Consider the following 72089-nt stretch of genomic DNA (forward strand, 5'->3'; position numbering starts at 1 on the left):
CCATGAAGGGGTTAATCCAAGTAAGGCTTTGACAAAAATTGCCTGATATGAGCATGGTCACAAAGGGTGGGAGGGATAGCTCAGTGGTTTGAGCATTGGCCTGCTAAACCCAGGGTTATGAGTTTAATCCTTGAGGGGGCCACTTAGGGATCTGGGGCAAAATCAGTACTTGGTCCTGCTAGGGAAGGAAGGAAGGCAGGCGGGCGGGCGGGCGGGCGGGCGGGGGGGGAACTCAATGACCTTTCAGGGTCCCTTCCAGTTCTAGGAGATAGGATATATTTTTTTTAATTTATATTTTAGAGTTACTTGCATAGGCCTGGGCACACTCTTGTCTAGGGGGAGAATCCAGGTGGCCCAGCCACCGTGAACGTTGGCTCTGGTAGGATAAGGTGCTGGAGATGCATTGTGCAGCATACTAGCTGGAGAGAACAAGAGAAGGTGTTTTGTGTCCAAGTCCAACTGAACTAACCCATGGCCAAGACTGAGAATTAAAGAGGCCGTTTGGTGACAGGGTTGAGTTTTGGGCTGGGGGTTTCTGGGCTATAGTTGAAGACTTAGAATGCCGGATGCTGGACTCAGAGCGAGAAAGGCAGAAAGAGAAGCTTCTGGTCAAAGGTTCTGGACACAGCTGTATGTCTGCTGAGTTTCTCTAGACTGCATTGTCTGGGGAGGGGGGTTGATGCTCTTGTTGCCACCTTTCTTAGGGGCAGACAGGACGTATGTACCTAGTGTGAATAAAACGGACTAGTGAATGGTCTGTCTCACTGATATGTCGCCCAAAGAGTAACCAACCCATTGTAAGATGCCAAGTGCTGAAGACGCAGGGGACCATTCTCAGTGAGGCACCAAGGAAAACAGCCCTCTATTTTAAGTGAGAGAGAGACTGTGAGATGGGTTCCCAGTTACATGTATAAATCCCAGTAAATAGCAGACTTAAAGTCTGCTCTTAGACACTAATGGACGACCTGATCCAAATGCTTGCTGGAATAAACGCCACAGCAAGCTAAGATGAACGAGATTGTGCCAAATACCATGAGAGAAGGGTATAAACCTTCCATAATCCTGACTTGTGTCAGGTGACTGGGGCCTGGACATAAAATGTATGTGTCCTGCACATCACCCCCGTATAGCTGGCCAATGGGAGGCTTTTTATGTGAAAACCAGAATTTTAAAATCAACATATTGATGTAGAGGAACCTGTCAGCACACCAGTAACAATCTTGGCCTTGCGTTCGAAGCTGACTTGCTGGATGCTGCCAAAGACCGCAGCCTTGAGCTGCATCAGCAATACTGTGGTAGGAAACATTATACAGAAAACACACCAGGAAAGAGACACCAAAGCGAAGGACAACAAGACAAGGATATTAAAGCATTCGATGCAATGTCGAGCAGCATTTTTAAAAAATGAACTAGTTTGGGGTGGACAAGCCAGTTCAGATAAAATAAGAACCAAACTGAAGTTCCACCTAAGCCTGGATCTGATCCCTTTGAAAGAGTTCAGAAAAGTTTCTTTTGCCAGTTTTAATTTTTCATCCTTTCTTCCCTCCCTGGTTCCATGTGGTCCCAGGAGGGACAGAGATGAAACATCCTGACAGTTCAGTTTGCTTTGATGCAGGTAGAGCCAGACATCATATGAAAGAGAATCCCAGGCCAATTCTGCAGATCCTCATGCTTCAGATACACTACACAGAGCCATGTTAACTTTGGCCTCAAATCTGAACCAACGCTTTGGGGGTTTGCCTGTCACTGAGAAGGCCTAAGGCTAGATTGACTCTAGATCAGTGGTTCTCAAACTTTAGCAACCCGAGGACCGCCCCTCATTTTGATTTAAAAATTTTCATGGACCTTCCCATGCTGGCTTCTAATTTTTCCTGGGGGTGCTCAACCTCCGCTCAGCCCCAGGCTCTGCTCCCATTCCATCCCTTCCCCCAGGGCCCCACCCCCACCCCACTTCTGCTCCACCCCTGCCCTTCCTTTTCCCCGCCTTTTGCCGCCCCCTCCCCCGAGCGCACCCCATCCCGGCTGCTCTCCTTCTCTCCCAGTGCCTCCTGCACACTGCTGAACAGCTGTTCCGTGGCGTGCAGGAGGCACTGGGAGGGAGGGGAAGGAGTTGATAAGCGGGGCCGGCGGCCACAGACATGATTGTGGATCCCCTGGAGCCGGACATGACTCATGGACCCCCTGGAGTATCCTTGTGGACCCCCAGGGGTCTGTAGACCCCAGTCTGAGAACCGCTGCTCTAGATGTTACAGGAAAGTATAGGGGACCCAAAGAGAGGACAATGGAGGATTGCTGCTCTCTTCCCTCTCATAAGGCTTCTGCCAGGAGGTGTCACTGTAGTTCTCCACTGGAGGCTGAGTAGGGGTTGCAATTCCCTGTGCATCGCCTGGTCACAGCCACACACTTTTTAAGCTTCCCTGGCTCCCTGTGGACACTCTGGTCACAGTGAAGATTACGGATACTTTGTGATGTAAGAGGCCTCCACCAGGACAGAAGCTGGCACAGATCTTTCCCTCAGTTCAGCCAATGTGGTGTATCAGGTTACAAGGTGAGCTGTGTGTTAGACCTCTGGGGACAGATTCATCACCTTCATCATATCCTATCACCCAGACTGCATCTTTGGGCTGCAGGCTCCGTGGTAACATGTCAGGCCCAAAGGTTCCTGGGACACCTAAATCCTTCTCCTCTGGGAGCCTGTGACCTGAAACTGACTAAAGTGACTCAAAACCAGCTCTTTCAGTGCCTTCCCGCCAGGGTACATACATAGCATGCAGAGGCAGGGGACAAGACACCCACGGGCTGGCTCTTAGCTGACTTTCATTCTTTCCTTACCAGCTTGGGGGCAGTTCTCCTCAGACCAGACACCGCTACTCCTGGCTTGGGAGAGACAGACAGCCTCTGTGGCATTCCCGCAGGGCGTCTCTGACACAGACTCGCTGGCAGCCACTCTCGATAAGAGCCTTGAGGCATTTACTGCCCCTGGGCCCTGGCCTGAGAAAAGTAAACCTGGTAGCTGAGTTAGAGTCTGGCAGCTGGGCATTTCCTAATTAACAGCTCCCCCATTGCTCCCTTAAGGCTCTTGGTATTCTCCTTGGAGGTGCCTTATCTCTGTCCTTATTTCATTTCCTCTTTGTTTCCTCCTAACAGCCGCCTTTGATTTAACTTCATGCAGCCAAGCAGGAGAACATCAAGTAGGTAAACAAATATGGTGCATACAATATTCATAAGAAATAATACTCCCTCGTTCTCCTCAGGGTATCAGTGGTCAGGCATTACTCTGATAGGCCAAGGCACCAATAGCACTACATTTAGGAGGTATATTCTCATCATAACACGCAGAGATTTAAGCATATAACTCTCCTTAGTCTTACCAGAATTTGTGCACATCAATTCCGAGGCACAAAGAACACTCTGTATATTCCTTGGAGTCTTTTGGGAAACTCTATTAAATGTCCATGATAGAAAAGTGCTACTAAACTCATGCCACATTTGGGGATTAAGAGCCATGTTCTCAGCCAGTGCAAACTGATGTGGCTCCATCGACTTCAATGGGGCTACTCCAGGAGATGCCAGCTGAGAACACGGCCCACTCTGCTTTACAAGTGGCAGCTATAGTTTAGAACAGGAGGTTTTCTAGGAATATGCAAGAGTCCAAACTGAGAAGAGGTCTGGTCTTGTAGTTACTACACTGGCCTGCACCTGAGGTAGTCTAGGTTCAATGCCTGGGTTCTGCCACAGACTTTCCTTGGGCAGTTATTTAATCTCTCTGTAATTTAGCTCCCGATCTGCAAACATGCAGCTATTAATCAGCTGTCTGTCTTGTCTATTTAGATAGTAAGCTCTCTGGGGCAGGGACTGCCTCTTGCTATGTATCTACACATTGGCTAGCAAAATGGGACCCTCATCTCAGCAGTGGCCTCTGGTGCTACTATAACACTAATGACAAATAAAATCTTAGCTTACAATTTCTGACAATCTCCCTCGAGGCCCCGGCCTACCTGGCTGCTCAGGGGAGCTGTCCACACTCTTTTGTGCAGGTTGTCATTGTTATCAGGGCCAAGAGAAGTGTCAGATCATTCCAGCAGAGACAATGTGTGCAACCCAACATAGCTGATAGATAGGTGCAAAAATACACCGTTTTCACTCTTCCAAGGATGAAGGTGGAAATCCTACAATTGTCGACAGTACTTCCTGATGTTTCCACTGACTGATGATTGCCAAGTATTTCAGGTAGGCACAGCCATTCAGACAGATTGATGTGCCTTGTCTCTGCAGTGACAAACGCGATGCCTGACAGATGCTTTTGCTCTAAATGATCCTTACTATCATTCTGCATCTTAAAAAGTTTAAACACCCGGTAGAGAAAAACGTAGCTTGTCATCTATATTTGCTTTGGCTAAATGAGATCATTCAGGAACAAGGACAGGGAGTAAAATACATGCAGCCTTCATATCGCCCCAGGGCTGCTTACAAGTAGTAGCTGTGTTAAGTTTAGGAATTTAAATTAGGGAACATCCTTGAGCAACAAGAATTTCGGTTAGAAGGATAATTTTTTTTAAAAAAGGAAACCACACAGTTGTAGGCCAGCCCATTTTGTGGCACCAAGTATTAAGGAAAGAGAAGCTTGTAAGAATCTAGGTTGTCGCGATATTGTAAATTTGGGTAACGGGAGACAGAAGATGAAGTGTGTGTAGACATACAAACAGGGGGTCAGACCCTGGCTCTGCTGCAGTGGGAGTTTTGCCATTAACTTGAATGTGGCCAAGATTTTGCTTCATCTACAGGGTGTTGCTTCATGTTTAGGGGCCATTATGGGTATCTCTGCACAGTCCATGGGAGTGAGTCTCCTAGCCTGGGTCAGCAGGGCTCACACCAGTGCTCCAAAAACAGCTGTGTAGACAGCACCTCGAAGTTGCATCTCGGGCTCTGAAACCTAGGGCGAAGGGCTGGAGTTCAGAGCCTGAGCTGCAATTTCAAAGCGGTGCGTACGTAGCTATTTTTAGAGCACAAGCCCCTCAAGCCCAGTCTGCCGACCCAGGCTAAGAAGCTCTCCTCCACAGGCTGTGGAGAAAGTCATCAGGTATATATGTCACCAGGAGTGTCCTTATTTAATAGCTCTGTCTAGATTACAACACAAGAAGGTTTTATCAGTAAAAATAAACTAAGAGTCAGTATGCACCAAAGTAATCAAATGTGACAATTGGAACCTCACCTCTTCCTCATCTTTATTATTGTCATATATTCCGGTGTCTGTCTGCCTCTCTTGTCTCTCCTGTTTATAGTCATTGCTGCTTTCTTCTAGATGCCTCCTGAGGCTCTGGCCTGGAAACTCCCTCGTTAACTCAAGCTATCACAGCATTAATAAAGCAAAGGCCTCACAGCAAGAAGAAGGATGGGGCGTTGGCATTCACGATGTTTCCAGTTTACTTGGCGAGGTGGAGATCCGAACGTTGGAATTTATTCTCCCTTTTCACCCCCTATGCTACCTGAAAGAATAGAAGAATGATGGCCTGCAGAGTGTCTGGCTACATCCCAGGCCACTGGGCCACAGGAAATGCCCTACAAAGCTAGAACTGCCTGCATGACCAATTTATCAGTTGAATGGCCACGTGATAGGTGAGGGCAACTGCACCTATGTTTCCCCTCTACAGTCCAGCAAGGGCACCAACTCCAGGCTACCCACACCTCTCTCCTTTCTGACTGGGATTTTTCCAGGCTGCACAGTTCCCTGCCTGCACTGTGATTTCCCTAGCAAAGGACAGACTGCCTAAGCAAGCATGTTTCCCTTCTCTTCAGAAATGGTTAATGGTGTAATTACCACAGTTAATCTACCACACAGCTCTTTCCAAACTAGCACATTTTATTCTTAAGGTAAAAGCAATGCAGAGAAAAGATGTAAAAAAAAAACTATAGAAGAACCTACACACATATAATATCAGGGTTGGAAGGGACCTCAGGAAGTCATCTAGTCCAGCCCCCTGCTCAAAGGAGCACCAATCCCCAGACAGATTTTCACCCAGATCCCTAAATGGCCCCCTTAAGGATTGAACTCACAATGCTGGGTTTAGGAGGTGAATGCGCAAACCACTGAGCTATCCCTCCCCTTTCTGGAATAAGCCTTCCAGAAATCAACCCAACTCCAATAAGGGCTCTGGCCTATGAGAAGTCCTTCAAACCCCACACAAGGCTTTTCCTGTGATTTTTAGTTCATAACAGCCTTTGCTCAGAACAAGCACTCCCATGAATCTGTGAGTGAATCCTTTATGCAGTTTGGGGAATTTGAAAAACCGTGAATAAACAACCAGACTTTGGGTCCCCTCCCCAGGGCGAAGCTTCAAATGGCGGAGTTCTTTCAGAACTGGAGGAGTCACATTAGCATCTCCCCCACTTCCTACAGATTTCCCAGGAAACCCACATAATTGTAACAGTTCACATTGTTTCAAAAAGTCCTTTCAAGTTCCTAACATTTCCCGAGGTTTAGATTAGTCACATCTCCTAGAGAATTTACATACAATACCCCCAAAATTGTATTTTAACACAATGGACCCTGAAAGATAATAAACAATAATTCAGTAAGGTTTATCCAGGATATTGCAGAAAATGATGTGTGACAAATAGGGAAAAACCAAAAGGTGAAAAAAATAGTTTTGGGTTGACCCAAAATGAAAAAGTAAAAAAGCAAACCACCATTGTTTGGGGTTGAACTAAACATTTTATTAGACCATTTCATTTTTGGTGGTTTTTCTAAACATTTTTAAAAAACACAAATAGAAGTAGCTTTCAAAATGCAATGTCATTTCAAATTGAAAAATCAAAACATTTCATTTTAAAAATGTGGGGATAAAATGCTTTGAGTTTTGGGGATTTCTTGTTTTCCCTGACCTGAAAAAAATTCAGTAAATTTGACATGAATTCACTAAATGTTTTGTCAGGCCTGAATCTGCATTTTTCGTCCAAAACATGTTTTGGACAAAAAACGTTGCTTAGCTCTATAAAAACTCATATTTTGTCACTCTTTACAAGCCTCATCCAATTCCCACTGAAACAAGTGAGGCCTTTCCGTTTGAATCAATGCTTGATTCTGCTTCATCAACGTAAGGGGCAAAACTCCCTGTGGGAACTGGTCTGGGCCCTCAGTAATGTGGGGCTCTGGACTAAAAACCACTTCAGCAAACTACTTAAACACTTGCATACTCCCCTCAGAGTCACTGGGACTACTCATGTGCGTAAAGATCTTGCTGACTCTATCTATCATCGATACTACAGCGGCTCCCACTTAGTGTCTGAGCACCTTGCAATCTTTAATGTATTTCCCCCTCTCACAGGGGTGTGTGAGGATAAGTGCTGTTATCCCCACTGTACAGATGGGAACTGAGGCACCGAGACTAAAGACCAGATCCACAAAGGTATTTGTGTGCCTAGTTCCCATTGAAATAATGGAAGTTAGGTGCCTTTATACCCTCGAGTTTCTGGGCCTAAGTGTTTTTCAGAGAATGTCTGTGAGACAGCGAGGGAGTGAACTCAGGTCTCTCAATTCCCAACCCTGCTAAATAGGAAGGACACATCCAGTGGCCTGGTAGCTCTGTCACTCGCATTAAGATTTCCCTGCATGTACTTTATATTAAGTAGATATAGTGACAACTCTTTACATGCGCAGTGATTTCATTTGGAAATTCAATATATTGGGTCTGATTCTAACCTCATTTCAAAGTCAAGTTCCCCTGACCCAAGGCCTCCTTGGGCTGACATCGTTAACACGTCACTGGTACACAAGGGAGTGATGTGAACAGCATAACGTCCAATCAGCTTTGCCTGCCCTAACCCTATGGCTCTATTGTGCAGCGAGGGGAACTAGAGGGGGCCTTTCAGTGTGAGATGCAAACCCAAACCCTTCCGGGCTGTAGCCAAGCAGTTTAACATCTCAGCTACCACTCCTGATTTAAACCAGTGTAAATCCAGAGTAACTCAGTTGAAATGAAAGGAGTTGGTTTGATTTACACCAGAATAAGGGAGCTCAGAAGCTTTATTTTTTTAAAAGCAACCAGAGAGCCTGAATTTTTTTTTTTTATTTTTTTTTTTGATTTTTGAAAGCATCCCGACCTATCAAACCTCTCTTCAATTTGTTTTCGCAGGACTTAACACCAGCCACATGGACTTCAAAATGAATTTGAAAAAATTAATCTCTTCTTAGCTGACACTTTAAATGTCAAGTTTGAGCCTGGAGTAAATTTTCGCAGTCAAGTTATAAACCCTCTGAAAACTGGATTTAATAATGGAAATGCTGACAAAGACTTTGCCACAGCAAAGCTGGTGGGTGCCACTCTAATGTACCTATAACACAGCTGGACTGAAACACAGATATGGTGATTTATTGTTACTAGCTTGCTGCATTTCAAAAGATTTTGTAATTTAAAGGACTTATTTTTTTGATACTGGCTAGAGTCTGGATCAACAGACAGATTAATGATTATAGTTTCTCCCTGTTATTTTACTAGACTCACTCACGGAAATTATTATTGTGATTATGAATGGGAATTGTCTACTAATTTCCCATGCACCAAACTAAAAATTTACTCTGTTGCATCCATCAAAGCAGCTGTGTTATAAAACATAAATGTTGAACTTGCTGTGACTAGTAGTATAGTGAGTCTAAAAAGTGTTATGTGGTAGGTACCGGGAGCCTGGGCTGTGCAACAAGCCGTATACACTGTGAAAATAATAATCGGCCCATGGTCTGAGTGATTGACAACAACAAATTTTCCAACTTTGGTAAATATTTTATGCACATGGGTGTCGAAGAGAAAATTCTTTGATAAGTTTCTTGCTTCAGAGCTTGTTTATGCCTCGATCCAGCAAAGCACTTAAGCACATGTTTAAATCCCACTGGAGCTAATATAGGCTTTAAACATATGCTTAAAGTAAAGCACATGCCTAAGTACTTGCTGAATTGAGGCCTTATATAAAACTAAGTGAAAGTGGGGCCATATGATGGGCATAGAAAGTCATAGAAATGAAGAACAGATAAGTGGTTAATATAGAATGATGTCATCATGTGATGCAGTTGTTGTGTCAACTGCATCAGCTGCACATCACTTATGACTGCCCTCTGACTGGATCCGATGGTGGCTGAGGGCTCTGCTCTTCACCGATGAAGCTGCTGCAAACGGCTTGGCAGATAAGAAGTTCTCCTTGAATCAAAGCACTGAGAACAGATATTAAGGTCTAGCTCTTCTTGACAACGCTCTGCCTGGGATGATTTAGTTGGGGTTGGTCCTGCTTTGAGCAGGGGGTTGGACTAGATAACCTCCTGAGGTCTCTTCCAACCCTAAGATTCTACAAACACCTCCACAGAGAACGATAAAGACCTGTTCCTGCAAATTCTTAGTCCTGGGGGTACTTTTTACTCACATGAATAGCAAAGGTGTGCACTGGGCTCAGGGTAAACCTGAGATTCTTTGGTCTCCTCTTGGGTTGTTCCAAATACCTGGTCAGGACCCTGGTATAGATCATCACTGGACCGTACAGCCGCATCATGGAATCAAATGAAATCTATGAAGCTCCAACACACCATCACTGCACAAGAATGCTGCAAGATGGCAACACCATCACAGAAGCATCACATAACAAGGTGGCGCTACAAAGCAACATCACAACGTAAGAGAAGATATTGCATGGGTCGCTGCTATAGCCAATGATAATAGACCATGGGCTTGCTGTTCACCATGACTGGAGGTAGATCAAGGATGAGTGCCTCAACATATCTGGGAGAGATTATTTTGCATTAGCTAGAGGAGTCTTGCCTTCCGTCCTGGCTTTCCTACGTTTTTGTTCATCCTACTCATTTATCCTGAGCAGGAAATCCATTCCAGTTTATTGAATGTTTATTAATAAACATTCATGATATCAGAATATATAGAGCAATAAACATTTTGAGGTTGAGTAAATGCCAAAGTGGAGCCGAGGTTAGAGATGAATGAACAGAGAATCATTTATTCAGCGAGTTTTGCCTCTTTCACTGATCTGAGTTTTCCCCTGATGAGATCACAATTATCTCAAATTTACTTGTTACTCCAGATTGTTTACAGAGTATTGGCACAAGCTCTGTGTGCCACGTAAGTCCCTCATAGGCCTGATTTTGATGGCATAAGAAGGCTGCACTTCCATGTCTGCAAATATTATCCCAAAAGAAAAGAGAACACAGCAGAAGCAAGTTCATTGTTTTATTTGAGGAAATATTCACAGAAAACATCGAGTTACTCACTTGGCTCTGGGTGATGTCTTTGATAAATTCTTATATCTAAAGATATCATCCAATTATTTTATTATTATAATGAATTATGAGAGCTGGTCAGAAAATGGGATTTTTACCTGTTCAAAATTTTGACAAAAATATTTTTTCCTTTTTATCAAAATTTAATTTCAACTTTTTGTTGAAAAACTGTTTTGGTTTTTGTGTTTGACATATACATATATATATTATTTTTTTCAAAGAAAGCAGACACTTTGTGTAAAATTTTGATTTGTCCAAAATCCAGTTTTCCATTAAACAAATACAACAAAAATTTTTTTGACCAGACTTAATGAGGATAGTATTATTTTTGCAGTATCATAAAAGTGCCCAGTGGTTTACAATGCAGATAAAGATGGACTCCCTGCCTTGAAGATCTTTTCAATCTATGCCAAGATGAAAGCAAATGGGTGGAAGGGACAATTCAAGGAAAGAATGCTGTGATTATGGAGTAACTGTGGAGGCTAATGCACCTCGTAGAGGTAATTCAGAGAGAAGACACCAACTGGAAATTCTAATGATTATATTTGGAATATCATCTATGCAACCCACATTACTGCAGTGTATCCCCCTGTAGTGGCTGGTCCACAGAAGGAGTTAAGGAGTCTGCCACAGCCGCCACCCAGGGGCGTTTCCGAGAGCGGGTGAAAAATTTTTGACAAAAATGTTTCCTTTGACCAAAAGTCACTCTTAAAAATGAAAAACCCACATTTTTTAAATCATTTTTTTATGAAAAACTTAACATGCGTCTGATGAAGTAGATATTCACCCACGAAAGCTTATGCTCCAATACGTCTGTTAGTCTATAAGGGCCACAGGACGCTTTGTCGCTTTTTACAGATCCAGACTAACACGGCTCCCCCTCTGACACTTAACATTTTCAGGTTCAATATTTAATTGAAAAACAAATATTTGACTTCAAATTTAGGGGAATATTTTTTTTAAGAAAATTCCCATGAAAGTTACTTGGCATTTTTTGACCAGCTCTTGGATTGAGCCTCTTGCTCAAACCGTAGCAGCTCATACTGCTGGATGGAGAGATCTTCAGATCAATCCCTGTTCAGAGGGATTGTCACATCAAAGTGTAACCATTTCCTTTCTAATGAATGTATTAGCAGAAATAGGCTGGTCAGTAGAAGGAGCAGTTCTGAGGTGCCATTTTTGCTGACTGATGTGGTGGCAAGTTTGAAATAGATGGCAAAACCTTTGGAAAGTTTTGTTGTTTCGCCTAGCTTTGTAATGGCTTTGCAAAGAGTTGTTATTGTTGCTCTCTTCTGGGCAATCAGCACTGAGATTAAAGTTTATCGGGGGCATTATGTTTCCAGAAGAGGGGCTGGGAGGTGGGATGAACTTTCCTTTGTTTTGTTTTTTACTATTGATGAGGGGACAGTGCAGAAAAATCATGTGCTGTGAATTTTTTCTGCCAAGGCAGCTTCCTACACGGTCTTCCATGCTTGTCAGGTACAGCATCTTGTATGCGAGGTCCCTGATCCTAGACTGCAATCCCTGACTGCTACAGCAATAAAATAAATAATAATTAATAATAATAAAGCCTTGAAGCTTCTCAAACATAGCCCAGGAGCTGAAGTTCACCAAGAATTTGAACCTGGTTCACATTGCTTGCACGGTCAGAGTCTATTTCAAACAACTGGCTGGTTCAGCTGAACAAGTCAAATTGAGTTGGGATTTGTGCCCTGTATTTAAATGTTTACATTTTAAAAAGTAGTTGTGTAAATAAGCAGGTGTATAGCTTCTCATTACGTATTCCTCGGCAGTTTCCCTGGAGTCAAATTAAATGGTGAGCGCTGAAGAATCCTGATACACAAAGCATTCCAAGTGGCCTGGGATTATGACATAATAGTGTCATTTATAGTGTAAACCCTCTTGGGGAGCTAGAAAATGTCTCGCAGCTCTAGACTCATTTCACACAACTAGGCAAACAACATCTTAAGTTTACATAGCAAATTACAGTGTTGGCCAAATCCTTCCCTTGGATTTGCATATAAAGTTTCCATTAGAGACAAGAGAAGTTACATTTGTGTACCCAAAAGAAGAATTTGGTTATATAGAGATATTATACATACTACACGTGCATGTTACTTACATATAACTATATCTGTGCAACACATACACACACACCCCACTTCAGTTACCTCGGGGGTGGAGCTCAACAGCTTTTGAACAATGCACCATAGGAGAAGGTATACTGGCTCTCTGGGGTACAGGATAGTCAGGGAGCCCCAGGACTCCAGGCTACCATGAGAAAGGCAAGAATTAGTAGACAGGGAACAGAGGCACCTGGAGTCTAGCAGCTTTGCAAAAACCTGGGGAAATCAAGTGGCTCCACTCCTGGGAGCAGCTCAAGAGACAAACAACGGCTGTAAGGAAGATGCAGGATCTGGTCACTGTTTCTGCTGCCTTAGTTAGTCCTTACTCCTGGCATATCCCTCACTGTGATTTAGAAACACCGCCTCCCTCTCTTCCTTATCTATCAGGACCAAGTGCCAAGAATCCAGCCTAAAACATTGCAGGCAAGTCAGATTATCCACAAAATGGTACCAGTTACAGGCAAAATTTAACAAACCAAACACACTTTCAACACAAGCCAAAGGCTAGGGTAATTATCTCATTTACTTCAAGGCCAAACAGCCATCTTTTCCTCAAATCGCCAGCAGTCACCTCTCTAGATCATCTCAGAGTTTCGTGCCTTTCAAGGTTTGTTGAGGTAAAATAATCTTTGGAGAAAGATTTGCCACCTGAAGCATTTTGCGCCGTTAACAATTCCCATAAAACAACAGGTCACCCACTGGTTGAGTATATGTTACATGTCTCCCTCTAGTGGCTGGTTCTCATAATAGCCTTCTTGAGCTGTCAGTCACTGACGTTACTCTTTTTTACTCAAATAATGGAGGCGTATGCTTTTAACGCTGGAGGTCCAGGATTCATTCTCCATGACCTGTTGATGGGGATCGTTATACTTACACTGTTGTTCATTAGAGATTGTGATAATATTTTAAATGCCTATTTATATTTGCGGGGGTGAGAAGGAGAAGGAAGAGTAAAAGTACATTGCATGCTCTATCTTGGAAAATATATCACCATGGCCCTGAGACTTTACAGACTGCGTATTTTTAAAAAATGTAATTTCATTCTGCTTTGAACTGATGCTGTGGTTAAAAAAAGCTTTAATTTTTAATTGTGTTTCAGTTCCAGGGTGTCTTCAATTTGAGGGCAGTTTTAATAATTAACGAGCATGAGCTCGCATAGCATATTAAAAACACTCCCCAAAATTACAGCTCCTAAATCATAGTGTTATACTATAACTACACTCCCAAAATGGGGCTTCATGAAAAATAACAGCTTCAGAGATATAATTTAACATGAACTACAGCCTCCTTCAGTCACAACCGAACCTCTGCTGTCCACATACCGGATTCATTCCTGGTGGAATTCCATTGACTTCATATTTTACATAAAATGTCTCTCCCATGTATTTTCGGGCAGGCATTACACATTACAAAATTGCCATTGGGAATCTTGCCCTCTGACTGATTGCCAAACTGACCAACACAAGGCCATGGCTCAAATGCGGTCTTCAGTTAGACGCGTGCAAGCCCGTGAATCAAATTCAGAAGTAACGAAGAACAGAACAAACTGGGCACTGGTGAGTCAGTAGAAGGAACTGAAGATAATCCCAAAACTGGGCTCAAGAACTCAGATTCTTTTGAAATTCAAAAGTAATATTTTGTAAAGCCTAGCGCTCAAGTGGGATTCACAGGCTGTAGGTCTTTTACTGGCCCTCTGTTCAGCGGTGAACTTCATCCAGGGAATTTCCCCCCCAGATTCATAAATCAACTATAAGTCTCCACCTCTGCAATAGCAGAAAGGTGTCCAATTGCAGTAATAAGTTATATGTGTGCAAGTTCACCATTACGGCCCCAGTGAACTGTCCCAAGTCCTATCTGGAGAAGTGGCATTTTCTAAAAACACCCTCTTTCTCCAAAGCCTTCGGATAATCTCTTTTCCCGGAATCTCACTCCTTTCTGGAGGGCTAACATCCAAATCATCATCATCTCATGTCTCAACTACAGCAATATCCTTGTCTCTGACCTTGACAAATGCAGTCTCACCCCCTCTCATATCCATTTAGAAGACTGCTGCAAAGATCATTGTACCTACCCCCTCTCCCTGAATCCCTCCACTGGCTCCCACTCCTCTGTCACATCAAATATAAGTTATTTGTCTCCACTTTGAAGGTCCTTCATGGCCAATCCTTCCCTACATATCATATCTCATTTTCTATAAGATGTCAACTCCCACCTCCAATTGGCCTGTGGTGCCAGCCTCCTCCGCCTACTTGTTAAATTTGCAAACAAGCACTTTTTTCCTTTCTCCCATGCCACCCCTCATGAAATAGAAATAAATGGAGATATCCCATCTCCTAGAACTGGAAGGGACCTTGAAAGGTCATGGAGTCCAGCCTGCTGCCTTCACTAGCAGGACCAAGTACTGATTTTGCCCCAGATCCCCAAGTGGCCCCCTTAAGGATTGAACTCACAACCCTGGGTTTAGCAGGCCAATGCTCAAACCACTGAGCTATCCCTCCCCCTAGTTCTTAAAATATTCTTTTTCCATGAGATCTACAAAGTAACTGATCACAGTTAGGGTGCTGGTATGCAGAGAACACTGTTATCATGCTATTATAAAGAGGAGAGTGAACAATTGTTCTCATGTCCACTGAAGGTAGGACAAGAAGTAATGGGTTTAATCTGCAGGAAGGGAGATTTAGCTTAGATATTGGGGGAAACTTTCTAACTCTAAGGGTGGTTAAGCTCTGAAATAGTCTTCCAAGGGGGGGTTGTGGAATCCCCATCAGTGAAGGTTTCTAAGAACAGGGATGGTCTAGATAGACTTGGTCCTATCTCAGCGCAGGGGGATGGACTTGATGACGCCTCGAGGTCCCTTCCATCCTTACATTTCTATGACTCTATGCTGATCACTACTGCCACAGCCGGGGCAGATCTCAGACCCAGGTCCACAAGGTTGCCAAGTAAGAGCCTTACCCTCTGCACCACCACACTGCAAGGTTGGACAAGGGAACTGCAGCCAATACCCCACAGCCAGAGGCTGCATCGGCCAACTCAGCAGGATCAGGTGATTAGCAGGTGATTGGACATAATTTAATATAAAGCTTCCTGGTCCTGCCCCGCCTCTTGTCTGAGCAACTAGTCTGTTACGCTTGTTGCTGCCCACACCCCTTTGAGACCAAACACCTGCTTCCCAAGCCAGTCTTCTGACCTGCCTCTACCTTCATCCCTCGATCTGCCTGCTACCTACATTGACCAGCCTGCCCCTTGCTTGTTTACTAATTGCCATCCTCCGACAGACTGACATCCCAGCTGCTAACTTGGCTGCACCCTGGACTAAAAAAACTGGTTTCCCCTTCAGGCAAATACCCTGCCTTGATCTCTCAGTGAGGCCCGGCTGCTCCCTAACCATGACCATCAACAATGCCCACCTGCCACCCAGCTTCAGCCCTGATCTTGAACCCCATGGCCCTGCTTGCTCATGGTAGGCCATGGCACATTGTTTCTGTGTACTCTGTACTGTACTGTCTCTATCCATCTGTTGTCTCTTGTCTTATGCTTAGATTGCAAGCTCCTTGGGGCAGGGACTGCGTTTTTGTTCTGGTGCGCCTGGCACCCTGAGGTCCTGGCCCATGAATAGGGCTCTGAAGTGCTACAATAACACAAATAATAAATAACAATTCAAATTGTTCATTCTACAAACCGACAGTTCGTCTTATAAAGGGAGTAAGACAGTACCATACAGCAAACTGGAGTTCCTTCCTGCTCTGCTTGGTTTTATGCTTCGGACCCCCAAAACAGCCGAATAGAACTGGGCTCCCAACTCTCACTGACTTCCATTAAAAGCAGACCCCAAAATTACAGCTGCTAAGTCATTGTGTTATAATGTATTTACACTCCCTAGATGGGGCTTTATGAAAAATACTGTCGCCATCATTATATTTTTACGTTAAGTTTCACAGTTCCTTAAAGTTTAAGAAGGCCAGGAGGGACTGTTAGATCATCTTGTCTGACCTCCTTGAGAGCACAAGCCATTGATTTCACCCACGTACCCCTATGATGAGTCGAATAACTTGGGTTAGACTAAAGCATTTCAGCCCTCAAGAGACTAAACTGTCGTGTGCTGCAGGCAGAGAACAGGAAAGAGGGTGGTGCCCTGTGATGTCAGGAAATTGATTAGATGGGATATGCCCAGATTGTCCTAGCAGGCGATCCTCTCCCCGTGCTGCAGAGGAAGGCAAAAATACCCCAATGTCCCTGCCAATCTGACCTTTTAAACAGAATTTCCCCATGGGACAGTGTAGTTGGTCCCAGGCTATTAGAAAGACAAGAGGGGGTGGGGTGTGACGTCATATCTTTTATGGGACCAACTTCTGCTGGTGAGAGAGACAAGCCTTCGGGCCACATGGATCTCTTATTTGGGGCAAAGAGCCCTGTGTGGCTCAAAACCCGGTCTCTCTCACAAACTGAAGTTGGTCCAATAAAAGATATTACCTCCCCCCCCCACCCCGCTTGTCTCTCTAATAGTCTCCCCAAGTCATAACTGAACCACTAATCAGCTTCAGCTCTGGGGTCATTCCATTGACCTCCTATTTTACATATTTATTTTCTGACAGTCGTTACATATTACAAAATCAACGTCTGGTGGGAGCCGGTGGACTCACTCCTTTAGGCCCTAACCTAAATGCCCTCTTGAAATGCCTCTCTCTTCCATGCCATTGAAAGAATAAAGGGAGCCTTCACTTCTGTCTTAACGGAGGCTTGTTTATTAAGCTGAGCTGTGCAAGCACAAGACTTGTCAGGTTAGAACATGTTTTGAAAGAAAAAGGTGCTACCCTGAAAGCCACAGTTAGCATCTGTTACTTTCAAAGAAACCTGAAGCTGCTACTTCAGTTATCACTCCATTGTCAGACTTAGCTGCAGCATTCTCCATTTAACATAGCAGGCAATTCAGAACTATCCATTTAACTTGGTCAGTCATAAGAGCTTGTACAGGATTAACATTAGTAGGATGTGGATTGTCTGGGAGTGCAGAAGTGGATTTTTAATTGCGTACAAACTAGAGCAGGGCAAAAGTTTTCATCTGAAACTCTTTGGGGTGGGAGAGCAGGTGGGAAGCAGATTTGGTGACACTCAAATTCACATTAGTTTATTGAATTGTTCATGTCAAATCCCAGTTCCGTCCCTCTCCCCTCGACTTCAAAATGATTCCATTTAAAAAAAAATTGAAAACCATAATAGAATACTTGAAATTGAAACAAAAATATTTTGGGGTCTGTGATGGGGTGGACTACGCCCTGAGGCCCCCTGCTGGAGGCCTTATGGCCCTGCCTCACCCTCCCCCAGAAAAGGGCAGTAGAGAGGTCCTCCAAGCTGCCTAGAGTGGCTGTGTGGGAAGCAGCCAATCAGGGCCCAACAGGTCAGTATAAGAAGAGCTGCAGGGCCAGTCAGAGTTCAGTTCTTTGCTAGAGCTGGAGGAGAGTGGATGGTGTGCCAGGCTGGCTTCTGGGACTACAGGATGACAAGGCCCTGAGGTAAGGGTAAAGAATGTGCTGGAGCCATGGGGAAGTAGCCCAGGGAATTATAGCAGCAATGCAGTTTATTTAAAGGGACATTGTGAATGGCTGTTATTTATAGGGTTGCTGGGACCTAGAGTGGAGGGTGGGCCTGGGTCTGGGTCCCCCCACCAGCTGCTGGCAAAGTGGCCTAGACTTTGAGGCACCCCAGAAGGGGGCTGAACTGTAGTGGTCCAGCTGAACAGCTGGGGCCAGAGAGACCCTGAGAGAGTGAAGACATTGCCTCTAGGGAAGGGGCCCTGGCACATGGCTCTTGTCCAGAGCAGGGACCAATGGAGAGAGACATCACAGAGGGCACTGAGAGAGGCCCCTGTTGGACTTGTACCCCAAAAGGGGTTTGCATTGCTTTTATCTCACAGACTTGGCCGGAGTGCTGAGTCACTGAAGACCCACCACAAAGAGAGAATGTGCAGGCATACACACTTGGCTGGGGGTGCTTGCAAGAGGGGAGTGTGACCCTGTTACTGGGTCATAGTGAATATTTTGTTTGACTTGAAATGATCTATTTTTGATTGATCACAAACTTCAAAATTAATTTTTGGTTCAACTGATTTAACTGATTTTTTTTGGGGGGGGGGGGGAATTGATAGTTAATTTGAAAAATCTGTTATTTGCATAGCTCTAGTCCAAATAATCTTTACTTCAGTATTTTTTCCTTCCCTTTAATGTCTCCTGTTTGAACAAACTCATTATGGTTCTCCTTGTTCACTGGTTGGTTTATAACAAAAACCATCTAGAAAGAGAAAATAGGTTCTACTTGGATAAAGGGGAATAAAAAAGAAAAACTTCCATTTCACTCACGGGCCTCCATATTAAGGCTGCTTTTTTAGAACTTTAAATGAAATATTTGGTAGTCTTACCTTATAGCCCGTACTGTCCTGTAGTTATCTTCCTTGTGAAACTCACACATACTAATGACTGCAGCCTGTGCTACCAGCTCACAGCAAGATCCAGAAATGAGTTACCAGAGAGCCTGAGTTGCCCTCACCTTCTCAAGAGAGAGGTCTGCTCAAGTCAGCTTTGAGATAATTGATAGGACATCTGGAGAACTTTGTACAGCCTCCCACATTTAAGACTGTGGATGAATGAATTTCTTCAGTATTTTCTAATGCGGTTATTTCCTTCGCTCTCTCAAATCTTAACGCCACAGAAGTAAAAGCAAAGAGGCCAATTCTAAGAAGCTCTGTGGTTTCATCTCAACATTGCTCTGCAACAGAATAAAACTGAAAAATCAATACATACTCTAATAGATTGCTGGACAGTAACAAGTTGGATATTAAAGTGTAAGCAGGGCCATGTGATCTACAATCAAGTAAATTACACCATTGAACGGTATTGATTGTTGTGATTATTATGCACTATGGTAGTCAAATGTATATAATGAAGTCTGAGCAGCTCTGACATCCAGTGATAGATCTGGACATGATGTAACAGGAGGGCCAGGGCGAAAGGGGTTACTTTTTTTTTAAACTGATCTGAACCTTTAAAAAGTTTTAGGTTCAACTCAGTATTTGCATTTAAGTTTGTGTAAAGACGTCATGCTAGGCATCTCAACTGCACTATAGACCACCGCTCAGAAAGCTGAGGCTGATAATACTGTGTATTAATGAAATTTTGTAAACACTTATTCAGTCCATTGAGACTGTAACATTAAGACGGGAAGGGGCTTCCTCTTCTCTTTACTAAAGCCCCTGTGTTACCCTAATAATTGTCTATTAACTTAGTTGGGGATTGTTTTGTCATACTTGGGAACAACTGAGGAACAGAACAAACATTTTGGATACATGGTTCAGAGCTTTACCTTCAGAGGAGGCTATGAATTTCCTTTTAGAGCTGGTCAGAAAACTAGACAGAACAGTTTTCCATGGGGAAACGCTGTTTTATCAAAATTGAAACACTTGGCGGGAACGTGATGATTTTGATAAAGTATCTGAGAGGTTTCATTTCAATAGGGTAAAAGTGTCTCATTTTGCCTTTATCACTTCCATTCATTTCATTTTTGACTTAGAATATAAATATTACAATTAGTATGATGTGTATCTATTTTTTGACATCATCAAAATGAAACTTTTCCAAGCTTTGGAATAAAAATTTGTTTTTATTTCTCTTCTGTGGAAAATTGTTGAAATTTCACTGATTCAGTATTAAAACAAATTTCAAACTGTCTGTTTTCCATGGAACAGACATTCCATTTTCTGACCAGCTCTAATCTTTTATCTTCCTTCTGTACCCAGAATTAGCTGTTGAATCTAGAGTATCAGTTAGGCCCTGATCCTGCAAGATTTCAGGGGGCAGGTACACAGATCAGTCTATACAGAGCAGCTTACAGGATTGGGGCCTCGGCCTCCATTCTAAAGCAGGCCCTGCCCTCTGGGATCCATTGACTACAGAAGAAAGTCACATTTTTCAGAATTATTTGTTCGTTTACTGTGTCCTGTATCTTTCCCATGACTCCACACGCTTTACACACAGCGCAATGAAAGAAGTACTGAAGAGACAGAAAAATTCAATGATTAAATGTCAACAGGTTTTAAATTGAGCTGGGGATACACAGCTCGTTTTAAAAAATGAGCCATTGGAGAGTTGTTGGGATTTTTGTTTCCAAATTAAAAACAAATGGAATGAATGAGTTACTGGTCATACACAATACCTCACTGCACTAGAGCATCAACCACAACAAGCAGGAAAAGAAACTTTACGGGAGTAGTCCCATGTGACCTCAGCCGGGCTTCTCATTGGCTTAAAGTTTACATGTGCTTAAGTGCTTTGCTGGATCTATGCCTGAGCTAAGAGAGGACTTTACTTTCTTTTAATCAAAGAAATTACTTGGCCAGTATTTTCTGAAATCAGCTCGTTAGTTTCTTTGTAGCCAAGACTTGAACAACTTTCCATGTTTAAATCATATATACTGTGCAAGCAGTCTTCGTATCTTGAAACATCTTTCCAGCACTATTACTTTTCAAAATATAGAAATTTAGTTGAGAAACCATACTGCATTTTAGACATGGCCATTATAGTAATTAAAATTGAGAGTGGCCAGTGCTTTTTAATTTCATTTAATCATTACTATACTCAGAGAAGCTATTTTTATTGCCCACGATAATGCCAGGCTAGTAATCAGTTCTTAGGTTTCATTAACTTTTTCCACCTTTCATGTCCAAATGACATACTCCATTTTCATCCTTAGTTTGGCATGATTTAAGCCTGGAAGGGATTAAGGAGCTGGTCTGGGCTGGAGCAGTCCCACTCGGATGCATCCACAAGCTCATGCCAGGAATGGAGAACTTTAAAAGGAGGACAGAGTGCTGAGTTCCCAGCTATTGGAAAGAGACCTGGGGGTGAGCAGAGCCTACACCTGTACCTAAAAAGTAATCCAACTCCCCTGAGTCAAAAGGGGGCCATATTCTATACCTTTTCTGGACAACCAGCAGACTTTGAGTTGAACTGTGACCTTCTTCAGGAAGGAAGGAAAAAAGGCCAGTGTCCTGGCTGGGACTATCCATATGTTTCTTTCTCCTTTTAAATAAAATAAATTTTTTTAAATTATTATATTATTATTATTCCTTAATTTTCTTCTGCTGAGTAGTTAGTTGGTTGTCTGGGCCTCCAAAACGTGGGAAGTCGATGCAGCCAGCAGGCAGAGAACTCATCACTGCCAGAATGCTGTCACGCACACCCCACTGGACCCAAGTGAATGTACCAACCTGTCAACACCCCACGGGGGGGGGGCTGTGTAAGGATCAGATCCTTGACAGACCTATTTTCTTGTGAAGCAGATTCATTTTTCCCTTTCATGCAGTTTATAGGGTCAAAGCCTGAGCTGCTGTAAATGGGCACAGTGCCACTGAAACCAGTGGAATTACACCAGCAGAGCAGCTGGTCCATAAAGGGGACCACATACCTTTGTAATATGCTGTTTTTCTGCTGCTATCTCTGTCCCTTGATGTCTACTAACAAACTGTGACAGATTCGTCTGAAAGGTGAAAACAGGGTCAGCTGTCAGTAAGAAAGAACTCAATCCCTGAAACTAAAGACAAATGGAAATAAAAACTGACGTAAGCATGTGAAAGGTTGAGAGAATTACCAAAGTACTGTAGCATGGCTGCGTTGGTTTCAAGGAAAAATGTAATTTCGATTTAATAAGCAGTAGCCTAATTCTTCCACCCTTTCTTACATCAGCTGCCTGTGTTGTGAAGCGTTAATCTACAGGTGAAATTCACTCCAGCACCAAGACAATACGCCACTTAAGCACTCAAAGAAAGGACTTAAGTGATGGCTGTGAGTTGGCATTCTGCACTGGGGTGACTTTCACTCTGCACAATGAAGAGTGGTGGAACTGGAGTGGAACAGCCTCTAACTATAGAAGAAATATATACACACAGCCATCAAAACACCAGTAACGTTTTCCTCCAATCTTTATGAATATAATAAATATAGAAAGTTACAGGATGCAGCCAACATGGGGGTGAGCTGATCCAATTTGTGACAAAGGAAGTGGTTTGGCATCTGACTGTGTGGAAGGTGACTATCAGAATCCCTTTCATTTCACTTCCACCGAACGTTGTTTTAATGTGAACAGTGATTACATATTTTGCCTGTAAATAAAGGAGCCATGAAAATATCCAGGTTTCTTCATGCATTCAACAGCTGAGCATCACTTCCGCTCGTACATCCGTTTTCAGCATATCCTGTGCAAAGCCGACAGGCGTAGGACAGCGGGCTCAGATAGCCTACAAGGTTCACGTCAGTTTCCTTAGCATGCTTTTGCTGGGGTGAGAAGGGATCCGTGGAGGAGGCAGGCTCCCAATCCTGCCATCTTGATCCTAGCAATTGCCAAGGAAAGACAACTGTAGCCCCCCTGTAGACCAGGTCTACTGTAGACACACACTTTGCCAAAGCCTCTGTAGATGATTGAAGAATGTCAGCAGCACAGAGGTGCTTTGATAACAGAAGGTAGCGGGATAAAATGCCTATCAGGTCACCGTAAGTGTCCTACCTTATATTCTCATTTATCTTGCCTACGTTATGTTTAAATGGGCCTTCAACCCCTTCCCTTGGGAGTCGATCCTCTGGTCAAACCAACTTCACAGACAGAATGCTTTCCCTGAGAGTCACACTCAATTTCATCCCCTTTCGCTGATTATACCTGTGCGTCAGGCTAAACCATTCCTTTCTCTCCACAATGCTTATACCCTTCACCCATGCGGTGATCAGCACCCTCTCAATCATCCTTAAGGTGAGCTGAGGGTCGATCCAAAGGCTGACACAGAGACAGACTCATTGATTTCACAGGGCTGTTGATCAGGCCCTACGCCTCTTTGCCCTTTAAAATATGTCATCACGGGGCCCAGTCCCTTTACAAAGTAGGCTCGGATGTGGACCAGTGATTCTTTGGTCTTTATCAAAGTTAACTGTAAGCAAACAGAAGGAAAAAGAATGATGATAAAACACTGCTGCTTACTGTGACTTCTTTCTGGGTCCATGTTCCATAAACACAGATTAGAAAGCCAAATTTGAAGGAGGACATCCCCCATAACAATCCAGCACCAGGCCCCCCCATTTTCTACAAACAGCCTGGGAACTGGAGAGAAGCTCCTAATATCACAGCTTGGTAATTAGAACACTGCAATCTTTCAAGACCTTTAAGAGTTGTTCCATGCAGCCTCCCTTTCTGGAAATCGCTAGTCTTTATGAACGGTGAGCAAACCCCAAAATGAAGTACGACAACATGTTAACACCAGCCCAGAAGCACAAGGGTGGTAGGAGAAGGCCAGAGGCATGGGGAAGCAAATGATCTCCTTTCTCCCTGGGATCTTCTTGGTCAGCTGACTCATGGGTGGCCCATAGTGTGCACTCTCTCGCTTCTCACAACCTGGCTCTCAGAATGCGCTAATTTCTTTACTGGAAAGCATCAATCATATCAAAATACTGCATACAGACCATAGAGTCATAAGCACAGTGGTACAATGTTTACTGTACTAAAATACCCAGGAACAGATTCTGCTTGGTTACACCAGTGCAACCAGGGATTAAATTCTCATAGATTATTTCCTGGAGCCCCCATCCCTAACATGCTATAAATTCCAGGGCCCAGCAGGTGCTTGGGAGGTGGGCTCGGGGCTTTTTCCCTGCAATGAGGTAGTGGGGCTAGGGGTTTCTGCCCTGCAGGGTGGCAGGGCTTCAGCTACGGGGAGGGGGGGGGGGTCTTGGGGCTTTAGGCCTGTGGGAGGAGGCTGAGCAGAGCGGCAGTGTGTCTGGCTCTGGCCGGTGAGGCAGCCAGACATGATGCTCTGAGCAGCATGGTAAGTGGGCTGGGGGGTTGGATAAGAGGCGGGGAGTCCTGGGGGGGCAGGCAGGGGGCGGTTGGATGGGGCAGAGGTTCTGCGAGGTGGTGGTCAGGGGATGGGGAACGGGGGTGGAGGGGTTGGATAGGCGTGGGGTCCCGGGGGGCCTGTCAGGGGGTGTGGATAGGGATCAGGGCAGTCAGGGGACAGGGAGCGGGGGGGGTGGATAGGGGGTGGAGTCCCGGGGGGGGATCCCGGAAAGGGGGCAGTTAGGGGACAAGGAGCGGGGGGGTTGAATGGGTCGGGAGTTCTGAGGGGGGCAGTCAGGGGGTGGGAAGTAGGAGGGGGCAGATAGGGGGCGGGGGCCAGGCTGTTTGGAGAGGCACAGCCTTCCCTACTCGGCCCTCCATACAGTTTTGTAACCCCAATGTGGCCCTCGGGCCAGAAAGTGTGCCCACCTTGGCCTAGATTGACTATTTGCAGCTCCACCTGAGTGCAGGCTTAAGCAATACTTTGAAAGGCCTCGTTGATTTCCCCCCACCCCCCCGCCCCCGCAAGCAAAGTCCAGAGACCGAGTGAGGTGGACTGGCCCTCCCGGACCCAGCCCGCGAGGTACCCGGCCTTCAACCTACCACAGTTTCTTTTCCACAGTTCTGTAAACCAATTGGCTGCGAGTGTTTAAGAAAGGCTACTACCCCCTGGTTGTATGTGCTGCACGGGGCTGGGGAATTCTGCCTTCAGCCATGAAAAGAGCTGAAGAAAAATGCATTTAAAGCTCAGCAAGGAAGCGGGCAATTTCTTTTTTTTAGTTGTTTGGTGGCTCGCTCATTAAAAAAGCATTTCAGCTTCTAAAGAGCCTGCTCTTGGTATTAGCTTTCCTTTGAACTCTGTCTCAAGTGGGCCTGGCAGCAGGCTATAAAAAGTGGAATCAATATTAACAGGAGAACATGGAGTGTGACTGCATCCACTATGCCTAATGCTCATACACAGTTTCCTCTTCTTTTCTTTTCTTTTCTTCCGCTCGTCCTCAGCCAGCAGGTGAATCACTAAGACTCCTTCCGGGGAAAACACAGGGTCAGTTTTCAGTGGTTCATTAAAATGACTGTTGGGAAATAGACCCTTTTTCTTCACTGCTTCTGGGGAGGCGGGCATAACGCTGCCCACCGATGGCCTTTAAGACACCTCCATTAACTGTGATATGTTGTCATGCTACTGAAGCGACCCCTTGGGTCGTATGTCCGGGGAACAGACTAGCTATAGAAATTGCCATCCAAGAACGTTCCCTTTGTTCCAGGCACACAATGGGACCAGGCAGAGTACGCAGAGCGAACACTCCTGGCCCATTTTCTGGGTGGGTGGCAGAGACACCCTGTCGGAAAGTACATTTCAGGTTTTAGTTGCTGTTCTCAATGTTCAAAACCCCTCACAATCTAGGGGATCGGTATATGATGCCAAAGCCAAGTGCAGTGGAAGCAGCACAGATGTGCGACACTCTAAATCAATGGTAGTAGCAGTCAGACAGGAGAGGAAAGAATGGTTTTGTGGTGAAGTCTCAGGACTGGGATTTAAGAGCTCTGGGATCAATTTTTTGCCACAGGCTCCGTGGGCATCCCTGTGCGTGGCCTCTCTGTGACTCAGTCCTCCACCTATAAAATGGGCGTAGTACTTCCTTACCTCACAGGCATCTTGTGACAATAAAGCCATTCACATGTGAGCTGCCCAGGTTCTACGGTGGCTGGACGAGGAGTCAGAAGAACCTAGGGAGAGAGAACCAGTCAGGTTTGTAGCTGCTGGGAACTCACTGCCATGCGAGGCAAGGGAACAAGCAACCCTCGCTGAAGCAGGAAGAGCTGTTTTAAGAGAAACACGGCTGTAAGAGAAACACGCTGTCATGGAAAGTAGCAACAGCAGCACTGGGCTTACTTAGAGCAAATCTGCCCTGGGATGTAGCAGGAGGAGAAATCCCTGGGTTGCTCCAGAGGTCTCAACTTCAGGACTTCTTTGTCTGTCTGTCATTTTCTTCTCTCTCTCCACCCCCGCAGCTCCCCGCCCCCCACCCCCACTGCAGCTCCCTCCATTAATCGGAGCATTGTCTACGGCTATCCCTAGCATGCAATGGCACCTGCCTGCCTTACAGGCTTTGAGCAGGGCTGTGCTGGAATTAGCACAGAACATGGCACCTTCGCAGCACTGCTGCTGATTTCTGTTCAGCTCTTCTTTGTACTTTCTCTAGCACCAGTGACCAACCGGCACCAGTTTAGGAATAGGCCTAAAAAGGAGGTAAATGAAAGGTATGTTTAAGACTCCACCCTGCTTTGTTCCCTGCATTGCTCAGGCAGCGCAAAGGGAGCAGATATTCCTCGCTGGGGATACTCCCGGCATTGGCGAATCCCCAGCTGGCATAACCCACAGGAGCGGGGAATCTCCAGCCCTCCGAGAATCAGCACAACGTCTTGCTTCCTGCAGTCCCTGGCACAGAGGACCGTTCGGAGTGAGGAAGGGACAGGCAGAGGGTTGGCCAGAGTGAAGTTCTTCAGCAACCCCCAGCTGCTATGTGGCCCTTAGAGGACCATAGACAAATGAAAACAGATCAGCCCTCAGGTAACTCTAACCTGCACCCAGGGCTGGCTAGAGAACTAGGGGACCATAACTAGGTCCCCCTCTGGGTTACATCCAGCAAAGGTGGGATGCAGCAGAAAATTTGGCCTCAAACCTTTTAACTCTGGGCAAATCCAGCCCAGGCTAGAGCTGATGGACCATTGTTACCATTTGCTCGTTGCTTAGTGACGTTATGAGTTTGGTTCTCTCTGCCCAACTCCCATTGGCCAAGTGGCTACATGACAAATGCCCCCGACAGCGAAGAGAGTCCCTCTATCAGCTTCAATGGGCTTTGGTTCAGCTCCTAAACAAGCCACTTGCTGGCAGTCTGGGCAGAAAGGCCAAGGAATGGCGGGTTCATCTAAACTAACATATCTCTGGGCTTGGAGCTGGGCTACCTAGGGTGGCAAAGTGAGGACGTTTCTGCTGCTACTGTCTGTGCCGTATAGTACCTGTTATACTCCCATAGGAGTATCGTTCTCCAGCGCCGACATCCACCACCATTTGGGAGCATTGCATTTTCACTCATGCCCAAGTGAAAACTGGAACCAGTTTGAAATTCTCTCCAAAATTACATTCACAAGGATTCCTGCCCCAAGACAATGCAGTAAATGCAGATACTAAACCCAGCACTTGCAGTGGGAACAATGATGGGCTAAATAATCCCTGCCAATAGAAGGCTAGTTTGCTGCCAGCTCTGGATGGGCTTTTTAATCAAGGAGAGGAATACTGCTGTCCTCCTCCGGGTCTTTGTTTAATTGCCATCCAATGGGAAATCGCAAGAAGAAAACGCGATAAACCTGTGTTTCTGTAGAGCAAAAGACTGGGGTGACAATATATTTTTGCTCGCCTACAGGCGGAAGTAGGCAAATGTGGATTTTCAGCAGTTACCTGTCCTCTCTGGAAGCGGTTAACCAGCTTTTCCAGACCCTGATATGCATAATTGAGCCTCCTATTTCTTACCTTCTTCCCAAAGAAGCTAGCAAACCTTCATCTGCCTACCCACATTATTTTAAGCAGCCTTTAACACTTACAAAGGAGCAGTATTAAGCATTCAACACTCTCTGCTCATTTCCATTATGTTTGCTAAGCAGTTAGTATACAGGATGTGCCATGTGAGTGTTCAGGCCTTTAACAATGATCTATGAGGATTCCTAATGGATCCAACTTAGGGTTGTGGGTTTTTAATTTATATATTCAAATCCTGCCCCGATTAACTGCAAATATGCTTGTTTGTATTGGTGATATGTGTTCACACATTCTAGAAGGCTTGAGATCTATCAATAGGTATTTGGTCCTCTCCTACATTATACATCTATTAAAGCAGGTGGTTTAATTATTGCTATGCTTATCATGAAAGATGGTATTTTAACTGGCACTTTTGTTTATCTATTGACTTAGCTTCACCTCGCTGGTGTACCTGGGGGTTAGGATGACACCATGTCCACTGGACGTTATACACTTGGTGATTATTTAAGTGTTGCAATGGGTCTGTTCCATCCCTAGCTAGCTAACATCTTGGGGTTGGGCTCTCATGAGACCCAGGGTGAAGGAGAAACCTGTTTTACAAGCACAGGTTTTCCTCCTCTTGTTCCTTTTTCACTCTTTTTTTCCTCATTCAGGAGGATGGAGTGTGTTCCTACCTTCTCTCTGTTTATTCATTTATTTAGCCTGGATCTCTCCTCACTGGCTGTCCAGCCCCCAGACACTGTCAGCCTCACTTAGGAAGGAATAAGAACATAAGAATGGCCATATTGGGTCAGACCAAAGGTCCATCCAGCCTAGTATCCGGTCTACCGACAGTGACCAATGCCAAGTGTCCCAGAGGGAGTGAACCTAACCGGTAATGATCAAGTGATCTCTCTCCTGCCATCCATCTCCACCCTCTGACAAACAGAGGCTAGGGGCACCATTCCTTACCCATCCTGGCTAATAGCCATTAATGGATTTAACCTCCATGAATTTATCTAGTTCTCTTTTAAACCCTGATATAGTCCTAGCCTTCACAACTTCCTCAGGCAAGGAGTTCCACAGGTTGACTGTGCGCTGTGTGAATGTGTGTTGCCTTCTGGCAGTTCCATCCAACAATGCCCACTGCATGAATTTCAAACCTCAGCTTGCCCAGGAACTGCTCAAGGTCTTATCAGATTCATAGTCCCAGCAGGAAGTGCTAGCAGTGGGGATCTGATAGGGTCACAAGTTGATGCCTCAGCAGGCTGGCGGGGGAGAGGACAGACTGTCAGACCAGCTACCATCTCCAGAAGCTCTCCCCTCCTTGGACGGGGGAGTGGCCTGACCTGGCAACCCGTCCAAAGAAAGAGGCATATATGAGAGAGAGAGAGAGAGAGACACACACACACACACCACAATTGACAGGTGGTGTGTGTGTGTGTGTGTGTGTGTGTGTGTGTAGACCTGTTGATCCACAGGCAGCGCTGATTGAGCAAGCCCCAGGTGAGAGTTGCACCTCCATCTCCAAGAGCTCACTGGAGAGCCCCGTGCCTCCTTGTCTAGCCCAGAAGTTTGTCTCTGATAGACATCAGCCTCATTCACTCTCTCCTGTCCGTCTAACCCCCATGAAATCCAAGCAATGCAAGGAGATTGCCTCGGTGCTCCTGAGCCGCCTGTCGCCATGCAGGAGGTCGTTCATTCTCCAGCTAGCTATGCCAGTTTGTTGTCACCCCAAAAGTGGATGGCTGTTTCTATGCGGTTTCCCCACGAATAAGCTCTCTGTGGTGCGTGCTTGTAAGGTGATCTGGATAATGGTCCTCTCCTGCCCTGAGAGCCACCCTGTTTGGCTTCATTAGTGGGTGAGAATTTCCTGGTGACATGGTGAATGGTCTTCACACTAGACTGGTTGACAATCTATCTTATTCCACGTTTTCTGTTTAATTAGCACTACAGTTCCACTGGTGCATCTACTGGTCTCAGCGAGGTCCTTTTTCCCCAAGCCTGATGTTAAAGTTTCCTTGGGTTCTTTGCCAAGAGCAGACTAAAGGCCTTTGAGGCCCCTCTAACATTTCGTTTCTTTGGTCACTAATTCCTTGAGCATTGCTGCTAAAAAGAGAACCATGCTTTCAAGTCTGCCACTGCACTCGATGCTCTACCCACGTAAAAATATAGTCCTTGCTGCAAAGAGTTAACAGTCTAGGTTACTGACAAGACACAATGGGTGAGTGACTCAAATGTGTAGGGTATGGGAGGCAGAAGATAACAAGGATATTTAGGCGAGTGGTTTGCACAGTGTAGCTTGCCAGCTGTTTCTAACATTTTTTAAGCAGTTCCTCTGGCCTTTAAAATCAACAAGTTCATAGGGAATAAAGTAATTGGCCATATTGTGCTCTCAAGTACGCTGGTATAAATCCAGAGTAGTAATTCTTCTCTGCGGTTCTCTCCCAGGGTCATGCTGGGGAGCTGCTAATACATATTGACCCTTTCCCTTGAAAAAGGAGTCAGGAGTTGAAGGGGGCATTACATCACTCACATGGGATGCAATGTTCCATCTGCTGATAAGATGGAACATAGGGGAGGGATAGCTCAGCGGTTTGAGCATTGGCCTGCTAAACCAGGGTTGTGAGTTAAATCCTTGAGGGGGCCATTTAAGGATCTGGGGCAAAAAGCTGTCTGGGGATTGGTCCTGCTTTGAGCAGGGGGTGGGCCTAGATGACCTCCTGAGGTCCCTTCAACCCTATGATTCTATGAAGAATGGCCAAACTGGGTCAGATCAATGGTCCATCTAGCCCAGTGTCCGGTGCCAGGTGCTTCAGAGGGGATGAACAGAACAGATAATCATCAAGTGATCTATTCCCAGCTTCTGGCAAACAGAAGCTAGGGACACTTCAAAGCATGGTTTTGCATCTTTGCCCATCCGGTCTAATAGCCATTGATGTGAGAGGGGGAGGGATAGGAGCGATCCTTCAAATTTTTTCAAAGCATTGGGAGTTGTGGCTTGAGGCAGTGGGAGTCCTGTGATGATGGGTATGTTCAAAAAAGCAGAATGACAAGGTGAGTAATTTCCCATTCTAGTTTAATTATTTCAATTCACAGCAAAAGCCCTGCAGACAATTATGGAGTTACATATGCAACTCGCAGGTTCCAGAAGACCATGAAAGGTTCCCCATCCTGTCTGGCCACCTACTCAATCTCCAGTTAAGGTTAACAAGACAAAGGTAACCACTTCAACCACCAATTTCCTTCCGAACACCTCCGTTTGTGATCCCCACTAGGATTGGCAATTCTATTCTGTACTCTCACTGGAAGGAGAAATGGCGCCCCATTACTCTATTTGAAGTCCGCCTCTTTCCCCTGCTGCCTCAGGACTTCTTCAGCAATAGCAGAAAGTGCATGTAATATTCACATGATAAACACACCAGCCTCCCTCAAAAGCATTTACAGGCGTAGTGAGCATTTTCATTTATCATAAAGGGGTCATTACAGCCTCTCCGCAGAGGCAAATGAAAATGCTCGGCCTGTCCGTTCAGCCGCAACTAATTCAGGTAGAGAAGGTGCTCCTATGGGAAGTGCCCTACTTACTGGCTGTTTGAAGGGGGATACAGTGCTGTACAGTGCTTTTCTTAAAGTCATTTTCTCCACAACCTGCAGGGAGTCACAAGGCAGCAGGAAGCCAGGAACCACGTAACTTCCAGGCTAACTTTCACTCCAGGAAATTCAAATGGAATTCAGGTCCTACCTTTTCCCAATGAGTGCTGGGAAGTCAAGCTGGGGCTCATTGCACCAAAACCACGACCAATGCAATTTTTGAAGAGCAACTACTGGAAATGTGAGTCTGTTCCAAGGTCAAACCATCTCCTCAGGCAGCCTGTCAGGAAAATGCACAGATCAGAGAGGAGACATTTCCCTGCTATATAAGAATAAAGTCCTATTTTCCATGTCCTGATTACCTGATACACCTCTACCCCGATATAACGCAACCCAATATAACACAAATTCGACTATAACGCAGTAAAGCAGTGCTCCGGGGGGGGCGGGGCTGCACACTCCGGTGGATCAAAGCAGTTCAATATAACGCGGTTTCACCTATAATGCAGTAAGATTTTTTTTGGCTCTCGAGGACAGCGTTATATCGAGGTAGAGGTGTACTTAAAATTATAGAGCACAATCAAGCCAGTGTTCACCTGAGTCATACAGCTGACTTTAATAGGACTACCTATTGAGTGAGATTTTGCAGGACTGGTCCCACCTACAACAAGGAGGATCTACTTGTGATGGCCCAGAGCATACAGCTGGTACCTCACACCTTCATGGAGCCTCTTGGACTTCAATGGGGCTGTGTGGGGATCCAGTTGCAGGGGCAGAGCCTAGGATTGTGTTACATTGGCCAGTTTTCTTTACATTCTTCTGAACCCTACAACGTGTATTTCATTACACCCAATTGTGAAGAGGGCCGCTCACCTCTTGAGCGTCTCCCTGTGGTTGGGTGCAGTGCTGCAGTCCTTTTCCTATTCCTAGCACACACATCTGCCCCCTTAGGTTGTCAACCTCATGTGGCGGGTGTTTGGTGGTACCCCCCTAGGCAGGTCACAAGATCAAAAGAAACACTTTCCAGGGTAGCAAAGAGTCCATCAAATAACCTGTCTGTCCTCAGCAAAGTCTTCAGCCCCAGCTCTGAGCCCCTTAAATTCTCCCCTTTGTTCGGGCTTACAAACGAGCCCTGCCCCCTTCTTGGGGGTTAGGTTAGGCTTGTTCCCCTTCCTGGGGTTTACGCCACTTTGCCGGTGGAGGAACCCGGGCCCACCCTCTACTCTGGGTTCAACCCAAGGACCCTATAAACTGCAGCCAGGCACTGCTCAATTCAGCTCACTGCTGCCACCTTCCTGGGCCTCTTCCCACCTGGTCCCTGATCGTCACCCTTATCTTAGGTCCCTGTGAACCCAGCTAGGCAAATGCAGCCAGAGATAAACCCTAGCTAGTCCTTTGGCTCCTTTGGCCAAAGGCCAGCACGGGACTGTCCTGATAGGCTCCTGCAACTCCTTTTATCTGAGCCTGCTGGGTTCTGATTGGCTGTCGCTACCCCTTTTAGGACCCTTCTAGGCCTCTTTAGGCAGGTCTGGAGGATCCATCTTCCTCTCACATTGCTGCTTCTTGTGGTAGGGTGAAGTAGGACCACAGAGCCTCCTCTAGGAAGCCCCTAAGGCCAGATACAGCCCATTGCACCAACATAATTCCAAGGCACTGGACGCTCTATTAGGAGTTGGTAACATATTGAATACTTAGCTTGTGTGGCCCAAAAGAATGAGAAGGGTCTTCTGCTGTGTAGGGAACCACGGAGTGATCTAACTGGTCTTAGATAACAGCAAGGCAGTTAGAATGGGGAGCAACTCCCTTCTTTAAGAAATTCTTATGTTCTTATCAAAAGAACCAGATTCACATGGGTTCCTTGGAGAGTGTCACTTGCTGCCAAGCAAAGGGTATGGAACAATGTTTGGCCAGACCTTTATTACAGGATGGTAGTAACCAGTTATTTTCACAGGTGGCATGCATGGGGTAGCATTGGCTAGACTCTCTCCCACAGGTTGGGTTCCCAGAGACTTCTTACTTTCTTTGCAAAGAAGTTTTGGCCAAACTAGAACATTCTTATATTTTTTTCAAATGAGATTTGGTCCAGCTTCTCAAATTGGCCTCAATCCCCCATCATTTTGAAAATGCATTTGTTTGCTTTATGAACTTCTCAACCATTTCATTAAATCAGATCACCAGGAATAGTTAAGGCAGAATCAAAACAAAAAGAACAGCCTCCGTGATGGTAGTATCCTAGCGATAGGTGATGTGGAGAGGTGCAGTCACTACTGGAGCACTAGCTTATGGCCAGGTGTGGCATAGCAACTCTCTCCCCACTTGGCGTTTCCTGCTGAGAGTGACTGTCACTGCAGCGGTCTCTCTTCCTGGAACATGGCCCTCCGGCCAGGTCAGAGTTTAGTGCACCCCTTCTGGGGTTCTCCCCTCGGCAATCCAAATCTTGGTTCTCTTTCAGGTGACACACTAGAGCCTGCGTCAACCTTTGTCAGCTGCTTGCCAGGTCAGGATTCCAGGATTTATTCTTCCCCAAGGCTTCCTCCTCACCACTTCTCTGTTCACACAGAGTGACTGCAGAATCTCCCCCAGCAGTCCCTTCTGCTCTCAGCTTCCTGCCTTTGTAATCCCCTAGCTCCTCATCAGTTGAGCCTGGCTTTTTCTCTCTCTCTCTTGCAAGTGCTGCCAGATATGTTAACTGTCTTCTTAGGCCCCCATGAACCCATTCAGGGCCCGGGTGGGGCCTGCACCCAATCCCCGGTGCTCAACTCTGAAGGCTGCGTTGCACAAATGCCGTTTCTTCTGAACAGTTGTGATCTGAGCATAGCACTGAGACACTGACTCCATCTTAACCACCCTGCCTCTGCTTCCCCATCTATAAAATGGAGATAATATTAAAGTGCTCAAACTGGCTGGATAATACAGGGAAGAACCACATACATTTTTAGATTACATTTTCCAACCTGCTCTGGTTAATTATCTGCATCTCAGGTCTATTGTGAAAATTAGTTGATGCTTGTAAAGTGCCTTGAAGACGAATCATGCTGTAAAAAGGCCAAATAACATTATTGTGTTGCTAATAAGGGTATTTTAAACCCAAAGTAGGTCACTGAAGCAGTTGAGGGGTTGTTTAAAAAAAAAAAAAAACGACAATGCACATACACGTAACTGCTGCAGCATTAGAAATGTTTGTCGGTGACAAAAGATTATTAATCTTGACTGAAATAAAGAGCCCAGCGCTAGGCAGCATCCTCTGATGGATACTCTTGCTATTGTTCTTGTTGAGCATGTATAGTTTGGGATGCTGCTGGTGCTAAGTTTTCAGCTCATATGACCGAGTTGGTTCACTCTTTAGAATGCTCATATTTCCTGTCTGTCTTATAGATCCCATCACGGTTGTATCTGAATGTCTTGCACTAGCAAAGTCCCCAGTGGACTCTCTGGTTCTTCTCCCTTCTGGATGATTTGTTTATGTGAGGTGGTTTTGGCTGGGGATAGCAATGGGAGGATGAGGGAATCAATGCTGTGAGTGTCATTCTTGCTGCGGTCACAAGACTTTTTCACAGACAAAGGTTCTGCAGCGTTGCCAAACACAGACTCTGAATTTCCCTTCTCTGAATTGAAAGTTTGTTCCATAGTTGGATGCCCTCGACCTAGAGTACTTTGTCCGCAGCTCTCTGGTGCTTCAACCAGGAGTTTGGTCTGCATTGGCCTAGAGTAACACACCTGTCTTGGCAATTCATTGATTGGAATTTCTAGGGCAATCACCCAATTTGTGGCACAAATCTCTGAGATCAAACCACCACACACAGTCCACCAATCCATTTGAGAAACTAGCCAAATACCAAGAGTTCAAAGGTATTGCTTCACGTAGGAAATGCTTTACAGAGTTCAGCTTATAAAGATGGCAGTCTGGGAGCTGTTCTTCACAGGATCCCCTTTTCAGACTGCTGTATTTTTCTTTGTTGTGGATGTCATATTAAACATTAACAGACTTGACCCAATCTCAGGAGGTCAGACTTTTAGACACATTTGCTTAACTACCGAATGCCTGGCCTGCATGTTCAAGGGAACAGGACAGAACAGCTTACCCAACTTCTTCTTAGTAGCACGAGGGTAGCAGCTGGTAACAACTATAACAGATCTAGTTGCTAATTACACACACAGAGATATATCCGTTACACAAACCCCACAAAGGATTTTCAACAGGGATCACTGTTCACGCTCTTCCTGTTGGAGTCAATGGTAAAATTCCCCATTGACTCTGAAGGGAAAGTCAAACCAACACTGAGCCTTCTTGAAAATACCTCTCCTAGTTTTCTCTTTGTAAAAATCTCTGTCTCACACGTAGCTTTGTCCCATAATCTGAGCCGGCCTCTGATCAGAGAAAATCGAACGTCACACCACTAATTCCTCTATCGTGGAATGAGACTGCTAGGGAATGCAATGAAGACAGTAGGGACTCTCGAAACCCATGCTGCCCAAATATGCGGGAGAGGAGGAAGAAGAGAACATAAGAATGTAAAAACAGCCAGACTGGGTCAGACCAAGGGTCCCTCTAGCCCAGCATCCTGTCTTCCAACAGTGACTTCAGAGGGAATGAACAGAACAGGGGAATTAGTGAGCGAGCCATGTCCTGTCATCCAATCCCAGCTCCTGGCAGTCCGAGGTTTAGGGACACCCAGAGCATGGGGTTGTATCCCTGACCATCTTGGCTAATAGCCACTGATAGACCTCTTATCTTCCATGAGTTTATCCAGTTCTTTTTTTAACCCGGTTATACTTTAGGCTTCACAACATCCCCTCAACGAGTTCCACCAGTTGACTATGTGTTGTGTGAAGAAGTAATTCCTTGTGTGTGTTTTAAACTGCCATCTATACATTTCATTGGGTGACCCCTGCTTCTTGTGTTACATGAAGAGGTAAATAACACTTCCATATTTACGGGTCCGTGACTGCAGTTCCTAAGTGCTATGATGATACAAATAAATAATGCTTTAAAAAAATAAAGCAAAAGGCTAATTTGCAATACCCTTCCTCACACAAATAGGACCTTCATTCATGAGCTGGGAGCTGCGAGCGGCCGTACCTGAAGACGCTCAGGTAAACAAAGCGTCTCGCAGCCTGCCAGGGGCTTACTCTGAACAAGCCGTGAACCAAGTTTGGGAACCCCTGCCCTAATCAATTTTGTTGCCTTTCTTTGTACTTTTTTGGGGGATGGGGTGACTAGAACTGCATGCAGTATTCAAGGTGTGGATGTACCATGGATTTATATAGTGGCATTATGATATTTTGAGTCTTATCTCTCCTTCTCCTAATGGTTCCTAATGTTGTTAGTTTTTTTTGACGGCAGCTGCACATTGAGTGGATGTTTTCAGAGAACTATCCACAATGACACCAGGGGTTTGTTCTTGAATGGTAACAGCTAATTTAGAGTTGGGATTATGTTTTCCGGTGTCTGTTAATCAACACTGAATTTCATCTGCCATTTTATAGCCCTGTAACAAAGACACCAGTGAGAAGTATAGCAATTGGGCCCAGCCCACACAGAGAGTGTAGGGGTTTTCAGAAAACCCAGTTTCCCTGTGGTGAACAAATTGAGAGCAGGTATTGTTGCATTCAACACCTAACTGGTTTAGGAGCCTAAATCTCATTTTCAAAACTGATTTTGGGTTCTAAATGACTAAATCCCATTGATTGGCAGGGCTGGCCCTAGACCAAATGGCACCCCAGGTGAGAAGCATCTCCCCCCACCCACTTGTTAAACTTTAGAATAACTTATTTTCATTGCATATGTAGCCCATTTCATGACTTTGAAAGTCTGGAAGGTTACATGAGATTCTACAAAGGTCCAGAACGTTCTAGGAGGTTAATAAAAAATGAATCCACATACGGAATACCTGAAACATTTTACTTTGACCATTCTATTTTCCCTTTTGTTGCTAACAAAAACAGCATCCCGAGTCTGGCGCCCGCCAAGCGCAGCAGCCTGTCACCTGGATCGCCTGCCCCTACATCTGGCCCTGGTGATTGGCAATGGAATTTCGGTTCCTGGGAGCCTAAATCCCTTTTGAAAATGAAATTCAGGCTCTTAAATCAGTGAGTCATTGCAATGCTGAGTGCAGTAAAATCGAAATACCTTTAAAATCTTGGCTTAGGTCTATTGTAGGAGGGAGAATTTCCCCCTGAAAATGAAGCAATGCTGATGATAGCTAATCCCAATACTAACAAGCTAAACAACTGCAGGACAAACAAAGCTCCTAAGGAATTAGTGAAAACATTTTGCACAGTCAAGTTAAACTCTTGGTGCTGGTGTTTCACTTGTGCAGTTCTGCAAGCATTTGCTGTGAGTGAAAGAGAGTCCTTGACTGTGAGAACTCAGGGGAGCTACACACGATCCCGGACGCAGATCTCCCAAGACAGCCACAAGCAACTGTAGGTTAAAAAAACAATGATGTACTGTGCGTAATTGCTGTGTCATTGACAGTTGTCTGGAGCTGCTTCTTTTTTTTTTAACTTGTGAACAACATTTCTTCAGACCTGCCAAAGGTGTTTATCCTCACAGAAGATTAAATCCGTAGGGAGAGAGATGTGCAGAATAAAACAGCTCCAGCATAGCGTTCTATGCATTACAGGCACAGGAAGAGACAGGTTCTGCCAGACCTCAGTTGTAGGGAAGGGAAATTCAAAATGCTGGTCTGGACACAGTGCAGGGATTAGCTGTGATGCAACTTTGTGATCTGCTTTAATTGACCTTTCAACGTAGAACCATAAATCCTTCCCTCTGAATGCAGTGGATGGCGGTGAGCTTGCTTTACTTGCACGTGACAAGGGACAGATCACAAGCCATTCAACAGGTGCAACAGCAGCTAGCATCCTAACGCTAAACAAGCTGTGAATCTAACACCAAAGTGTTGTCAGGATTTCCTCCTCAAGAGAAACCAGGACCGGAACCAGAAGAGCTGCTATTTCTGTGCCGTCCCTCGCCTCCTTCAGGCCTTTCCTTAAAACCCACAGGGCAGAGCCTTCCTGGGCTGTCCTCCTTCCCAATATTGGCCCTGTGCCTTCTGCCAGGCAATAGGCATTGAATTTCAGATTGTGGACTCCCTGGAGCACAATTCCTGTTTTTCCTTCACATGTTTTGCAGCATGTTGTTCATACTTTGGGGCTTTAAGTAAAAAATATGACCAAGTAAAAACATCCAACTAATAACTTAAATAAATATCCAAGACAGAACTCAAACAGCTGCTGCAGAATCAGATTCAACTTCATGGGCTGTTAACAGCAGACACTTGAGTTCCTGGATCAACTTCACCCCTGACATAGGTAGTGAGGTAAATAGGAGTCCTGTCTATTGAATTTGGCCTCACTATTTAGGAAGTTGGGCTTCCTTTTCCGTTACAAAGCAACTAAGGCCATGGGATTGGTGAGAGATTTCACAACCCCCGGCATAGGCACCAGTCCGGCAAAGCACTTAAGCACATGCTTAACTTTAGGGATGTGGGTAGCCGCCCTGAATGAATGGGACTACTGGAGTGGAGCCGTGCAGAATGCAGAACAGTGTTAGAAGAAACTGAGAGAGGATGCAATCCTACACTGCAACTGATGAGAATGGGAGCAAGTGCGTGGTCTTTCTGAAGATTTGACTCATATTCTCTATTGGAGTTTGGAGGGCTATCATCGGCATTTTATTTTTTCCATCTGACCTTCCCGTCCAAGCGTACGCCTGCATGTTGTCTCTGTGACAGTCAACTTCTCCCCCAACAGTGAGACAATCCATTCCTGCAGTTTACAGCTTCCTGGCCAGCTGGAAGCCATAACAATAATCAGACGAAGTAACTTTTGGGGGCTGTTTGGTACCTTTTTCGCCAATGCCGTTCTCACACTGATAACATTCCTTTGATTGCCCTGAAGTTACTCCTGATTTACATGACAGGAAATAAGAGCAGAATAAACCCCTATAATTCCTCTTTAGAATTCTTATTTTACAGGGAATCTGACAGTCAAATTTGACCCCAGACCAAGATTTAAAAGCAATAGAAAAGGATTCTGGAGATAATTTCTGTAAAATAATGACACCACTATTCCTGTGTATTTTTTTGCAAAGCCCCCATTGCAACCGATTGTAAATTCCTTGGGGCAAGGACTGTCTTTTTGTCCTGTGTTTGTACAGCGTCTAGCACAATAGGTTCCTGATCCATGACAGGGGCTAAGTGCTACCAAACTACAGATGATTCCATTAATAGTTAATGTTAGTGCATGAGAACCAAAAAGTGAAACTGACTCGCTACTGACCATAAAATAAAAACTGACTAAACTATTTTCTTTGCTTAGACTAAGAGAAAAACAGCATCAATAGTGAAGAGTAAGATTTTCAGTTTATTCATTCATAATAATCTAAGAGATACTGGTACCTGTAACACAAATAAGGAAATTAATTTTTGCCATCTATATATTTTTAATCTAATTATCATTTTAAGATTAAGAATAAAACCACCACTAATTGGCTAGTCATCAGCCTGGGTTAATTGCTGCAAGGTGAAGCTAACATTAAGGAATGTCATAACAAATTGTCCTTAAATTGCATCAAGCTGCTAAAAATATAAACCTTTAATTATTAGTTCATAACATCAAGTGAGAGAGGAAAGCACTGCAGAAGTGATGAGGTGTAATAGGGCACATCTGTGCTTCACAATCATAGTTGGTCATTAAGAAGGCATCTGTTGATAAGAAGTAACCGGTTAGGGACCATCTCGTACATCAAGGAGCATGAAGATTACAACCAAGAAACAGTGAGGAAGTAGAAATGGGGAATGTAATTCATGTTACACAGCTTAGTCTGTCAGACCACTGCAGGGTAGCTTGGGCTTGTGGGGAAGGGATAGCTCAGTGGCTTGAGCATTAGCTCCCTAAACCCAGGGTTGTGAGTTCAATCCCTGCGGGAGCCATTTAGGGATCTGGGGCAAAAATCAGTACTTGGTCCTGCTAGTGAAGGCAGAGGGCTGGGCTTGATGACCTTTCATCGTCCCTTCCAGCTCTATGAGATCGGTATAGCTCCATTTATTATTATCAGAGGAATGGCCAGTAGCTCCACACTGCATGCAATCACTGACCACAGTCCCCATGACTGGGTGCTGCAACAGACCATCGACACATCTACAGACCATAGGCTGATGACCAATGCTGCTAGCCCCATAATGTAAGACTCAGGGGAGGTGTTTTTCCACAGCAGTTTGGCAGGATCAGGCCCTGAATTGCTGCTTGACAAGTTCAGGCGTTAATAACTCTGATTTAGTTGACACTCTCTTAGTTCATTCAGTAAAGAAAAGGGGTGATTTGGTTTTTAATTGTCACCTAAATCACTTTTTAATCAGAAAATGCATTAAAAAATGTCATAGAACTCTCATAAATTCTCTCGGCAGATTCAGTGCGGAAAGACTAGGCTGGCCGAGAGGCTTGGCCAGAGTTGGGCTCCTTTACAAAAGCAGTTATGTGACATCAGCCACTGAGGGGGTGTGGGGGAGGGACAAAAATCAACGTTACCCCGGCAATACTGAGGTGGGACTAAACCGTCCCCCCCCCCCATGGAGCGAGACCAGTGAGCAGCCTAGTTCTAAACCGCTAAATACATACCCAGGGCTCAGCCTGCGTGGCAGGGAGAGGAAGCAGCTCCCCTGATTTAAATATTTAAACCAAAATAATGAGCTTAATAAACATAAGAGGAAAGCAAAAGGAGGGGGAGCTTCTCCTTAAAAGAAAGATGACCCAGATTTTAGGGTGCCACCTTGGAATCAGGGAGACCTGGGGTTGATTCCCTGCTCCACCACAGACTTCCTGTCTGACCTTAGCAAGTTAATTAGGCCCAGACCCTCAAAGGTATTTAACCACTTAACTCCCACTGGGCCATAGTCTTTGCTGGTGTAACTCCACTGAGGTGAATGGGGTTATGCCAGCAGGGTATGTTGCCCATAATGTCAGAAGAGTGGCATGCAATGCAAGCGTCCGAGGCCAGGTGTGTCAGTTACTGTATGTACAATGTTAGCAGCACAACAGGGCCCTGATCTCCACTGGGGTCGCTAGATGCTACAGGAATGCAGAGAAACAACAATCAGTCCCATATTGCACGTCCTGCCAGAACCTTGAAGGTGTAAGTTAAACTCCTCAACCAGAAAGAACGTCAGCTCAGATGCTCTTTGTTGCCATAAATATTCTGCCGTTGGTAAATGAACCAGCATTTCTATAACTATCCCTCCTCTTTTGATTACATTATCAAGTCATCAAGTGTTTGGGATTATATACTTGCATTTAAACTCGCACACGGGCCTGTGACTTAACAAACCTTGTCCCCCAGAGTTGTTCTTCTGCCTCAAGGTGAAATTTAATAGCGGAAGGGAACTATAGAAAAAGTCTGAATTGTTCATAACATAGCAAGTGCCTGGAAAAAAGAGAGATTGCTGGGACTTCAATTTGGTAGGCCTAGTATTGTCCATTGTGGTTTCAGCCACATACATCCAATACTGGGAAGCTGCATGCCAATCATAACTTTTAAAAATAAAAAATTAAATTTGCGGGAAATATGCAATCCAATGGAAACTGCAATTTTGTTAGCTATCTGTTTCCGTGCTTAATGACTCCAGGAAATATTTTCAACTCTTCTAAATGCCATATAAAGTTACTTGAAGAACTATTTCAATTTCTTATAATCCTTTGAAGATTTCATTGCTTTTATATTTCAATGTGGAAAGAATTTTCATTACAGTATATGAAGCCAGGTGACAATGCAGACTGAGTGATTTCCAAAATATTTACTAGACTTTGGGCGACCCCTACTGTTTCTAAAGTGTAAAACTTTGCCTATTTTTCATCCTATACTCCTCCTATTTACTGTTTAGCACGTGTTACAGCAATTCCTGTCTTTCCTTGACATTACAGCTTTATATTATATATAGAGCCAGGGTGAGAGCATTTGATCTGGTGGGAATGAAGCAAGGACAGTATGTATCTACAGCCCAATTTTTTGCAGTAAAATTCTGTGCAATCTTACATAGACTATGTAGAATTTCAAGGGGAACATTTAGAAATGTTTAGTACATAAATTTAAACCTTTGAAAATGCTCTGAGGTGGTGAGGTACATTTTGAAATTTTGTACATACAAAATTCCTAGTTGTTTCTCACAGACCCTCCTAACATGTAGAGTACATTCCATTGCCTCCTGCAGAACAGGTTTTTAAAATTGAGAGCACTTTGTTCTAACTTCTGAAAAATTCTACTTTCAGCAATATTCCCTCCCTATTCAATGGGGGGTTGGACTAGATGACCTCCTGAGGTCTTTTCCAACCCCAATCTTCTGTGATTCTATGAATCGGGGTTTTGTGGTCTCCTCCCAAAAAAGTGTCTTTTTTACAATGGGATAAGTAATGTGCACCTGTAGTTATACCTCAGGGTATCTAGGTGAGGTCAACCACGAGAGGGGGTATAATGCTAACCTCACCCAGCTGCTTTATGGTAAAAACTGCAGGTGACTTTTCTCCAACAGGATTTTACAATGGGACAGCTAATGGAGTAGTTCTAAACCAGAGGTAGGTGTACCCCTGGGGATACGGAGAGGTCTTCCAAGGGGTACATCAACTCATCTAGATCAGTGTTTCTCAACCAGGGGGAGGATGGGTTTAGGGGGAGTCGAAAGTGCAGGGCTGGCATTAGGGGGTGACAAGCAGGGCAACTGTCCGGGGCTCCATGCCACAGGAGGTTGCGCCATGCTAATTTACATGCTTCAGCTCCGGGTGGCAGGACTTGCGCTTCAGACTCCTGAAATGGGTACGGGTTGAGAACCACTGAGCGAATGCACATTCGTTACCCTGCTGTGAACACCCCCACCCTTTTCCCCGTGAAGACACAGCCTAAATCTTCTAGGAAAAGTAGACTCTGTCTAAACGGTGAACATTTTTTGGTGCCCAATTGCATATTAAACAGAACGTGGATGAAATCGAAGGAGCGATACTTCTATGCCTTATTGAAACATAATTGGACCTGAACTATATCTGTCATTCAACCTAGACTGCAGGCACTTTAGGGGATGGGCTGTCTCTATACTTCTCTTTTTACACCACCACCTAGATCAAGGGGGCGGTGCTCACTGTTTGGGGCCTATGGGGCCAGTGTCCTAATTTTGGTACCCTCAACAACTGACTGATCCAACATGTCACAAAATGTCCCTTTGCAACCACCAAGTCATCTGTACAGCTACAGTGCAGATGTAACAGCAGGGCAGGCGCTTCTATTAGCAGATGCTGCAACCCGGCAGCAAGATGCTGACTAGCTCATTGATGTGACTCCACCTTTTATATAGAGAAAGTAGCAAAGGGTCTTTGGGAAGAGGGAGCTCGAGTCCACAGCACAGCGGACACTACAGGAACCCTTAGGAACAGCCCAGTTTAGGGAGGAAAGCGTAGTCTGAGGTTTATATTTTTATTGGCCACTCAGATGACTATAAAGCCAATCTCCGGGCAGGTGGCGAATTGGGTGTAAATGCAACGTGATGGATTCTGTTCAGGGAAGGATGGGAACTCCACCCACCTAGCACAGGGCAGGCAGACAGCTGTAGCCGACACAATATTGACAGATATGAGAAGGAGTTTTCTACCAAGCTGGTGGTTTTATCTACAGTATGTCAGATAAAATTATACTTTTATCTTCGGTGCTGCCAAGAAATACTGTCAGGACACTGAGGTCAGTTACTACAAGCGTTCATCAGATAATTAACTTTAAAGATAAAACCAATGAACAAATTGATCCAAACTGAAGACAGCACATCACAAGAAGGGACGTGCCAATTCTCAATTAGGAAAATATTCAGTTACCAAAGATTTGCAATGAATGACCTTATGGCAGTTTTATGGAAACACAACAACAACAAAGGAGACCATTGTTAAGCTCACGTTACAAGATGTACCAGAACGTCATTGCAGCATGAATGTCTTCATAAAAAGTAAAATGTAAAAAAAGGTTTTGAAAGATTTTCCTCTGAAAAGTTGGGCAAAAACTGACCACGGTAGAAACTGAGAACAGGCACAAAATCCCAATACTGCAGTTTGCAAAATAAAATATGAAGACACTTCTGAAAGCCAAGAACCGTATCAATTAGATCAGCCAACAGAAAGGATATTAAATAAGTAAATACTCTACTAAATGGGCTCATTTTCAGAGAGCTTAATCTAGCCTCTGAGCAGACTTCTGTAGTTTTGCTTGCACAAAAATTTGCATATGCAAAGACGTGATTCTGTGCATTGAATGGATTCCATCTTGGCCCATGTGTATATAGGTCGGCGCACATCCGTTCTTTATTTAAATCTTTCATCTAATATGCAAACTATAAACACCGATGCTTTCAATCTAGGACCAAATCTACATACTGCTACTGTATCTCTTTCTCTACATGTCTAAAAATAAACTAAAATCCAGCTGTTAAACAAACCTAAGCAGGACAATGAAAAGATTTTGATTTTTAATGTAGTATGTTATCAAGGCATCCGTTGTTCAGACAGATGCACCTGTGTGTACAATTGAAGAGATTGCTGCCGCTGAAACTCATGCAGTGTTTACTGCTCCACTGCAGAGGCAACGGCTTAGTTGTGCTGACGCGCAGATCATGCAAGATCATGGATGGAAAATCCCCAGTCGGCTCATCTTCTCTGCAAGCCCATAGTTATTTCCCTGATCAAAGGGAGATTCAGTTTGTGGACACAGGCTATACAGCATTTGATATGCCCCCCATCTCTCCACAGGAGGGGTTAGAGGCCACTGCAGGTTTCCCAAGGAAGTAACAGGTTGGGCCAACTGATTAACTATGCAAAGAAAACTTGAACGGGGACATTGCACGGCCACGTGGCCTCAAAGATCATTGAAAATCATGGGAATTTTTATCTGGACTTCTGTGGGCTTTGGATCAGGCCTTTGTTGTCTGACGACATTTGATTCACATGCAATAAGTGGAAATGGTTCCTTCATGCCTAGTGAGAAAACCCCAGACTTGATGGGGTGGTTTCAACTGACACCTAGTTGGTAGCTGCGGGATGGTGGATTTGAGACACATCCAGGCATATAATGTCAACAAGGGTTCTTACTGTGTTTGGAGAGGGATTAAGGCAGAGGTGGGCAAACTACAGCCCGCAGGCCACATCTGGCCCATGGGACCGTCCTGCCAGGCCCCTAAGCTCCTGGCCCGGGAGGCTAGCCCCCGTCCCCTCTCCTCCCCTCCCCCCCCCCCCCGGCCCCTTCCCCCGCAGCCTCAGCTCGCTCCCCCGTTGGCGCAGTGCTCTGGGCGGTGAGGCTGTGAGCTCCTGGGGCAGCGCAGCTGCAGAGCCCGGCCTGACCTGGTCTCTGTGCTGCATGGTGGAGTTGGCATCGTTGTGGCCCGGCTCCAGCTGGGTGGCGTGGCTGCCTGTCCTGGTGCTCTGGGCGGCGCGGCTGTAGCACCACCAGCCACCAACGCTCCAGGCAGCGCGGTAAGGGGACAGGGAGCAGGAGGGCTGGATAGAGGGTAGGGGAGTTTGGGGTGGTGGTCAGGGGGCAGGAGTGTGGATAGGGGTCAGGGTGGTTGGGAGGAACAGGGGGTTGAATGGGGGCAGGGATCCTGGGGGGAGGCAGATAGGAGGTGGGGACCGGGCCACGACCCCCTCCCCTAACCAGCCCTCTATACAATTTACAAAACCCAATGCAGCCCTCAGGCCAAAAAGTTTGCTCACCCTGGGATTAAGGGCATCTCTACACTGCCCCGCAGTTCGGGGGGGGGGTGTGTGTAAATAGCAGTGCACATCAATGTGCGGCACTGTAACTCCCCCGTGTGGATGCTGCGGATGCAAACAGAAAGGTCCTTAGAACATGCGGGCAGCATCCACGGGGCGGGGCGGGGTGGCAGAAAAGTGATTGGGTGAGCACTACTTTTCACACTCCGGTAGTCTGAACTGCAGGGCAGTGTTGACGTGCCCTAAGGCACAGAGACACATAGCAGCTGGTATCAGTGTCTTGGAAGAAGCAGCAGCAGTCAATGAAAAGAAGTCTCGCTGGAAATTAGACTGTGCTGTTTTGCTGGAGTGCTAAAAGTGGGGCCACCGCTTTAAGTTCTAAGCTGCAGCCTGCTTTTAATCAGAAATAGCCTCGGTCGCATGTGCATATAACCCGCAACCAATTACACTAGAAATGCTGCATCCATGGTTGGATCCACTCATTTCTTTCCCATCAAGGAAATGATACATTCCAGTGCACAGATCCTCAATTACAGCCATGAAGGACATTTTGCAGCGCAGAGGCTTTGAATCATCAGTAGCCTGGTGGTCCTGCGGCATAACCTAGAGCAGCCCCCAGGTTTCAGCATCAATGACTAATTGACACTTTGGCTAAAGGTTAACCTTTGTTAAAGACCCAGTGGCAGGGTGCTTCCTAGTTCTATACTAGTGTGACAGAAATGGAGCTGATCTGTAATAACATTATGAATACTGAGGTGTAACAATTTTATGAATGCTTTATATGACTAGCCAGTGAGGGAAAGTTACTGGATATTGGGTTATAAGATTTCCTGTGTGACTGTTTTGATCTAACTTATTTTGTAGGCTGTGGGAAAACCCAACAAGGAAGCAACACAATGGCTTTCTGTGATGGGAGGTACTTGGCTCTTCGTGGCCCCCTTCTGGAGGCCTTACTACACCTCACCCCAGAAAGGAGCAGCGAAGGTGGTTCCTCCAGACTTGCCTAGAGAGGCCTCATTGAAGGAGCCAATCAGAGCTCAGCAGGCTCATGTAAAAGGAGTAGCAGGGCCTGAGCAGGTCAGTCCCTGGCTGGGACCAGAATGGTGGGGCACTTCACTCCACAACTGGCTGCATTTAGTGGACCTGGGGGAGAAAGGACCTCAGAACTGTAACCCTAAAGTAATGGGTGGAGGTAAAGAGACCAAGTGGGAAGAGGCCCAGGGAAGCAATAACAACTAATTAAAGGACCTGCACATGACTGCTGTCAATAAGGTCCCTGGATTGGGACCCGGAGTAGTGGACGGGCCCAGGTTCCCCCACTGATGAAGTAGCCGAAGCCCTGAGAAGGGGAAAAGGCTTGTTTGTAAGTCCAAGAAAAGGACTGGATTTAAAGGGCTTGAAGACAGGGCTGAAGACCCTGGTGAGGGCAGTTTGTTGAACTCTTTGCTACCCTGGAAGGGGTCCATTTTTGACTGTGACTTGGCCAAAGGGCTGAGCCACTGAAGACCCACCTAACGAAGTTTGAAACCTACAGGGGGCACCAGGAGCAGGAAAGAGAGTGCCCCCTGGCAGCTGGGTGTGGGAGTGCAATCAAATGGTAAATGTCCCCAGTTACACTTCCCAGATGAGAACACCCAAACACACGTTTGAAAGACAACAAGCAAAACAATCCACTTCAAGGACCTTGCTTCCTGTCTCCAAGGAAGATGCAAATTTGTTCTGTGAGGCTGGAAACATGGAGCTCAAAGGATATTAAACAGTCAAAAGTCCTCTCAGAAGAAGAGGGAGGTGTCACTTGTCACACTCTGTCTAGGGACACAGGCTGATGCAGAGAGAGAGGTTTAGAGCAGGGAGTCTAAAGTAATTGGGCCCTCCCAGGTCCAGGAACTGGAAAGCCTTAGGGAAGAGCTAGCTACATGTTCTTTGATTGTTTTTAGACTTGTTTTTTCTGAAATGCTTTTGGTCTAAATAAATGACCAAGTGGCCTCCTAAAAGCAAAATATTATTCATTGCCACTGTCATTGCCAAGGCAGGAACAGAACTGGCCCTAAGTCAGACCTGTTGAGGTAAATCTCGGTTAGTACCAAGGGCCTACAAGCCAGGGCCCTGTCTGAGAGTGGGAGAATCATGAGGTTTCACCCTGAGGGACAAGAGAGAGCAAGAGGCCTGAGACTTAGAGGGGGTGCACTTGGAGAGACCAGAAGGGGCCAGAGGTGCAGTTCACCTGGCGACTGTGACAGTTAGAATCATGTTGTTGTTGTTTTAAATATATTTACTCATGATCTGGAAAAGAAGATGAGCAGTGATGTGGCAAGATTTGCACAGGGTGAAATTATTTGTCAGTGAAGCCCAGAGAAGACTGGCCAATTGCAGAGGGCCCTCACCAGGCTAGGGGGAATGGTCATGACTGATGGCAGATTGAGTATAATCTTGATAAATGCATAGTTATGCACCCTGGAGGGAAAAATTTGAATTACTCTGACAATTTAGAGTTCTAGATTAACAGTGTCCATTTAGAAAAGGGACCTGGGCAGCACCAGTGATGGCTCAATTAAGACCTCTACTCAGTGAGCAGCTGTGCTTAAAGAAAGCAAACAAGAGATTAGGATAGCTAAAGAATGGGGTGGAGAACACAGGAAGTATTACAATGCTATCATATAGCTCTATGGTTCACTCTGATCTGAAATACCGTGTGCACTGGTCACCTCATCTCAAGAAGACTATTGCAGAATCAGAAGGGGTTCAGAGAAGGGTGAAAAGAATGTGTAGGAGGCCTGGGCGGGGGGGGGGAGAGGGAAAAATCTCAAATGAAGAGAGACTGGGATTGCTCACTTTAGAAAGATGAATGTGAGGCAATGTGGTGAACTCGACAAAGTAATTAATGGTCCAGAGAACGGAGGTCAGGACTCTTCTCCATGTCTTGTAACAAACCAGTGAAACATTCAATGAACTGGAAGGTGGCAAGGTTTGAAGAGGGATTGGACAATTTTATAGATAACTTTTAATTCTGGATAATCTGGCTAATATAGACATAGTTTTAGAATAGATACAAACCCTCATGCTTCAGGAATGACACCAACTGTACCAATTAGGGATTAGGATGAGCCTTGCATAGAGGGGAGGTTATCTTACATCTGTCTACTGTGGGACTTCTAGCAACGTCCATTGAAACATCTGGTGCTGGCCAGTGTCGGAGACAGGGGATTGAGCAATGAGCCTGATTGAGTTTGACAATTCCAATGTATGTCTCCAGTTAAGTGACAGAGTTCACAGTCAACAGGGACCGCCCAGAGATCCTCCAGCAAAGTCAGGGGAGACTTGTCTTGGTATTCCTAATGAAATAAACAAGCAGAAAAATTGGGGCGGGGGGGGAACTACCCAGGCCTTCTTTATCCATCAAAAAAGAAGGGCACAAAGCCATTAAAAAAATCTTTGCAGGTCACCTTTAATTAATTAATTAATTTAATGAGTACAGAGTGTGTTTTAGAAACACTAAGGGGAACCTTTCCAAACCTTAAAAAGTGTATCCTGCTTATTGTTTAATTTGTCGTGAAGGAGACACGAAGTTCTCCTTTAGCTAATTCAGCCTTTTCCAGCAGTCATGACAGGGCTCAGCTAGGATTCTGCGCCACCTGCTGTATTCTGTTATCTGTAACACTGCTAATATTGGATTTCACATCTTGCAAATGAGTGTAAGACATTCATTAGCACATGCATTGCCATCAAGGCGGATGCAGTTGTAGGGATTCTAAGCCTTTCAGATGTAACTGGCTCATTTTCACCTCCTACATTTCAAAGAGGTTACAGAACGCTGCTCTACACATTGCAGACCACTTCTGCTCCCTCCCTGGTTGCTTGAGAGTGGAACTCTGAGCAGGCAGGAGGAAAGGAAACTGCCGTTTTAAAAAATGACAATAAAGCAGAATTCTTAAAATACTGTTTGACAAGCAGGGTCCAACCACCCCCAGAGAAGAACAGGGGCCTCGAACCCTAAAGAATAAACATGTGTCGAAAGGGTAGCCGTGTTAGTCTGCATCTGTAAAAGCAGCAAAGAGTCCTGTGGCACCATATAGACTAACTGACGTACTGGAGCATGAGCTTTCATGGATGAATACCCACTTCGACGTCCATTAGCCTATAAGGTGCCACAGGACTCTTTGCTGCTTTTAAAGAATAAACAGTTTGAATTAACTAACGGTGTACAATGTTTTGCTCTGAAATCTTGAGTAAGGTCTTTTATGAATGTTTGTAATGTTCTACATTTAATAAGCATTATGAGCTATGAGTACAGACTGTGGTTATGAATCTGTGTCTTTGTGTATATAGAAAACTGTGCTCAAACTTCAGCTCCACCGCACAGCAGGACAGCAAGCGATCGGACAGGGAGAGGCACCTCCGGAGCCAAGTGTTTCCACAAAACCAGACTGAAGTAAGGATCCCTTGTACAACTCAGGAAAAGACAAGGATGGGCCATTAAAGTTAATGGAAAGCCACTGATGGGCAACCCTGATTACATTGGCCTCATTACTACTACAAAAGTGATTTTTCCTCCCTTGGTATTCTACTGTTGAGAATAGCCCACTTCCACTTTAATTGAATTGTCTCATTAGCATTGACCCCCCACTTGGTAAGGCAACTCCCATCTTTTCATGTACTGTGTATATATACCTGCTACTGTATTTTTCACTCCATGCATCTGATGAAGTGGGTTCTAGCTCACGAAAGCTTATGCCCAAATAAATTTGTTAGTCTCTAAGGTGCCACAAGTACGCCTCGTTGTTTTTGCTGAGACTACTGGGGATTTCCCCCCTTTCAATGCAAGCCCTGTTAAAAGGGAAGGGGTTTGGATGAAAGGCAGGGGGAAACTGAGGCACAGCCTCTAGGCAGGAAGCTGTCCCTGAAACGCTGGATCCCCCTCTACAGCTAGGGGTCATGATGGGAAACGGTCCAAAGGCAATAGGTAACTTGTATTAAAAATGGGATTTTGTGTAATATGGAAGCGTGAAGTCTGAGGTTGTCTCTCTGTTGGTTTTCTGTGTAACCTGTAAATGTTTGTTCCCTTACTATTTAATCATGGGATCTGTGCTTTTTCTATTAAATAAACCTTGTTTATTTTTACCCAAGCAGGTCTCTGCTGTGCAAACTGTGTGGAGTGTGCATGCCAAAGCGAACTGATAACTGGGGGCTGGTTTCATGCCTTCAGGGATGACAGACCAGAGGGGAACAGTCCGAGTGTCTGACAGTTGAGACTTTGGGGAGGATGGATTTGGGGAAACTTGGAACTGGAAGGGCTGCTGGTGTCACCCTGTTAGCAGGAACTAGGCTAGTGGAAGCCAGGGTGAGGACATTGCACTCGTGGGCTGGCTACCGGTATCAGGGATCTGAACCATAGCAGCACAACATAAAGGCACCCCAAGGTTACAGGGCAGGCCGTGACAGAACCCCTTACTGGTCTGTGTGAACCCCAGAATGTCACAGCTTGCTACCCCTGAAAGATTTTTAAAAATTCAGTAGAAGCTTCTGTTCACACCAGCAGCAAACTGTGCCATCCAAAATAGCTTCAGGGAATAACAACAAGTGCAAAATACAACAACATTCCTAAAAATACATTATTATTGTTTTCTAATGGAAGAACTGCTCCACTGGGAGACTTAGCAACACATCTCAAAAAAATCCAAACTAAACGTGAAATGCTTTCCACAATGCACTGCCTCTCAAGTCAGGCTTACCCACATTCAGCTTCTAAGGAGTGACAGTCAGCCTCCTCTGACAAACACTTGAAAAGATATAACTACCATTTTCATATCAGCTTCATCTGGGATGATACAGAACTGTGAATACCAGGCTTGCTTTATGCAATATTTATTGCAGGTATCATCACGTATCAATTGCCTCCGCTGTGGCATTGTGGGATTTGCATAGCTGTCGCCTACCTCTTTGGTTATAGAATTTTCACATCTAAAATTGGATAGTGTCTAATGAAAACAAATAGATTGAGGAGGCCTCTGATTAAGGATATAAGGAATGACTCACGAGAACTCTTGAGGTCCCACAATCCATGGGTAGATGAGAATTCTGGGGCAAATTCTGCCTTCCTTACTTGTATAAGCAGTGTACAGATGAGAGAGGATTTGACTTCATAGAAGGTGTAGACGTTATTAGCTTCATCTAGGAACTAGTCAGTGAAATTCTGTGGTTTATGCAGGAGATTAGACTAGATGATCATAATGGTCTCTTCTGTCTTTATAATCTATTAAAATAATCTGTGAAAAATCTCTCCCTCTCTTCCTCATGAACTGTGTGAAGCTTGAAAGTTGTCCCTTCCACCAACAGCAGTTGGGCCAATAATAGATATTACCTCACTCTCCCACCTTGTCTCTCTCATATCCTGGGACTGACACAGCTACAACAATACTACAAGCAAAATATTAAATGAGTGGTCCTGTAAGAGTAATATTTCAACTTATAGATAAAATGTAGCAATGTCTTGTCTGTAGAGCATACAGAAAAAAACCCCTCTACTGGAATGTGAAATATAGCTTCAGCTAATGGATAAGCTCTGAGTTTAGTAACAATCCCACTTTCTTGAGATACAGCAAATAGTCTAAAATATCTGGGACAGTTATTTACACTGGTGATAAATTCCTCCGTGCAGCCCATGCAGAAAATGTTTTATATTTGTCAACATAGGACTTCCTATTAAAACACTTCTGGTTATGTCCTGCACCTCCTGAGAGAAGATCTGGTTTCTGATTATGGATGTATGAGGCACCGGTATCTTATGTTTATACAGTTTCTTTCATCTTTTACCCACAGAACTTTGCAAAGGGGGAGGAGAACCAAAAAGGGGTTCCCTCAGTGAAGAAGATGCTCTTTCCCTCAGCAAAGTTGGATGGGGCTTAGAGACAGTCTCCATCTTGGCTAGTACTCTGGGGACTGAACAGAGACTGAAAGTGAGAGTCTCTACAGCTTGAACTACAGAACCAGGGTCTGCAACTGGGCCTGGAACAGACTTGCATCCTCTGTGGACTGGGGACAGCACACACTGACCACTGGGTTACAACACTGATTGGTGCATAGGCCCTTTATTACCAGGGATTAAGGGGCAAATCAATCTTGACTTGGGGATTCAAGGCTGAATTTACTGGGCTTGCAGCCTTAGGGGTTTTTTTGGGGGGGGGGGAGAGAAGCATATCTTTACTTGTGAGTAAATTGGATATGGAAATTGAGACACAAGAAACATGGAACCCCACAATGCTATTATTTGTAGTCACTTTTCAGAACAGATGTTCATTTTAGGGGTGCTACTTTGGATATACTGATCAATTCTTTTGGAATGAATTGCTGTATTCCTTAGCACTGTATCTGTTGGATTATGAAAGTTACTTTATCTGCTCACGTCTCATTTGCTTTATTTGTTTCTGTAACTGCCCTGAGTCAGGTTTGATCAGAATCCCCATACAATTGTTAAAACAGAACAGACTTGCAGTGAATCCTTTTTATTCTTTCGTTCTTTGCTGAACCGCAGTGACTTCATCTCTTCCCACGGATGGCTCGGTACTGTTCCCAGAAACATGCAGCCATCTTCACTCAATTCAGAATTCATATTCACATAATTGAAAAGATGATTAAACTCCTCAGTCACCACTGTCCTTTTACAAGAATCCTTTAGCTGCCTACCTTTCCTGCCCACTCTTCCTGTTAGGCAAAGTTGTTATCATCCTTCCTGAGCACTTTGTACCATTTATTTTAGCACGAATCAAAGTTAGCTCAGTTCAGATTGTCTCTATGACACTGTAGCTCTCAGTGTATTTCAATAGCCACCCAGGCAACTCTTTGGACACTAGACTCCTGCCTTCCAGATACTAGTGTGCATGCATCCTCTTTCCATACCTCTATTCTGTGCTCTATAAGGCCTTATCCTGCACTTATCACCATAGTTTCTGAGCGCCTTCCAGTCTTGTGTTAAGCAGTGTGACTAATGTCTGTCATGGGGTATTTGTTCTCTCTCTCTTCCCAAGGGGGAGAAATGCGTGCGGTAGAGTGTTGTGATTTGGATTTTTTTTTTTTAATATACGTATTACGCATAAGTTGCTATAAGTTTCTGTTAGAGAAGGCAGGTCAAAGGAGTGTACCTGGTCCCGGTATTTGAGTGGAAGGTTTGTGATAGTTCCTGGGAGAGTTCATTCCACAGTCTCAAACTGGCCCCAGAGAAAGCGGTCTCCTGCACAGATGAGCTTTCATCTTATTGTAGAAAGTTTCATTATGACTAGGTGAAATGGTTGACCAGAATCTTCATCCTAGAGCCTAGGTGATCATTAAAAATACCCTGGATCCACTCATGGAGCAACCTTGCAGATAAGGACTGAGACCTTGAGCTGGGTAGGGAGCAAGGGACAGGTTTGATGTTCCTCTGGAGCCTGTGGTGTTGAGGAGATGTGCTGCAGTGTTCTGCACTAGTTGGAGTTTAAGTGCTGAAGACTTCATGACTGGGTATATTGTGTTGCTGTAGTCCAGCTGCGAGGTGACAAAGATGTGAATAACTGAGGCCAGGTGGTCATTTGTCAAGATGGAACAGCATCCTCCACCCAGCCAGAGAAAGCAGAAAGTGTTTCTCTTGGAGGCTGCTCTGTGATTTGCTTAGCGTCTGTGAGGAACTGAGGAGCACTTCTAAATTATGGACTGAATTGATTAATTCACAAGTCTTGGCTCAAGACTCCCTCAGGATGTCCAGAACTTCTTGATGAATGAACTCTGAACTTTGGGAATGCAGATGGGCTTGAGCCAGGTTGTTTGGGAAGCCTTCATGAATGTACTTGGTTCTGAAGCAGGCTGGAGGCACTCAGGAGCCATGAAGCGGTTTACCACTCTGGATTGCTCCATAGGGATGGAAGTTGGCTGCTGCAGTGCAGGCTGAAAGGAAGGCTCTTGTGGCCTGTAATGCAGCCTTAGCAAAATTCATTATGTTTCATCCTGTATGTATCAGCCTTTTCTCTCTTCCTTCAGCTCTGTGGTTTCCACCACCACGCTTTCTCCTGTTCCTCTGCTGCAAGATGTCACAAAACAAAGAAGATCTGTGTAGAGCAATGGGGAAGGAGGGACGATTTGGGCGCCAGTTTGTTGATGGTCAAAGCTAGCGTAGAATGATAACGATTCACCAGGTCCTTGACTCTTACCCTGCGGATGGAGAGCTGCAGCTCGTTAGCATGCCTTGGAATTTGGTGGAATCCATGAGTCCTTGTGGTCAGATCAGGATTATGGAAGTCCCTTGCTGCTGGGAGCTGTACATTTCCTTTAAAGGCCTGGCCTTCAGGACTCTGGTTTCTTTTACATCTTTGCTTTTATTTCATTTTATACCTGCTCTTAATCTCTAGGTTCTTCATCTTCTAAGTGCTTCCTTAGTCTTCTTCACAGACTCCCAGCTCCATGCTTTCTTATCCCACACCAGAGTTATCCTTGGACCATCCTCCCAGTTTCCATTAGCCACCAGGCCCCTTTTTTACTATCCTTCTCAAACACATCTCTTTCTGATGTGCTTCGCCTTACCAGGAAACTCACCCACTGCTTGTGTCTGAACTGTCCTCCCCTTCATTTGGTCAATGTGAATTGAGCTTTTAAAGACAGGAACCTTTTAAAATGTGTTGTGAAGCAGAACATACTAAAATTACGTAATGAGTAACATTCGTCATCATCATGCCTGTGTTCTACTTCCTGCTTTCTTCATTGCTCCAATATCATTTATCTGCACTCATTTCATTAGACTCTTTTCCCTGTGTGTCCTCAGCAAGGCCCCTTCCCATTTCACACATGATGCTGCCAATCTCTGTGTAACAGTAAATACAATCATGCCGTGAGGAGGAAGGCACAAGTGCAAGCTACCTGCCAATCTTCCCCTCGGCTGTATGTTTCCACAGTGGCTATAGCTCCACTCTTACTCCACTTGGATTCGTTCCCTAGATGATAAACTGGTAACTGTGCAGAAACTCAATTTATCTTGGCACAGTCCGGGCAACAAATCTTGCCATTGACTAGCATGCTTAATTGCTGACTGCTGTAGGCATTCTTCTGGATATATTAGGGTTACCATATTTTGAGCCTCCAAAAGGAGGACACTCCACGGGGCCCCGGCCCCGCCCCAGCCCCGCCCACGCCCCAACTCCGCCCCTTCCCCAAAGTCCCCACCCCAACTCCGCCCCCTCCCCTGCTTCCCGCGAACATTTGATTCGCGGGAAGCCTGAAGCAGGTAAAGGGGGTGTGGGGGGAGGAGGCGCGGCCCAGTCTGGCCCCCCCGGCCTCTCCAGCTTGGGTCGGCTCGGGCCCTGGGGTGCCGGCCCCGGGCCCGAGCACCCCCAGCCCGCCCAGCACTGCCGGCCCCTGGCCCAGTCCCCGGGCCAAGCACCCCCGGCCCGCTCGGCGCCCCTCAGCACCGCCGGCCCCCGGCGTGTCCGGCCCCCGGCCCTGCCGGCCCCCGGCGCGTCCGGCCCCGCGTCCGGCGTCCGGCCCCGCGTCCGCCCCCCCGGCGCGTCCGGCCCCGCGTCCGGCCCCCCGGCGCGTCCGGCCCCGCGTCCGGCCCCCCGGCGCGTCCGGCCCCGCGTCCGGCCCCGCCGGTCCTGATTTTCCCGGACATGTCCGGCTTTTTGGGATTTCCCCCCGGACGGGGATTTGGAGCCCGAAAAGCCGGACGTATGGTAACCCTAGGATATATCCTCTCTTTTTCACCTTTCAGGATATTTATCACTTTCTTAGACATTCACTCTACCACTCTGGCCACCCTCTTTCCATCCCTAGTATCTTTGTTTTTGAATTTACTCCTTTGGTTTTTTCATTGTCTTTCAATACATATTCCTTAGCTTCTTTCTCTAAATAGTCTCCTCTTGCTATCATGTCTTGCACGGCTGGTGCTGATTGTGTTTCATGTGTAATTCTCTACTCATTTCTCTTCCTGAATCCCTCTATTTCCTCCTGCTACTGTCACTCACCGTTACTCCTAAGATTTCTTGTTCTCACTAATCTCGGACTGCACGTGCAAAGTTTTCTTCATGTAGAATTTGTGTTGTTGAAAACTACAGCGATTGGGTGGTACAATAGCTCTTTAAAAGGTCACCAGTCATTGCCCCTTTAATTCAGGCCGCAAAGAGGAGGGGGGGGGGAAATTCTAGTGTCAGCTAGAAAGAAACTGAAGCATCATGGGGCAGGTCCAAATAAACAAAACCAATGCAGGTGTCATGCTATCTGGAGTGGCTCATGGTCATGAGTCCCAACCTCAGGGCAGACTGTTAAGAAGCTGGGCACAAGCCCTGAATTGCTTGTGAGTTCTACATTTAGATTTCGCCAATCAATTATCAAGTGCTCCTCAAGCACTACAACAGCCTTCCCATGGAGTCACAGACAGTCCACTCGGGTGCTCCAGTCTCTCTTGCCACCCAGACAAGCTTGCCATTGTGACAGATGGTCCCTTACACCAAACATCACAACAATATTCAGGTCACTCCCAGTCCCAAAAGACCAGTCACTTACCCCAGTCAGTTGCACCTCAGATTTCACACCAAAGACAGTGCTTGTAGCCAATTGTATTGTAGTGCCCCCTCTCCACCTGGTTACCTTCTTTAATGCCAATCTGCTTACAGGTTTTGATGGACAGGTCTGGGTTCTTCTGGATCCCGCCACCCACTCAGCAGGGTGTATCTTGCCTCCACTCTCCTCGCTCCTTCCTGGCAGGGTCACCAGGGCAGCTTGGGAGGAAAAGTCTAACCACAGGGTAACCCCCACTTACTTGCCAGAGAGTTGTAGGCTCCCAAAAAATAACACAAATGCATACAATATATTCAGCACAGTAATTATATTAAACAGGAGACAAATATAACATAACGAGGTAAAATACTATTTTTAGGGTCACCGGTGCCCACTCTGATAATACCCATGACTTTCCCCAGTTACGTGACCTGATGTAGCGAATGCAAAAATCAGTGTCCCGTCAGTACACGTACTTTGTTGGGGCCCTTGATGACCGATGACCACGATCTCTTCTCTGCAGTGTGGCTGACTGGGCTCAGTACAGCCCAAGGGACTCACAAGTGGGAGGAGGTGGTAAGTCCCGCCACAGGTTTAATACACAGCAGGTTATAAAATCCCCAAGCCCTCACTCCCTGGCTTGAGGACACAGTTCAGGGAGTAGGGGGTCCCAAAAACAATTTCCCTGACTAACTATAAGATGATGCACTCACAAACTCCATGAATGATCCTCAGGTTCAGAGCTGACTCTGGACTCCACAGTCACTGCAGAGGGGCCGATCTCTGCTGGCTGGGATCCTCCTCAGGCAGGAATCAGGCTGCGTCGGTCCCAGGATTTCCCCTCATCACAAAGGGGTGCAGGGCTCAAGGTGCAGGTTACACAACTGTACTAAAATCCAAACTAATCTCCTACCCCAGCGTCCAGACACACTGCTCACAGCAGCCCGGGACTCGCAGCCAGAGCAGAACTGACCATGTGGGGACTGGTCTCCCCTAGGGAGCTGGAGGGCGAACTCAGCCTGGCTGGGGAAGTTTCCCAGCAAAACTCTACAAACTGGGAGTCATCAGTGGAGAAGGAAAAGCCCAGCTGAGGGATCTGCTGTCAGGTCCCTAGAGGCCAGTTCTCAGGGGGAACCCTGCATGTAGGCCTGGGACTCACCAGCTCCCCACACACCCACTCCTGCCCTTGCCCTGGCTGGCTCCAGACTGACTCAAAAAATGGCTTCTCCCCTTTCCTGAGCCCTTTGGGAAGAGCATCTCACTCCCTATTGCTTGCCGGGCAGACTCGGAGTCTGCCCAGGCTCCCCCTCCCACCAGGGACATTGCCTCCCCCTGAGCTGCCAGCAGACAGAGCCCCAGGACTCTAGACCATCTCCTCGGGGGTTACGCGATAATAAACTGACTAAAGATTTATTAACTAGGAAAAAGAAATGTTATTTACAAGATTAAAGCAGGTAAACATACACTCACAAATGAGTTATGGTCTTAGGTTGCAAAAAGTAATAGAAGCTGCTAATGTGCAAGCTCTGTATGCCCTTTAGGGCTAACCCAAGCGAAACAGCTGGGCATCCCTTGCTTATGCTTACAAGTGTTGCCCTCTCCCTGAAGTCCAAGTAGCACAGGGATAAGAATTTCTTCTTGACACGGATGATTATTCCCTTCCCCCCAAGCTCAAGTGGATGGGACAAGTGTTTGTGCAGGTCTCCTCTAGCATTTCCCACTTGGTAATGCTTCTCCCCTGGCTGATCTAAAACTGTAACACCCACTTCCCCCCCCCCCAAAAAAAACCCCACATTTTGATTGTTACAGAGCAATCACTTAATATTAACCGTATAGTATGGGACACAGGTATTGTAAGTGAGATTGATGCAACTCACAAGCATTTCATAAAGTCAAAACACTTTTATACCTCTAATGCCTATTGAACAAAAATGCGAACATACAGATGAGCCAGACTGGTTTCCAGCTCTGCATTTGTCAGTGTTCAGTGAGGCCGAGGGGCCTTGGCATGAGCTGACACCTGGTCTGCCAGCATCACAGAGGCCAGTTTACTTCCACCTACTCTAGGAGTCTACAAAATGGAAGGCTCCGCTTCCTTGAGCCAAGAGTCTAGCTGGAGCACACAAGCAAAATTGTGGTCACAGTACCTAGGCCTCCTCTGTGCAAGCCAGGGGAATTACTCTCCAATTCTGCCTTTCCCCTAACTAGGATCTGGCTTGGGAGTCTCCTGCTTCGGCTATGACACCCGTGTTTCTTTTTATGGCTTCCCACTATTAGGAGACATCTGTCAGTAGCTTAACAAGCCACAACGGCTGATGTTTACCTCCAGGCCTGTTAACTCAGGTAATCTTTAAAGGCTAGCTTCCTCCTTCAGTGACCAAAATGGAGCTCCACCGAAGGAAGAGGTCACAACAGGATCGGGGCCTTAGTTTGCAAGCTCGTCAGGGCAGGGATTGTCTTTCTTTGTGTCTGTACAGCGCCTGGCATAATGGGGTCTGGAGTCTATAGTGCGCTATTTGTATTATAAACATTAAATAATTCAGTGAAGACAAAAAAAAAATCCATAAATAAAGGAGAATACATTTCAAACCTGAATGGGTACAGGAGTTTATTATGCAGTTTTACAACTGTTCAGTATGTTCCTGTCTCTCTCTCTCTCTTCCCCTCTCCCCCCTCTTTCTGTTGAAGTGATCTGCAATTAAAATGACCTTGGAGCATGTTGTTCTCACTCTAGATCATCAACCCTGCATACAGATAAACAAGCAGCCCTGAGCAGGAGACTCCATTATTCCTTGAAATGGAGCAGAACCCACTGAAGCAGCTTGTCACTTGCTTTATTACCGGAGTAATAGTCAAGTGTGGCCAGATTTAATCAGGCAGAGGTGATACCGAAGGCATGGGCCTTTCGCCTCCTGCTCAGAGGTGGGTTATAAGGAACCGTGCTCCTTTTCAATATTGTATGCAAAAACTTCTCTCTCTCTCTCTCTCTCTCACACGGTATTTCTCCACTGCACTTTTTTTTTCTGTCTAGCTTGTATCATTTTATTAACCTTTAAAAAAAAATGTTTTCATTGTGATACTGTCTCAATATCTTGCAGTAATATTGACATGCTAAAGAGGTCTCAAAGCGTGTACTAACCAGCTGTGATAACCATTAAGACAGAGAGCGTGATTATACCCTTTTATGCACTCAGGGCAACTACAATATACCAGGAAAGTAGCTGTTGTTCAGACCACATTTAGGGTCTGACATAAATCACAAAAGCAAAGAAATTCCAAGTTAAAACTAATTCTCTGCCTGTAACTCACCCCATTTAGCGTTGCTATTCTAGGGATTTCCAGCCAGTGTTATGCTTGGTGCTATAAGGTTATTATTAATTTTTACTGTGATAGAGTCTAGACATCAACATGCTAGGAATTTTATACATATAAGTTAGGATACTGCCCTCACCCCCAAAATGCTGGGGTTTGATTAAATGATTTTTTTCCCCCCTCAAAAAGTGTCTGTTTTTCATAGACTTTTTTTTTTAAAACTTAACTGAAAATTGGAATTTCAGTTTTGGGTCAAAAACCAAAATAAAAGCTGAAAAAATTGGAAATATTTCAATTCTGAAATGCCGCTGTGATTCATTATGCTAGTTGTAGTTTGGGTGCTTCGTGCTCCCCTTCATCTCTATAGGTTCCCCAGTTGGACTTCATGTCCCAAGATGCACCCCAGCCAGGAATCTGCTGTGATGTACCATCTCCCCTCATCAAGAGGGTGTCGCAGAAGATGTAGTCTGACCAAGGAATCTGGCCGATACAGGAGAATGTGAGTGTGAGATTTAATTAGTGCATCTCATTTAAATTAGTTGCCTCAGTGGAAGACTGTGGCCAGTGGTGTTTGAGATACTGCTTTGACAGCACAAGGCTTATCCCGGGGATGATAGCTTAGCTCGCTCATTCCATTGATCTGTCTATGGGAGACGGGGGCAAGTTATTTCCATGATGCGCACTACGGGAAAGACAATGACTACACTGACGTACTTATGGGTAACCACCATCTTAAAGAAATATATGGGCAAAGCTGACAGTGGAGATTTTGTCTGAGTGTGGATTGTGGGACTGGCCCACCGTATTAGCCTCTTCTGAAAGGCTGCGGCCAATTAATGGGACAGTGGCTACACTGAAAATTTGTCCTTCTTTCATTCTTCTGTTGTGCCGGCCTCCTGGATCTCAGGTAACCCATGCTCTGTACACCAATTATAGCCAGGTTTTCTTGTTATTTAGGTGATCAGCAGATAGTGGTATATCACATGCTCAATACACAAAAACAGCTCTGGCAGCTGTCTGGCAGGTCACACATTCCCCTCCTTTGGGCTGACTTGGGCTGAGATGCGAGGAAGTTTTAAGATTTCAATTCTCATTCAAATCCAGCCTGGAGTGGGAGTGACAGCATCCAAGTGTCAGTGTGCAGAACCTGAAGGCTTTCTTTTTCCGCGGCTTGCCACCTTACGACCCCAAAAGGCACTAATTCACTGTTTGTTTTTCCTTCCAGCCAGTCAGTTGCTGGAACTGTGTTGCTTTGCTAGTCGGCTTAAATCAATTCCCTAGCAAGTAGCACTCAATTTATTCAGTCCCCACTCAGATCCTTGTTTTCATGTGAAAAATCAGTAAAATTCCTTTGGCATTTTAAGATTTCAGCACAAGCCCACCTGGAATTTACCTAAATGTCTTCCTGCTCTCCATTGATTTTCTTCCGTATTGTGTGCCTGAGGCTAAGAGCCCATAAGTTGATTGCCTGTGTTATATGAGAGTGCTAATTCTTCCCTGGAGAGGGGTTTTTAGTTGAGATTCATCTTGGTGACCCCTGTAACCTTGCAGTTTTAAGCCATAAAACCATCCACTTCTCAAGGGCAACCTTCTGAACAAGAAATGATTCTTTTCATTTCAGAAATTAGAAGTCTGTTAAATCTCAAGTTATTTTGGGATTAGAGGAGCGGGTGTACAGTGGTGACAGTGATATGGAATTCAGAGGTCTGATGGTGAAAATAAAAAGACAAATCTAATGGCTGAACTAAACATTCTGACTGTATTCTAGTCCAAATTACACATCACGTTAAAGAGTACCAGTGTTTCAATGGAGATCAAATAGTTAGTGCTACTTAAAGTGGACCTCAAATGTATAAAACTAGATCAGAGGAAATCCATAGAAAATCGGAATTTCTCAAGATGTCGTCTATGGTGTTCCATGGCTTTGATATTTTTGAAATAGTTGAGTATTTGTGTTTTAGCAAAGAGTTCCGTCAAAAATCTCAGGTTATAGTACTTGGGCTGGTAGGATTTGAATTAGCCAAAGAGAATTTGGAGACAGAAAGCTAAATGTCTAGTAGGCTTCTAAAAACGCATGCACGATTAGAGATGGATGAAGATTTTTGGATGAATAGTTTATCCACTGAAAAACACAGTTTTGGGTCGACCAAAACAATTCACAAATTCAGATCAAATTTGGCAAATCATTTCAGAAAAAAAAAATTAAGGTTGAAACAAAACATTTTAACTTTGCATTTCAAAATGACATTTCATTTTGAAATTTAGCTAGTTGATTTTTTTTAAATAACTAAATGAAATGATCCTTTCCCCCCTTCAAAAATCCATTTTGAGTTCAATGAAACATTTCATATGACCCAAAACAAAATTTTTTTTAGAGAAAACCCAAAAACGTTCTGCTTTGGGTTGACCCAAAATATCAAATATATATATATATATTTGTAATTATTTTTCCGGTTCAGGCCTGTGACGGGGTTGGAAGGGGTTAAAATGGCCAGACAGGCCAATTAACTCCCCAGACTACACCTGGAGGAGGAGCCAGGAAGCTGGGTACAGACAGGAGGCTTCAGGAAGACAGGGAAGTAGGCTGCAGCCACTCCTTGAGTGGAGGGAGTTGGGAGAACGGCAAACCCAGAAAGTGGGGAAGCCAAATAGGTAGGAAGAAGCCCAAGGAAACAGCAGCAAGGGGTAGGATGGTACAGAGACCGTGGCTGTTTGTTATAGGGTCACTGGGCTGGAACCCAGTGTAGAGGGCGGGCCTGGGTTCCCCCATCAGCCACTGGGCAGTGGCACAGGGCATTGGAGACGCCAGCCAGACAGCGGGTCTGGAAAGACTTAGAATTCCCCGGAATGGGAGGACCTTAGTGACCTGACCAAGCCACAAAGAGGAGACTGCAGTCCCTGGAGTGAGAGGGGTTGCAGGGTGAGACAGCATGGGGGAAGACACCATCAGAGGGGGACCACAATGCCTGGCAGAGCTAATCCCCAGGACGGCCAGTGGGAGGCGCTGTTAGCAGTGAGTGTACCCAGTGACTTGCCTCTGGGCTGAAAAAAAAAAAAAAATCAGGTTTTTGCTCAGTTCTACGCACCAGTATTTGCAGCTGCTTCTGCCCGAGCACCTCACAAGCCTGTATGTGTGTGCAGAAACCTGGTAAATGTGCCCATGGATGGCTAGCCCAGCGTGCTAGTGCCTTGTGTGCTCAAATGGATGTGCTGGCTGGCAGAGAAGTCGACTGTTTTAGCTGGGCAACAGGAGAAAAGTCCTGAGGTCGTAGGGTGATTCCCCCTCAAGGTGCAACATTCCATGTGGGATAAGCGCTTCCTGGGGCTGAAGGCGGTTTAGAGGAATGTGCTCCACAGAATTCCTGCTGAGCAGTGAGAAAACAGGTTGCATTTTGATATGCCTCTAGCAGTACTATGTGGGCCACTGCCCTGATACAGAAAAGCACTTAAGTATGTGCCTAACTTTAAGCACATACTTAAGTCCTAGTGACTTCAGCGGGTCTTAAGCAAGTGCTTTGCTGATTTGGAGGCCTAAATGCCATTGTCAATCCTTGGGGTGAAATCTATCCCTCAGGCCCCCGTTCAGCAAGTACTTACGCACCTGCGTAACCCCATTAACTTCAATGGGACTAATTCACATGCTTAAAGTTAGGCAGTTCTCCAGTGGCTCACTTTGCCAACCCCTGTCTCAGAAACTGTTCCTTCAGAGCCACACTATAAAAAAAAAAAAATCTGTGTCAATAATTCAGAGCCTTTTATTTAACCCACAGAAATGGTGGTGGACTCACACTGATATTTTTCATGGCTTCCAGTCCTGCCGATCTCAGTCATTCTAACATGAGTGAGGGCCGGGATTTTTAAGGACATCCCTGCCAGTCACCTCATTCACTTATAACGTCCACGGAAAGCTCCCACAAAGGGAGCACGAACGCAATCAGAGCAAATTCATTTACATTTCATAAGGACAATTCGTGGGTATTTCGGCAGCGTTCACCCAGCTCCCAATGAATTCTGCCTCACCACACGTCCATCAAGGAGGTCAGCGGAGAAAAATGCAGGCACCTTGACAAAGGGAAAATTATCTGTTCAGTGCCCAGAGTGAGTAACCTGGCTGGCCACTGGTGGTTGTTCGCTACTCAAAAACCTGTCCAAGGCCCGAGGGGGCCCATGGCAGAGCTAAGCTTAGAATCCACAGCTGCTGATAAGCAGACCAATGCTTTCACCATCCATTACGTTCCAAGTGGGATTTCAGGGCCTGACCCAAAGCCAATTGAAGGTAATGCAAAGACACTTATCGATTTCCCTGGGTTTTGGACCAGACCTTGAATGCAGCGAATGAGATTTTCCAAAGCACTCAATGCTGGCATAAATCTTCTCCCACTGATTTTCAATGGGAGCTTTGCCCTGGCTTTCAATGGGAGCAGACTTCAGCCCATGCTGACCATTTTTTAAAATCCCACCCAGTTCCTTTTAAAATGTAAGGCTGATCCTTCATCTGCTAGGCTACAAAGGCTTTGCTACTGGAGTCTTAAGCCTGGACTGTTGATACACTATATGAATACCCGAATCAACTGTATTGCTCATACACTGGTTACTGCAAATACTTTGTCAGATGCAGATATTTTAATGGAATAACTACTACAGAATCAGTGGTGGCATGGATATAATAAAGTTATAATATAAAGTATGGGCCAAGTCTTCTCCCATTGACTCAATGGGAGACCAACATTATAAACAGAAAACTTCTAAAATACACAACAGCTATCCTTATCATGATAAACATGTCTTAAAAGACATTCATCATTATACAAATCATTAGCACAGGGACAGCCAAAGAAGATCCCATTATCAAGCTGACAGTTATTCAGTAATTGGCACCAGGCTTACGCTGCTGTTCTGCAAAGGTTTGGCACGATGCCTTTCCCACCGTTTGGCACAGGCAAATGTGTGGTCCCAGTGACTTTGATCACAATTATTTTCTCCTTGACAGTGGCGCCAACTCTGTGCAGGCTGAGTTACACCTCTTGCGAGTCATTTTGAGGGGTTGCTTTCCCATGCTGCCATTTTCTTCACCTGGGGGGGGAGCTGAACAAAATGGTGCCTGGTTCATAGGTGTAAGATGGGTTTTTTTCCCCCTTTGTAGAACACTGAAGTTTAGGGGTAAGAAGAACAGAGAAGGTCTGAGGGCCTCACATGAATCACGGTCCTTTGGATCATCAGCAGATTTGGGGATGCTGCTCTCCTTTTATCTGACTGCACTGCTGCAAAGCAGTTTTCCTCTAACATTTCATTTCTCGGCTGATCAGTCTTTCTCCAAGTACTCATCTGGGGGAATAGCAACATACCATGTATCTTATTACACTATGAAAAAAAAAAAAAAAAAAAAAAAAAACCACCTTGGCTAAGATAAGTATCAATTGTATACCCATTGTAAGTAAGTTGCAGAAAAATCCATATGTTTGGGGTCATTATGTTGCAAGCTGGCCCTATATTGAGCAATATTTTATAAATATGAAAAAACCTGCTGCAAAGCGTGCCTGGACAATCCGGAGAGTCTGCAAATGGTCACTTTTTTCTGCCATAACATGAAGGAGGCTTGATGTGATGGCAGGTGTTAGGTCTTCAGATGATGCTCTAATACAACGGACTTGCTGTCTGGGTGAAGTTTGCAGCTTGGTCGGTATTTTACTTGAAAGTAGAACAATTATAACAGGGAGAAAAATTGTGTGGCAAGTTTGGTGGTGCTTTATTCTGTCCCCATGTGCTAGCGTTGTTCGTTGTGTACGGTAAAGCGATGCCTTGGTTTTGGTAACTGGACTTTCAGAAAGCAGTCTCTTCTTTCACTTAGTGTCAGATCCTCGGGGCTTTACATTATGGAGAGCTGTGAACCAGCTGTGCACTAGGCCAGGTGACAATGAGCTAGGTGCAGGGCCGGCTCTCACTTTGACGCCCCAAGCAAAAAAAAGCAGCACCACTCCGCAGAAACAAACCTCCCCCCTCCCCGAGCGCCTCCCTGCCCCGCTGAAACAAACAAACAAAAAACCCGAGCGCCGCCCCGCCACCCGAAGATTGGTCGCCTCTTACAAAGTGCCGCCCCAAGCACCTGCTTGGTTGGCTGGTGCCTGGAGCTGGCCCTGGCTAGGTTTGTTTCAGGGAGGTAGAGATCTGTACATGGACGTGAGTTGGGCAGCTGCTTAGCGAGGAGCTGGGGGCGGCGAAAAACAGGCCCAAAGGGACTAAAGGGCAAATCTTGAACACATTTGGGGCATGTAAACGACCCCTTTGATTCTTCCTGGCCCCAAACAATTTTTCTGGTCCCCACTGATGCTGCAGTAACCTTCAGGCAGAAAAAAAGGACCAGGAATGCTGACGAACAGAGCAAGTTGCTGTACCTGCAAACACTTATGAATGTGGCCAGTCCCACTAACTTCAATGGGGCTACTCATGCTGAAAGTTAAGCACATGCATAAGTGTTTGCCGGACCAGGGCCGTAACCCACTAAACAGCAGTAATGGCTCGCTAGTGAGGCTGTTTTTTGTCATTAAGGCTCAGGCCGGATAGTCAAGGAACGCTGAGCTATACTTCCGGTTCTATCACAGACTTCTTGCGTGACCTTGTTATTTATTGTTTGTGTTACTGGAGCAGCCACGAGCTAGGGCCCTGTTGTGCTGGGTGCAAAGAACCTGCAAGCTAAGCATGAGTGTGTGGACAACAGGTGGATGCCGCAGACAGAGCACAAGGGAACAATGAGACAGTACAGGTCAGCACAATAAGCAGTGTTCTCAACACACCAGCTGCCTAACCACTGTCAAGATATATGTAAAAAGCAACAGAGGGTCCTGTGGCACCTTTAAGACTAACAGAAGTATTGGGAGCATAAGCTTTCATGGGTAAGAACCTCACTTCTTCAGATGCAAGACAAGAAGTGAGGTTCTTACCCACAAAAGCTTATGCTCTCAATACTTCTGTTAGTCTTAAAGGTGCCACAGGACCCTCTGTTGCTTTTTACAGATTCAGACTAACACGGCTACCTCTCTGAAGATATATGTAGGCATTAAGGCAGAGGAGGGTTTGAAGGAGGACATGAGGTGGCTTCGCAGGTGCCTACGGGCAGCTCCTCCCATGCATGTGGCAGACCCTGGGAGAAAGCACAAAGTTGCTTGTTGGAAAACTGAAACATTTCTGTGCTTCCATGTGCACCTGATTGAAACAGGGATAATAACCTGCCTCTCTCACGAATGCTTGTGAAGCACTTTGGGATCTCCCGATGGATTTTATTATTAAAGCCTCCCTAGTGGGCATAGCTTTCAGTCTGGATGCACACTCCCCAGATCATTATGAACCCCTTTGGGATCTTCGACATGTTCAGTCACTCCTCATGTATCAGCCACTTCCCAGAATAACATTGCCAGGAACATTTACTCCTCTGATTAGCTTCATTCATCATCCCCGGCTAGAAAGTAAGAAAGCCGGGGGAGAGGGAAGGGAGAGATTCCCTTGTTTCTGAAATTTCTTAAGGACGAGAAAAGAGGGAAATGATTGTCGCTTTCTTCAAAGAGGAGCCCTTTGTTAGCTCTCCTGACACTCAGCAAATCAAAATGATTTGGAATTAAATTAATATGGATGGATGGGGCTGCCGGGTGCTGATAAGAGCATCTTCAGCTCTCATGGCAGAACATTGTGGCTCCCCTCACCCCAGCTGCTCACAGAACCCTCTATCAGATAAGAGGCAGACACAACTGTGCGAGAAGTGATAGGGAGGGAAGACGCTCAGCAGAATCTGAAGGGTCTTGCTTTCCAATCCTTGAATGTGCTGTACCCGCTGCTTTTAAGCTACAGAATGCTAGGGCCCTACCAAATTCACGTCTGTGAAAAACGTGTCACGGACCGTGAAATCAGATCTTCCCCATGAAATCTAGCTATCCTAAAGGGAGAGGGATGGGTAGGGCTGCAGTGCCCCAGCGCGGGCTCCTACTGTGCACCAGGCTCCAGCTGCTAGTCCCGGTGGGGCAGGGGGGGACAGGACTTCCTCTTCCCCTGCATGGCCACTCTTGGGGAAAGATCAGACCCACCTCCGGGTACCTCTCCCAGCAGCACGAAGCTCCGCGGCTGCTGCTTTCCAAGCCCAGCTCTGAAGGCAGTGCAGAAGTGAGGGTGGCAATTCCACGACCCCCTTACAATAATTTTGCGACCCCACATGACCCCCTTTTGGGTTGGGATCCCCACGGTTACATCACTGGGAAATTTCAGTTGTAAGCATCTGAAACCACGAAATTGACTATTTGAAAAATCCTATGACTGTGAAATTGACCAAAATGGACTGTGAATTTGGCAGGGCCCTAGAGAAGGCAATACCCAAAGACTGAGAGCAGCATATTGCATCTGTGCTTAACCGCTGCATCTAGAAGTTATTCTTTTCCGCCTTGTGATTGGAAGGGACCTCTCTTTCCCTGGCAGGTTTAGGGCTGGGCAAATGTCCCTGGCATCTCCCGATCCCCTGTTCTGGTCTTTCTAAAGCAGGCTGCATTTCCAGCCCCAAGACAAAGGCACACATTTCCACGTCCGGAGCTTATACTGCAGATCTCCCCTTACTGACCCTGACAGTTAAACAGCCAAACCCTGCGCTCCTTTGTATGAACTCTGCCACTTCGTATGTATGCCAATTCTCTGAATTTTTCTCCTTAGCTTTGGCAATCTGCAGGAAAGATCGCGTTTGATTTTTATGCTACACAGCTATTCTCTAACCTGAACATCTCATCTCCTAACCTTGGAGGCGAATGTTATTTGCTCCACCCTGGGAACCCACAAGAGGCTCCTCCTCAACACCCCAGACAGTTCTGTTTGTTTAATCTTCGGTGTTGCTCGTCTTTGCCATTGGCAATCTGCTCCCGAGCCCACGTTAGAGCTATCCCTTGTTCTGTTTAACCCATATGCATAAAGTCCAGTTATAATAAAGCCCCACTGCCACCTTCATGGTTTTAGTCAATTCGTATTGCTCTTGCGATCATCGCATCATTCACATACAGAGCCCCTAATTTCTTTCCCCATCAGCACTGCGAATATGAACGTGGGGTGCATGTCTAGAGTTTGCTTATTGCTCTCCTTTCTCCTCCGGCTCTGAAATCTCGCTGAAATTCCTTGTTGACTGCTGTAAGGTAATGAGTATGGGAGGAAATAATTGGAAGTGTCATGTTGTAGATGACCTGTTTCCACATGGGGAAAAAGATTTAGGTGGGTCCATTTGCAGAACGGGTGCCAAAGAACGCAAGCAGGGCAAAAGCAAGTTAATTTCTAAATGGGAGTGAGAGTCAAATAATTTTGGCTGGTACTGGCTCAGTTTTAATAATCTCTCAAGTAGCAATAGGGTTGTGCCTCACCCTTTGTCATAGCATATCAGGGTTGGAAGGGACCTCAGGAGGTCATCTAGTCCAACCCCCTGCTCAAAGCAAGACCAATTGCAAACTAAATCATCCCAGCCAGGGCTTTGTCAAGCCTGACCTTAAAAACCTCCAAGGAAGGAGATTCCACCACCTCCCTAGGGAACCCATTCCAGTGCTTTACCCCCTCCTACCGAAATTTTTTTTCCTAATATCCAGCCTAAACCTCCCCCACTGCAACTTGAGACCATTACTCCTTGTCCTGTATATTGAGGGCAGAACGGTCACTTAGTGTATGTTGACACTGCCGTCAGAGCTGTGATGTGATTTCTGCTCGGGCAGGCAAACCAACTAACTTTAATCTGGTTAGCTAAAAGCAGGACCACAGTGCTACACAAGCCGTCTGGAAACCTGGGTCTGTATTCATGCTGCTAGCTTGCACCACCGTCTGTGCCATGCCACCATGCCTTCACTGCTGTGGGTAGCCATGTGAGCTAAATTAACGCTAGTACGAGTATGCCATAGACACTCAGTGTCTGTATGGTGCTTAGTACATGGGGCCTCAATCTTGGCTGGCATTTATAGACAACCTTTAATTCAAGTCATAAGCAACAACTAAAAACATTGTAGGGAATTCCACTCCAAGCTCAGAGGTGATGCTCTTTGACGAGAAATGCCTGCCTGAATTTGCAGCTTTCTTCATAGCTTTTAAGGCCAGTAGGATCCATCCGATCATCTTGTATGACTTCCTGCATAACCCAGGCTGTAGAATTTCATCCAGATACTCATGTATTGAACCCGATAACCAAAAGACACCTTCCGACAGCCAGCCAGATTTCAAGGGCTGGAGAATGCACCACTTCCCATGGTAGTTGGAAGAGAATGCCCATTGTCTCACACAGATTGGGCTTGATTTGAACCTGCGTCGGGGCCACTGCTGTACTGAGACCCAGCGTAGTGCATTGGAGTGGCCTCACTCCAGTGCAGAGGGGCTTAACTCCCCCTGGTGGGTGCAGCTAAGCCCACCCCACCCCCTGGCTGGAATGCAAGGGTGGACAGGAAGGAAAAGAGTAGGGCCCTACAGCTCCATTGTGGCCAGACCAGGGAAGGAGGCAGACGTCCCTCCCAGAGAGCTGAGCCCTGAGCAGGTCCAGGACTGGCCTCGGAGAAGACCGGCAACCCACTGCCCCAGGAGTTGGACGACGGTGGGAGGGATCAGAGGAAGGGCCACTCTGTTGGTGTATATAATCCATATATCCCTGTAAGACGTTATAGGCCATTTGAGGCCTAGTGTGGATAAAGTGTGCTTGACGTGAGTTGTGTTTTAACAAAGAAAGTGAAAAATTTTAAGCAATAAAGAGTATTTTATACTCTTTAATACCAACACTGTCTGGTATTTGCCTGCTCCCCTATCCCATACGGAGACTCCTTTTGCACGTCTAATACTTGGTGGAGCATTGCGGGGGGGGGGGGAAGAGAGGGGGAGTGGAAAGATATTAAGGAGTGCCAGATTCCGAGACGGGATCTTGCAGTGTTGGGGGAGTCCTTATTTAAATTAAATAAGGGTGACTCCTTATTTGTGGAATTTGTGAGGAAAAAAACCACAAGTGTGTGTGGGGAGATACCAAGTGGAGAACTAGTGTTACAGTGAGTAAGTGAGTGAGAGTGTGCACACGGTGTTATTGTAACAATGTTTAAAACACTGCGTAAGGAGAAAAGTAAAGGGGTAAGGGAGGCATCCCAATGGACTAAAGTTAAAGCCCCTTCTCTGTTAGAGAAGG

General features: G+C 45.5%; 1 long non-coding RNA gene across 1 annotated transcript; it reads left to right on the forward strand.

Annotated features, from left to right (window-relative positions):
• The first annotated feature begins 17838 nt into the window (after positions 1-17838).
• LOC135972521 (uncharacterized) lies at positions 17839-22574 on the forward strand. Its single transcript, XR_010588988.1, has 3 exons — positions 17839-17909; positions 21139-21289; positions 22131-22574. It is a non-coding gene; the product is annotated as an uncharacterized LOC135972521 (long non-coding RNA).
• Positions 22575-72089: the final 49515 nt, after the last annotated feature.

This window comes from Chrysemys picta, chromosome 7 (genome assembly GCF_011386835.1).
Source record: "Chrysemys picta bellii isolate R12L10 chromosome 7, ASM1138683v2, whole genome shotgun sequence".
NCBI classification, from domain to species: domain Eukaryota; kingdom Metazoa; phylum Chordata; order Testudines; family Emydidae; genus Chrysemys; species Chrysemys picta.